This window comes from Passer domesticus, chromosome 11 (genome assembly GCF_036417665.1).
Source record: "Passer domesticus isolate bPasDom1 chromosome 11, bPasDom1.hap1, whole genome shotgun sequence".
Classification (NCBI taxonomy): Eukaryota; Metazoa; Chordata; class Aves; order Passeriformes; family Passeridae; genus Passer; species Passer domesticus.
The window spans coordinates 26,033,892-26,105,159 of record NC_087484.1 but is presented as its reverse complement, the minus strand read 5'-3'; positions in this window follow the sequence as shown (position 1 = coordinate 26,105,159).

The window sequence follows — 71,268 nt, the reverse complement described above, 5'->3', positions numbered from 1 at the left end:
CTCAAACCAACCGCAGGTGCCTGTGGGGGCACCTTGCATCTGGGCGGCATCCCGATCCGTTCTGAATTTCAGCAGACAGCCGGCCACTCCGGTCCAACTGGTCCAGGATATGAACCATGGCCTTTCCCCAGAGAAACAAAAGTCACCAGGCCAGGTTCCTGATGTCAGTTTGCAGGAGGCACTTGGCACTGTCAAACCAGCCACAATTCCCTGTGGGGGCACCTTGCATCTGAGAGGTATCCTGATCCGTGCGGAATTTCAGCACGCAGCCGGCCACTCCGGGCCACCGGGCACTGGACATCATCTATGGCCTTTCCCCAGAGAAACAAAAGTCACCAGGCCAGGTTCCTGATGTCAGTTTGCAGGAGGCACTTGGCACTCTCAAACCAACCGCAGGTGCCTGTGGGGGCACCTTGCATCTGGGCGGCATCCCGATCCGTTCGGAATTTCAGCAGACAGCCGGCCACTCCGGTCCAACTGGTCCAGGATATGAACCATGGCCTTTCCCCAGAGAAACAAAAGTCACCAGGCCAGGTTCCTGATGTCAATTTGCAGGAGGCACTTGGCACTGTCAAACCAGCCACAGTTGCCTGTGGGAGCACCTTGCGTCTGGGAGGTATCCTCAACCGTGAGGAATTTCAGGAGGCAGCCGGCCACTCCGGGCCAGTGGGCCCCGGAGAAGAATGATGACCTTTCCCCAGAGAAACAAAAGTCACCCGGCCAGGTTCCTGATGTCAGTTTGCAGGAGGCACTTGGCACTGTCAAACCAGCCACAGTTGCCTGCGGTGGTACTTTCGGTCTGGCAGGTATCGTGATACTTGCGGAATTTCAGCAGGCAGCCAGCCACTCCGGGCCACCGGGCACTGGACACCATCTATGGCCTTTCCCCAGAGAAACAAAAGTCACCAGGCCAGGTTCCTGATGTCAATTTGCAGGAGGCACTTGGCACTGTCAAACAAATCGCAGGTGCCTGTGGGGGCACTTGCATCTGGGATGTATCCTGATCCGTTCAGAATTTCAGTAGGCAGCCGGCCTCTCTGGTCCAACTGGTCCAGGATATGAACCATGGCCTTTCCCCAAAGAAACAAAAGTCACCAGGCCAGGTTCCTGATGTCAGTTTGCAGGAGGCACATGGCACTGTCAAACCAGCCACAGGTGCCTGTGGTGATATTTTCGGCCTGGTAGGTATCCTGATCCGTTCTGAATTCCAGTAGGCAGCCGGCCTCCCCGGTCTAACTGGTCCAGGATATGAACCATGGCCTTTCCCCAGAGAAACAAAAGTCACCAGGCCAGGTTCCTGATGTCAGTTTGGAGGAGGCACTAGGCACTGTCAAACCAGCCACAGGTGCCTGTGGGGGCACTTTTTCAGATGGGAGGTATCCTGATCCATGTGAATTTCAGCAGGCTGCCGGCCACTCCGGGACACCGGGCCCCGGAAAAGTATGATGGCCTTTCCCCAGAGAAACAAAAGTCACCAGGCCACGTTCCTGATGTCAGTTTGCAGGAGGCACTTGGCACTGTCAAACCAGCCACAGTTGCCTATGGTGGTACTTTCGGTCTGGGAGGTATCCTGACCCATGCGGAATTTCAGCAGGCAGCCGGCCATTGCGGGCCACTAGGCCCTGGACATGAACCATGGCCTTTCCCCAGAGAAACAAAAGTCACCAGGCCAGGTTCCTGATGTCAGTTTGCAGGAGGCACTTGGCACTCTCAAACCAGCCACAGTTGCCTGCGGTGGTACTTTCGGTCTGGGAGGTATCGTGATCCTTGTGGAATTTCTGCAGGCAGCCAGCCACTCCGGGCCACCGGGCACTGGACACCATCTATGGCCTTTCCCCAGAGAAACAAAAGTCACCAGGCCAGGTTCCTGATGTCAGTTTGGAGGAGGCACTAGGCACTGTCAAACCAGCCAAAGTTCCCTTTTGGGGCTCCTTTCACCTGGGAGGTATCCTCCACCGTGAGGAATTTCAGCAGTCAGCCGGCCACTCCGGGCCAGCGGGCCCCGGACAAGAATGATGACCTTTCCCCAGAGAAACAAAAGTCACCAGGCCAGGTTCCTGATGTCAGTTTGCAGGAGGCACTTGGCACTCTCAAACCAGCCACAGTTGCCTGCGGTGGTACTTTCGGTCTGGCAGGTATCGTGATCCTTGTGGAATTTCAGCAGGCAGCCAGCCACTCCGGGCCACCGGGCACTGGACACCATCTATGGCCTTTCCCCAGAGAAACAAAAGTCACCAGGCCAGGTTCCTGATGTCAATTTGCAGGAGCCACTTGGCACTGTCAAACAAATCGCAGGTGCCTGTGGGGGCACTTGCATCTGGGATGTATCCTGATCCGTTCGGAATTTCACCAGGAAGCCAGCACCTCCGGGTCACCGGGCCCCGGACAAGAATGATGGCCTTTCCCCAAAGAAACAAAAGTCACCAGGCCAGGTTCCTGATGTCAGTTTGCAGGAGGCACTTGGCACTGTCAAACCAGCCACAGGTGCCTGTGGTAGTATTTTCGGTCTGGGAGGTATCCTGATCGGTTCGGAATTTCTGCAGACTGCCGGCCACGCCGGGCCACCGGGCCCTGGACAAGAATGATGGCCTTTCCCCAGAAAAACAGTAGTCACTAGGCAAGGTTCCTGATGTCAGTTTGCAGGAGGCACTTGGCACTGTCAAACTAGCCACAGTTCCCTTTTGGGGCTCCTTTCATCTGGGAGGTATCCTCCACCGTGAGGAATTTCAGCAGTCAGCCGGCCACTCCGGGCCAGCGGGCCCCGGACATGAACCATGTCCTTTCCCCAGAAAAACAAAAGTCACCAGGCCAGGTTCCTGATGTCAGTTTGCAGGAGGCACTTGGCACTCTCAAACCAGCCACAGTTGCCTAGTGGGGGCACCTTGCATCTGGGAGGTATCCTGATCCGTGCGGAATTTCAGCAGGCCGCAGGCCACTACGGGCCACGTGGCGCTGGACATGAACCATGGCCATTCCCCAGAGAAACAAAAGTCACCAGGGCAGGTTCCTCATGTCAGTTTGCAGGAGGCACGTGGCACTGTCAAACCAGCCGCAGTTGCCTGTGGGGGCACCTTGCATATGGGCGGTCCTGATCCGTGTGGAATTTCAGCAGGCAGAAGGCCACTACGGGCTACCCGGCCCTGGATACGAACGATGGGCTTTCCCCAGAGAAACAAAAGTCACCAGGCCAGGTTCCTCATGTCAGTTTGCAGGAGGCACTAGGCACTGTCAAACCAGCCACAGTTGCTTGTGGTGGTACTTTCGGTCTGGGAGGTATCCTGATCCGTGCGGAATTTCCGCAGGCAGCCGACCACTACGGGCCACCGGGCACTGGACACGATCTATGGCCTTTCCCCAGAGAAACAAAAGTCACCAGGCCAGGTTCCTGATATCAGTTTGCCAGAGGCACTAGGCACTGTCAAACCAACCACAGTTGCTTGTGTGGGCACATTGCATCCGGGACGTATTCTGATCGGTTCGGAATTTCAGCAGGCAGCCGGCCACTCCGGGCCACCGGGCACTGGACATCATCTATGGCCTTTCCCCAGAGAAACAAAAGTCACTTGGCCCGGTTCCTGATGTCAATTTGCAGGAGGCACTTGACACTGTCAAACAAATCGCAGGTGCCTGTGGGGGCACTTTGCATCTGGGAGGTATCCTGATTCGTTCGGAATTTCAGCAGGCAGCCGGCCTCTCTGGTCCAACTGGTCCAGGATAGGAACCATGGCCTTTCCCCAGAGAAACAAAAGTCACCAGGCCAGGTTCCTGATGTCAGTTTGCAGGAGGCACTTGGCACTCTCAAACCAACCGCAGGTGCCTGTGGGGGCACCTTGCATCTGGGCGGCATCCCGATCCGTTCGGAATTTCAGCAGACATCCGGCCACTCCGGTCCAACTGGTCCAGGATATGAACCATGGCCTTTCCCCAGAGAAACAAAAGTCACCAGGCCAGGTTCCTGATGTCAATTCGCAGGAGGCACTTGGCACTGTCAAACCAGCCACAATTCCCTGTGGGGGCACCTTGCATCTGGGAGGTATCCTGATCCGTGCGGAATTTCAGCATGCAGCCGGCCACTCCGGGCCACCGGGCACTGGACATCATCTATGGCCTTTCCCCAGAGAAACAAAAGTCACCAGGCCAGGTTCCTGATGTCAGTTTGCAGGAGGCACTTGGCACTGTCAAACCAACCGCAGGTGCCTGTGGGGGCACCTTGCATCTGGGAGGTATCCTGACCCATGCGGAATTTCAGCAGGCAGTCGGCCATTGCGGACCACTAGGCCCTGGACATGAACCATGGCCTTTCCCCAGAGAAACAAAAGTCACCAGGCCAGGTTCCTGATGTCAGTTTGCAGGAGGCACTTGGCACTCTCAAACCAGCCACAGTTGCCTGCGGTGGTACTTTCGGTCTGGGAGGTATCGTGATCCTTGTGGAATTTCAGCAGGCAGCCAGCCACTCCGGGCCACCGGGCACTGGACACCATCTATGGCCTTTCCCCAGAGAAAAAAAAGTCACCAGGCCAGGTTCCTGATGTCAATTTGCAGGAGCCACTTGGCACTGTCAAACAAATCGCAGGTGCCTGTGGGGGCACTTGCATCTGGGATGTATCCTGATCCGTTCGGAATTTCACCAGGAAGCCAGCACCTCCGGGTCACCGGGCCCCGGACAAGAATGATGGCCTTTCCCCAAAGAAACAAAAGTCACCAGGCCAGGTTCCTGATGTCAATTTGCAGGAGGCACTTGGCACTGTCAAACCAGCCACAGTTGCCTCTGGGAGCACCTTGCGTCTGGGAGGTATCCTCAACCGTGAGGAATTTCAGCAGGCAGCCGGCCACTCCGGGCCAGTGGGCCCCGGACAAGAATGATGACCTTTCCCCAGAGAAACAAAAGTCACCAGGCCAGGTTCCTGATGTCAGTTTGCAGGAGGCACTTGGCACTGTCAAACCAGCCACAGTTGCCTGCGGTGGTACTTTCGGTCTGGGAGGTATCGTGATCCTTGTGGAATTTCAGCAGGCAGCCAGCCACTCCGGGCCACCGGGCACTGGACACCATCTATGGCCTTTCCCCAGAGAAACAAAAGTCACTAGGCCAGGTTCCTGATGTCAATTTGCAGGAGGCACTTGGCACTGTCAAACAAATCGCAGGTGCCTGTGGGGGCACTTGCATCTGGGATGTATCCTGATCCGTTCAGAATTTCAGCAGGCAGCCGGCCTCTCTGGTCCAACTGGTCCAGGATATGAACCATGGCCTTTCCCCAAAGAAACAAAAGTCACCAGGCCAGGTTCCTGATGTCAGTTTGCAGGAGGCACATGGCACTGTCAAACCAGCCACAGGTGCCTGTGGTGATATTTTCGGCCTGGTAGGTATCCTGATCCGTTCTGAATTCCAGTAGGCAGCCGGCCTCCCCGGTCTAACTGGTCCAGGATATGAACCATGGCCTTTCCCCAGAGAAACAAAAGTCACCAGGCCAGGTTCCTGATGTCAGTTTGGAGGAGGCACTAGGCACTGTCAAACCAGCCACAGGTGCCTGTGGGGGCACTTTTCCAGATGGGAGGTATCCTGATCCATGTGAATTTCAGCAGGCTGCCGGCCACTCCGGGACACCGGGCCCCGGAAAAGTATGATGGCCTTTCCCCAGAGAAACAAAAGTCACCAGGCCACGTTCCTGATGTCAGTTTGCAGGAGGCACTTGGCACTGTCAAACCAGCCACAGTTGCCTATGGTGGTACTTTCGGTCTGGGAGGTATCCTGACCCATGCGGAATTTCAGCAGGCAGCCGGCCATTGCGGGCCAGCGGGCCCTGGACATGAACCATGGCCTTTCCCCAGAGAAACAAAAGTCACCAGGCCAGGTTCCTGATGTCAGTTTGCAGGAGGCACTTGGCACTCTCAAACCAGCCACAGTTGCCTGCGGTGGTACTTTCGGTCTGGGAGGTATCGTGATCCTTGTGGAATTTCTGCAGGCAGCCAGCCACTCCGGGACACCGGGCACTGGACACCATCTATGGCCTTTCCCCAGAGAAACAAAAGTCACCAGGCCAGGTTCCTGATGTCAGTTTGGAGGAGGCACTAGGCACTGTCAAACCAGCCAAAGTTCCCTTTTGGGGCTCCTTTCATCTGGGAGGTATCCTCCACCGTGAAGAATTTCAGCAGTCAGCCGGCCACTCCGGGCCAGCGGGCCCCGGACAAGAATGATGACCTTTCCCCTGAGAAACAAAAGTCACCAGGCCAGGTTCCTGATGTCAGTTTGCAGGAGGCACTTGGCACTCTCAAACCAGCCACAGTTGCCTATGGTGGTACTTTCGGTCTGGGAGGTATCCTGACCCATGCGGAATTTCAGCAGGCAGCCGGCCATTGCGGGCCACTAGGCCCTGGACATGAACCATGGCCTTTCCCCAGAGAAACAAAAGTCACCAGGCCAGGTTCCTGATGTCAGTTTGCAGGAGGCACTTGGCACTCTCAAACCAGCCACAGTTGCCTGCGGTGGTACTTTCGGTCTGGGAGGTATCGTGATCCTTGTGGAATTTCAGCAGGCAGCCAGCCACTCCGGGCCACCGGGCACTGGACACCATCTATGGCCTTTCCCCAGAGAAAAAAAAGTCACCAGGCCAGGTTCCTGATGTCAATTTGCAGGAGCCACTTGGCACTGTCAAACAAATCGCAGGTGCCTGTGGGGGCACTTGCATCTGGGATGTATCCTGATCCGTTCGGAATTTCACCAGGAAGCCAGCACCTCCGGGTCACCGGGCCCCGGACAAGAATGATGGCCTTTCCCCAAAGAAACAAAAGTCACCAGGCCAGGTTCCTGATGTCAGTTTGCAGGAGGCACTTGGCACTGTCAAACCAACCACAGGTGCCTGTGGTAGTATTTTCGGTCTGGGAGGTATCCTGATCGGTTCGGAATTTCTGCAGACTGCCAGCCACGCCGGGCCAGCGGGCCCCGGACAAGAATGATGGCCTTTCCCCAGAAAAACAGTAGTCACTAGGCAAGGTTCCTGATGTCAGTTTGCAGGAGGCACTTGGCACTGTCAAACTAGCCACAGTTCCCTTTTGGGGCTCCTTTCATCTGGGAGGTATCCTCCACCGTGAGGAATTTCAGCAGGCAGCCGGCCACTCCGGTCCACTGGGCACTGGACAAGAATGATGGCCCTTTCCCAGAGAAGCAAAAGTCACCAGGACAGGTTCCTGATGTCAGTTTGCAAGAGGCACTTGGCACTGTCAAACCAGCCACAGTTGCCTGTGGTGGTACTTTCGGTATGGGAGGTATCCTGATCCGTGCGGAATTTCAGCAGGCCGCAGGCCACTGCGGGCCACGTGGCGCTGGACATGAACCATGGCCATTCCCCAGAGAAACAAAAGTCACCAGGGCAGGTTCCTCATGTCAGTTTGCAGGAGGCACGTGGCACTGTCAAACCAGCCGCAGTTGCCTGTGGGGGCACCTTGCATATGGGCGGTCCTGATCCGTGTGGAATTTCAGCAGGCAGAAGGCCACTACGGGCTACCCGGCCCTGGATACGAACGATGGGCTTTCCCCAGAGAAACAAAAGTCACCAGGCCAGGTTCCTCATGTCAGTTTGCAGGAGGCACTTGGCACTGTCAAACCAGCCACAGTTGCCTGCGGTGGTACTTTCGGTCTGGGAGGTATCCTGATCCGTGCGGAATTTCCGCAGGCAGCCGACCACTCCGGGCCACCGGGCACTGGACAGGATCTATGGCCTTTCCCCAGAGAAACAAAAGTCACCAGGCCAGGTTCCTGATATCAGTTTGCCGGAGGCACTAGGCACTGTCAAACCAACCACAGTTGCTTGTGTGGGCACATTGCATCCGGGACGTATTCTGATCGGTTCGGAATTTCAGCAGGCAGCCGGCCACTCCGGGCCACCGGGCACTGGACATCATCTATGGCCTTTCCCCAGAGAAACAAAAGTCACTAGGCCCGGTTCCTGATGTCAATTTGCAGGAGGCACTTGACACTGTCAAACAAATCGCAGGTGCCTGTGGGGGCACTTTGCATCTGGGAGGTATCCTGATTCGTTCGGAATTTCAGCAGGCAGCCGGCCTCTCTGGTCCAACTGGTCCAGGATAGGAACCATGGCCTTTCCCCAGAGAAACAAAAGTCACCAGGCCAGGTTCCTGATGTCAGTTTGCAGGAGGCACTTGGCACTGTCAAACCAGCCACAATTTCCTGTGGGGGCACCTTGCATCTGGGAGGTATCCTGATCCGTGCGGAATTTCAGCATGCAGCCGGCCACTCCGGGCCACCGGGCACTGGACATCATCTATGGCCTTTCCCCAGAGAAACAAAAGTCACCAGGCCAGGTTCCTGATGTCAGTTTGCAGGAGGCACTTGGCACTCTCAAACCAACCGCAGGTGCCTGTGGGGGCACCTTGCATCTGGGCGGCATCCCGATCCGTTCGGAATTTCAGCAGACAGCCGGCCACTCCGGTCCAGCTGGTCCAGGATATGAACCATGGCCTTTCCCCAGAGAAACAAAAGTCACCAGGCCAGGTTCCTGATGTCAATTCGCAGGAGGCACTTGGCACTGTCAAACCAGCCACAATTCCCTGTGGGGGCACCTTGCATCTGGGAGGTATCCTGATCCGTGCGGAATTTCAGCACGCAGCCGGCCACTCCGGGCCACCGGGCACTGGACATCATCTATGGCCTTTCCCCAGAGAAACAAAAGTCACCAGGCCAGGTTCCTGATGTCAGTTTGCAGGAGGCACTTGGCACTCTCAAACCAACCGCAGGTGCCTGTGGGGGCACCTTGCATCTGGGCGGCATCCCGATCCGTTCGGAATTTCAGCAGACAGCCGGCCACTCCGGTCCAACTGGTCCACGATATGAACCATGGCCTTTCCCCAGAGAAACAAAAGTCACCAGGCCAGGTTCCTGATGTCAATTTGCAGGAGGCACTTGGCACTGTCAAACCAGCCACAGTTGCCTGTGGGAGCACCTTGCATCTGGGAGGTATCCTCAACCGTGAGGAATTTCAGCAGGCAGCCGGCCACTCCGGGCCAGTGGGCCCCGGACAAGAATGATGACCTTTCCCCAGAGAAACAAAAGTCACCAGGCCAGGTTCCAGATGTCAGTTTGCAGGAGGCACTTGGCACTGTCAAACCAGCCACAGTTGCCTGCGGTGGTACTTTCGGTCTGGCAGGTATCGTGATCCTTGCGGAATTTCAGCAGGCAGCCAGCCACTCCGGGCCACCGGGCACTGGACACCATCTATGGCCTTTCCCCAGAGAAACAAAAGTCACCAGGCCAGGTTCCTGATGTCAATTTGCAGGAGGCACTTGGCACTGTCAAACAAATCGCAGGTGCCTGTGGGGGCACTTGCATCTGGGATGTATCCTGATCCGTTCAGAATTTCAGCAGGCAGCCGGCCTCTCTGGTCCAACTGGTCCAGGATATGAACCATGGCCTTTCCCCAAAGAAACAAAAGTCACCAGGCCAGGTTCCTGATGTCAGTTTGCAGGAGGCACATGGCACTGTCAAACCAGCCACAGGTGCCTGTGGTGATATTTTCGGCCTGGTAGGTATCCTGATCCGTTCTGAATTCCAGTAGGCAGCCGGCCTCCCCGGTCTAACTGGTCCAGGATATGAACCATGGCCTTTCCCCAGAGAAACAAAAGTCACCAGGCCAGGTTCCTGATGTCAGTTTGGAGGAGGCACTAGGCACTGTCAAACCAGCCACAGGTGCCTGTGGGGGCACTTTTCCAGATGGGAGGTATCCTGATCCATGTGAATTTCAGCAGGCTGCCGGCCACTCCGGGACACCGGGCCCCGGAAAAGTATGATGGCCTTTCCCCAGAGAAACAAAAGTCACCAGGCCACGTTCCTGATGTCAGTTTGCAGGAGGCACTTGGCACTGTCAAACCAGCCACAGTTGCCTATGGTGGTACTTTCGGTCTGGGAGGTATCCTGACCCATGCGGAATTTCAGCAGGCAGCCGGCCATTGCGGGCCACTAGGCCCTGGACATGAACCATGGCCTTTCCCCAGAGAAACAAAAGTCACCAGGCCAGGTTCCTGATGTCAGTTTGCAGGAGGCACTTGGCACTCTCAAACCAGCCACAGTTGCCTGCGGTGGTACTTTCGGTCTGGGAGGTATCGTGATCCTTGTGGAATTTCAGCAGGCAGCCAGCCACTCCGGGCCACCGGGCACTGGACACCATCTATGGCCTTTCCCCAGAGAAACAAAAGTCACCAGGCCCGGTTCCTGATGTCAGTTTGGAGGAGGCACTAGGCACTGTCAAACCAGCCAAAGTTCCCTTTTGGGGCTCCTTTCATCTGGGAGGTATCCTCCACCGTGAGGAATTTCAGCAGTCAGCCGGCCACTCCGGGCCAGCGGGCCCCGGACAAGAATGATGACCTTTCCCCTGAGAAACAAAAGTCACCAGGCCAGGTTCCTGATGTCAGTTTGCAGGAGGCACTTGGCACTCTCAAACCAGCCACAGTTGCCTATGGTGGTACTTTCGGTCTGGGAGGTATCCTGACCCATGCGGAATTTCAGCAGGCAGCCGGCCATTGCCGGCCACTAGGCCCTGGACATGAACCATGGCCTTTCCCCAGAGAAACAAAAGTCACCAGGCCAGGTTCCTGATGTCAGTTTGCAGGAGGCACTTGGCACTGTAAAACCAGCCACAGTTGCCTGCGGTGGTACTTTCGGTCTGGCAGGTATCGTGATCCTTGTGGAATTTCAGCAGGCAGCCAGCCACTCCGGGCCACCGGGCACTGGACACCATCTATGGCCTTTCCCCAGAGAAACAAAAGTCACCAGGCCAGGTTCCTGATGTCAATTTGCAGGAGGCACTTGGCACTGTCAAACAAATCGCAGGTGCCTGTGGGGGCACTTGCATCTGGGATGTATCCTGATCCGTTCGGAATTTCACCAGGAAGCCAGCACCTCCGGGTCACCGGGCCCCGGACAAGAATGATGGCCTTTCCCCAAAGAAACAAAAGTCACCAGGCCAGGTTCCTGATGTCAGTTTGCAGGAGGCACTTGGCACTGTCAAACCAGCCACAGGTGCCTGTGGTAGTATTTTCGGTCTGGGAGGTATCCTGATCGGTTCGGAATTTCTGCAGACTGCCGGCCACGCCGGGCCACCGGGCCCCGGACAAGAATGATGGCCTTTCCCCAGAAAAACAGTAGTCACTAGGCAAGGTTCCTGATGTCAGTTTGCAGGAGGCACTTGGCACTCTCAAACTAGCCACAGTTCCCTTTTGGGGCTCCTTTCATCTGGGAGGTATCCTCCACCGTGAGGAATTTCAGCAGTCAGCTGGCCACTCCGGGCCAGCGTGCCCCGGACATGAACCATGTCGTTTCCCCAGAAAAACAAAAGTCACCAGGCCAGGTTCCTGATGTCAGTTTGCAGGAGGCACTTGGCACTCTCAAACCAGCCACAGTTGCCTAGTGGGGGCACCTTGCATCTGGGAGGTATCCTGATCCGTGCGGAATTTCAGCAGGCAGCCGGCCACTCCGGTCCACTGGGCACTGGACAAGAATGATGGCCCTTTCCCAGAGAAGCAAAAGTCACCAGGCCAGGTTCCTGATGTCAGTTTGCAAGAGGCACTTGGCACTGTCAAACCAGCCACAGTTGCCTGTGGTGGTACTTTCGGTATGGGAGGTATCCTGATCCGTGCGGAATTTCAGCAGGCCGCAGGCCACTGCGGGCCACGTGGCGCTGGACATGAACCATGGCCATTCCCCAGAGAAACAAAAGTCACCAGGGCAGGTTCCTCATGTCAGTTTGCAGGAGGCACGTGGCACTGTCAAACCAGCCGCAGTTGCCTGTGGGGGCACCTTGCATATGGGCGGTCCTGATCCGTGTGGAATTTCAGCAGGCAGAAGGCCACTACGGGCTACCCGGCCCTGGATACGAACGATGGGCTTTCCCCAGAGAAACAAAAGTCACCAGGCCAGGTTCCTCATGTCAGTTTGCAGGAGGCACTAGGCACTGTCAAACCAGCCACAGTTGCTTGTGGTGGTACTTTCGGTCTGGGAGGTATCCTGATCCGTGCGGAATTTCCGCAGGCAGCCGACCACTCCGGGCCACCGGGCACTGGACACGATCTATGGCCTTTCCCCAGAGAAACAAAAGTCACCAGGCCAGGTTCCTGATATCAGTTTGCCGGAGGCACTAGGCACTGTCAAACCAACCACAGTTGCTTGTGTGGGCACATTGCATCCGGGACGTATTCTGATCGGTTCGGAATTTCAGCAGGCAGCCGGCCACTCCGGGCCACCGGGCACTGGACATCATCTATGGCCTTTCCCCAGAGAATCAAAAGTCACTTGGCCCGGTTCCTGATGTCAATTTGCAGGAGGCACTTGACACTGTCAAACAAATCGCAGGTGCCTGTGGGGGCACTTTGCATCTGGGAGGTATCCTGATTCGTTCGGAATTTCAGCAGGCAGCCGGCCTCTCTGGTCCAACTGGTCCAGGATAGGAACCATGGCCTTTCCCCAGAGAAACAAAAGTCACCAGGCCAGGTTCCTGATGTCAGTTTGCAGGAGGCACTTGGCACTGTCAAACCAGCCACAATTTCCTGTGGGGGCACCTTGCATCTGGGAGGTATCCTGATCCGTGCGGAATTTCAGCATGCAGCCGGCCACTCCGGGCCACCGGGCACTGGACATCATCTATGGCCTTTCCCCAGAGAAACAAAAGTCACCAGGCCAGGTTCCTGATGTCAGTTTGCAGGAGGCACTTGGCACTCTCAAACCAACCGCAGGTGCCTGTGGGGGCACCTTGCATCTGGGCGGCATCCCGATCCGTTCGGAATTTCAGCAGACAGCCGGCCACTCCGGTCCAACTGGTCCAGGATATGAACCATGGCCTTTCCCCAGAGAAACAAAAGTCACCAGGCCAGGTTCCTGATGTCAATTCGCAGGAGGCACTTGGCACTGTCAAACCAGCCACAATTCCCTGTGGGGGCACCTTGCATCTGGGAGGTATCCTGATCCGTGCGGAATTTCAGCATGCAGCCGGCCACTCCGGGCCACCGGGCACTGGACATCATCTATGGCCTTTCCCCAGAGAAACAAAAGTCACCAGGCCAGGTTCCTGATGTCAGTTTGCAGGAGGCACTTGGCACTCTCAAACCAACCGCAGGTGCCTGTGGGGGCACCTTGCATCTGGGCGGCATCCAGATCCGTTCGGAATTTCAGCAGACAGCCGGCCACTCCGGTCCAACTGGTCCAGGATATGAACCATGGCCTTTCCCCAGAGAAACAAAAGTCACCAGGCCAGGTTCCTGATGTCAGTTTGCAGGAGGCACTTGGCACTCTCAAACCAGCCACAGTTGCCTGTGGGAGCACCTTGCGTCTGGGAGGTATCCTCAACCGTGAGGAATTTCAGCAGGCAGCCGGCCACTCCGGGCCAGTGGGCCCCGGACAAGAATGATGACCTTTCCCCAGAGAAACAAAAGTCACCAGGCCAGGTTCCTGATGTCAGTTTGCAGGAGGCACTTGGCACTGTCAAACCAGCCACAGTTGCCTGCGGTGGTACTTTCGGTCTGGCAGGTATCGTGATCCTTGTGGAATTTCAGCAGGCAGCCAGCCACTCCGGGCCACCGGGCACTGGACACCATCTATGGCCTTTCCCCAGAGAAACAAAAGTCACCAGGCCAGGTTCCTGATGTCAATTTGCAGGAGGCACTTGGCACTGTCAAACAAATCGCAGGTGCCTGTGGGGGCACTTGCATCTGGGATGTATCCTGATCCGTTCAGAATTTCAGCAGGCAGCCGGCCTCTCTGGTCCAACTGGTCCAGGATATGAACCATGGCCTTTCCCCAAAGAAACAAAAGTCACCAGGCCAGGTTCCTGATGTCAGTTTGCAGGAGGCACATGGCACTGTCAAACCAGCCACAGGTGCCTGTGGTGATATTTTCGGCCTGGTAGGTATCCTGATCCGTTCTGAATTCCAGTAGGCAGCCGGCCTCCCCGGTCTAACTGGTCCAGGATATGAACGATGGCCTTTCCCCAGAGAAACAAAAGTCACCAGGCCAGGTTCCTGATGTCAGTTTGGAGGAGGCACTAGGCACTGTCAAACCAGCCACAGGTGCCTGTGGGGGCACTTTTCCAGATGGGAGGTATCCTGATCCATGTGAATTTCAGCAGGCTGCCGGCCACTCCGGGACACCGGGCCCCGGAAAAGTATGATGGCCTTTCCCCAGAGAAACAAAAGTCACCAGGCCACGTTCCTGATGTCAGTTTGCAGGAGGCACTTGGCACTGTCAAACCAGCCACAGTTGCCTATGGTGGTACTTTCGGTCTGGGAGGTATCCTGACCCATGCGGAATTTCAGCAGGCAGCCGGCCATTGCGGGCCACTAGGCCCTGGACATGAACCATGGCCTTTCCCCAGAGAAACAAAAGTCACCAGGCCAGGTTCCTGATGTCAGTTTGCAGGAGGCACTTGGCACTCTCAAACCAGCCACAGTTGCCTGCGGTGGTACTTTCGGTCTGGGAGGTATCGTGATCCTTGTGGAATTTCAGCAGGCAGCCAGCCACTCCGGGCCACCGGGCACTGGACACCATCTATGGCCTTTCCCCAGAGAAACAAAAGTCACCAGGCCAGGTTCCTGATGTCAGTTTGGAGGAGGCACTAGGCACTGTCAAACCAGCCAAAGTTCCCTTTTGGGGCTCCTTTCATCTGGGAGGTATCCTCCACCGTGAGGAATTTCGGCAGTCAGCCGGTCACTCCGGGCCAGCGGGCCCCGGACAAGAATGATGACCTTTCCCCTGAGAAACAAAAGTCACCAGGCCAGGTTCCTGATGTCAGTTTGCAGGAGGCACTTGGCACTCTCAAACCAGCCACAGTTGCCTATGGTGGTACTTTCGGTCTGGGAGGTATCCTGACCCATGCGGAATTTCAGCAGGCAGCCGGCCATTGCGGGCCACTAGGCCCTGGACATGAACCATGGCCTTTCCCCAGAGAAACAAAAGTCACCAGGCCAGGTTCCTGATGTCAGTTTGCAGGAGGCACTTGGCACTCTCAAACCAGCCACAGTTGCCTGCGGTGGTACTTTCGGTCTGGGAGGTATCGTGATCCTTGCGGAATTTCAGCAGGCAGCCAGCCACTCCGGGCCACCGGGCACTGGACACCATCTATGGCCTTTCCCCAGAGAAAAAAAAGTCACCAGGCCAGGTTCCTGATGTCAATTTGCAGGAGGCACTTGGCACTGTCAAACAAATCGCAGGTGCCTGTGGGGGCACTTGCATCTGGGATGTATCCTGATCCGTTCGGAATTTCACCAGGAAGCCAGCACCTCCGGGTCACCGGGCCCCGGACAAGAATGATGGCCTTTCCCCAAAGAAACAAAAGTCACCAGGCCAGGTTCCTGATGTCAGTTTGCAGGAGGCACTTGGCACTGTCAAACCAGCCACAGGTGCCTGTGGTAGTATTTTCGGTCTGGGAGGTATCCTGATCGGTTCGGAATTTCTGCAGACTGCCGGCCACGCCGGGCCACCGGGCCCCGGACAAGAATGATGGCCTTTCCCCAGAAAAACAGTAGTCACTAGGCAAGGTTCCTGATGTCAGTTTGCAGGAGGCACTTGGCACTCTCAAACTAGCCACAGTTCCCTTTTGGGGCTCCTTTCATCTGGGAGGTATCCTCCACCGTGTGGAATTTCAGCAGTCAGCCGGCCACTCCGGGCCAGCGTGCCCCGGACATGAACCATGTCCTTTCCCCTGAAAAACAAAAGTCACCAGGCCAGGTTCCTGATGTCAGTTTGCAGGAGGCACTAGGCACTCTCAAACCAGCCACAGTTGCCTAGTGGGGGCACCTTGCATCTGGGAGGTATCCTGATCCGTGCGGAATTTCAGCAGGCAGCCGGCCACTCCGGTCCACTGGGCACTGGACAAGAATGATGGCCCTTTCCCAGAGAAGCAAAAGTCACCAGGCCAGGTTCCTGATGTCAGTTTGCAAGAGGCACTTGGCACTGTCAAACCAGACACAGTTGCCTGTGGTGGTACTTTCGGTATGGGAGGTATCCTGATCCGTGCGGAATTTCAGCAGGCCGCAGGCCACTGCGGGCCACGTGGCGCTGGACATGAACCATGGCCATTCCCCAGAGAAACAAAAGTCACCAGGGCAGGTTCCTGATGTCAGTTTGCAGGAGGCACGTGGCACTGTCAAACCAGCCGCAGTTGCCTGTGGGGGCACCTTGCATATGGGCGGTCCTGATCCGTGTGGAATTTCAGCAGGCAGAAGGCCACTACGGGCTACCCGGCCCTGGATACGAATGATGGGCTTTCCCCAGAGAAACAAAAGTCACCAGGCCACGTTCCTCATGTCAGTTTGCAGGAGGCACTAGGCACTGTCAAACCAGCCACAGTTGCTTGTGGTGGTACTTTCGGTCTGGGAGGTATCCTGATCCGTGCGGAATTTCCGCAGGCAGCCGACCACTCCGGGCCACCGGGCACTGGACACGATCTATGGCCTTTCCCCAGAGAAACAAAAGTCACCAGGCCAGGTTCCTGATATCAGTTTGCCGGAGGCACTAGGCACTGTCAAACCAACCACAGTTGCTTGTGTGGGCACATTGCATCCGGGACGTATTCTGATCGGTTCGGAATTTCAGCAGGCAGCCGGCCACTCCGGGCCACCGGGCACTGGACATCATCTATGGCCTTTCCCCAGAGAAACAAAAGTCACTTGGCCCGGTTCCTGATGTCAATTTGCAGGAGGCACTTGACACTGTCAAACAAATCGCAGGTGCCTGTGGGGGCACTTTGCATCTGGGAGGTATCCTGATTCGTTCGGAATTTCAGCAGGCAGCCGGCCTCTCTGGTCCAACTGGTCCAGGATAGGAACCATGGCCTTTCCCCAGAGAAACAAAAGTCACCAGGCCAGGTTCCTGATGTCAGTTTGCAGGAGGCACTTGGCACTGTCAAACCAGCCACAATTTCCTGTGGGGGCACCTTGCATCTGGGAGGTATCCTGATCCGTGTGGAATTTCAGCATGCAGCCGGCCACTCCGGGCCACCGGGCACTGGACATCATCTATGGCCTTTCCCCAGAGAAACAAAAGTCACCAGGCCAGGTTCCTGATGTCAGTTTGCAGGAGGCACTTGGCACTCTCAAACCAACCGCAGGTGCCTTTGGGGGCACCTTGCATCTGGGCGGCATCCCGATCCGTTCGGAATTTCAGCAGACAGCCGGCCACTCCGGTCCAACTGGTCCAGGATATGAACCATGGCCTTTCCCCAGAGAAACAAAAGTCACCAGGCCAGGTTCCTGATGTCAATTCGCAGGAGGCACTTGGCACTGTCAAACCAGCCACAATTCCCTGTGGGGGCACCTTGCATCTGGGAGGTATCCTGATCCGTGCGGAATTTCAGCATGCAGCCGGCCACTCCGGGCCACCGGGCACTGGACATCATCTATGGCCTTTCCCCAGAGAAACAAAAGTCACCAGGCCAGGTTCCTGATGTCAGTTTGCAGGAGGCACTTGGCACTCTCAAACCAACCGCAGGTGCCTGTGGGGGCACCTTGCATCTGGGCGGCATCCAGATCCGTTCGGAATTTCAGCAGACAGCCGGCCACTCCGGTCCAACTGGTCCAGGATATGAACCATGGCCTTTCCCCAGAGAAACAAAAGTCACCAGGCCAGGTTCCTGATGTCAATTTGCAGGAGGCACTTGGCACTCTCAAACCAGCCACAGTTGCCTGTGGGAGCACCTTGCGTCTGGGAGGTATCCTCAACCGTGAGGAATTTCAGCAGGCAGCCGGCCACTCCGGGCCAGTGGGCCCCGGACAAGAATGATGACCTTTCCCCAGAGAAACAAAAGTCACCAGGCCAGGTTCCTGATGTCAGTTTGCAGGAGGCACTTGGCACTGTCAAACCAGCCACAGTTGCCTGCGGTGGTACTTTCGGTCTGGCAGGTATCGTGATCCTTGTGGAATTTCAGCAGGCAGCCAGCCACTCCGGGCCACCGGGCACTGGACACCATCTATGGCCTTTCCCCAGAGAAACAAAAGTCACCAGGCCAGGTTCCTGATGTCAATTTGCAGGAGGCACTTGGCACTGTCAAACAAATCGCAGGTGCCTGTGGGGGCACTTGCATCTGGGATGTATCCTGATCCGTTCAGAATTTCAGCAGGCAGCCGGCCTCTCTGGTCCAACTGGTCCAGGATATGAACCATGGCCTTTCCCCAAAGAAACAAAAGTCACCAGGCCAGGTTCCTGATGTCAGTTTGCAGGAGGCACATGGCACTGTCAAACCAGCCACAGGTGCCTGTGGTGATATTTTCGGCCTGGTAGGTATCCTGATCCGTTCTGAATTCCAGTAGGCAGCCGGCCTCCCCGGTCTAACTGGTCCAGGATATGAACCATGGCCTTTCCCCAGAGAAACAAAAGTCACCAGGCCAGGTTCCTGATGTCAGTTTGGAGGAGGCACTAGGCACTGTCAAACCAGCCACAGGTGCCTGTGGGGGCACTTTTCCAGATGGGAGGTATCCTGATCCATGTGAATTTCAGCAGGCTGCCGGCCACTCCGGGACACCGGGCCCCGGAAAAGTATGATGGCCTTTCCCCAGAGAAACAAAAGTCACCAGGCCACGTTCCTGATGTCAGTTTGCAGGAGGCACTTGGCACTGTCAAACCAGCCACAGTTGCCTATGGTGGTACTTTCGGTCTGGGAGGTATCCTGACCCATGCGGAATTTCAGCAGGCAGCCGGCCATTGCGGGCCACTAGGCCCTGGACATGAACCATGGCCTTTCCCCAGAGAAACAAAAGTCACCAGGCCAGGTTCCTGATGTCAGTTTGCAGGAGGCACTTGGCACTCTCAAACCAGCCACAGTTGCCTGCGGTGGTACTTTCGGTCTGGGAGGTATCGTGATCCTTGTGGAATTTCAGCAGGCAGCCAGCCACTCCGGGCCACCGGGCACTGGACACCATCTATGGCCTTTCCCCAGAGAAACAAAAGTCACCAGGCCAGGTTCCTGATGTCAGTTTGGAGGAGGCACTAGGCACTGTCAAACCAGCCAAAGTTCCCTTTTGGGGCTCCTTTCATCTGGGAGGTATCCTCCACCGTGAGGAATTTCAGCAGTCAGCCGGCCACTCCGGGCCAGCGGGCCCCGGACAAGAATGATGACCTTTCCCCTGAGAAACAAAAGTCACCAGGCCAGGTTCCTGATGTCAGTTTGCAGGAGGCACTTGGCACTCTCAAACCAGCCACAGTTGCCTAGTGGGGGCACCTTGCATCTGGGAGGTATCCTGATCCGTGCGGAATTTCAGCAGGCAGCCGGCCACTCCGGTCCACTGGGCACTGGACAAGAATGATGGCCCTTTCCCAGAGAAGCAAAAGTCACCAGGCCAGGTTCCTGATGTCAGTTTGCAAGAGGCACTTGGCACTGTCAAACCAGCCACAGTTGCCTGTGGTGGTACTTTCGGTATGGGAGGTATCGTGATCCTTGCGGAATTTCAGCAGGCCGCAGGCCACTGCGGGCCACGTGGCGCTGGACATGAACCATGGCCATTCCCCAGAGAAACAAAAGTCTCCAGGGCAGGTTCCTCATGTCAGTTTGCAGGAGGCACGTGGCACTGTCAAACCAGCCGCAGTTGCCTGTGGGGGCACCTTGCATATGGGCGGTCCTGATCCGTGTGGAATTTCAGCAGGCAGAAGGCCACTACGGGCTACCCGGCCCTGGATACGAACGATGGGCTTTCCCCAGAGAAACAAAAGTCACCAGGCCAGGTTCCTCATGTCAGTTTGCAGGAGGCACTAGGCACTGTCAAACCAGCCACAGTTGCTTGTGGTGGTACTTTCGGTCTGGGAGGTATCCTGATCCGTGCGGAATTTCCGCAGGCAGCCGACCACTCCGGGCCACCGGGCACTGGACACGATCTATGGCCTTTCCCCAGAGAAACAAAAGTCACCAGGCCAGGTTCCTGATATCAGTTTGCCGGAGGCACTAGGCACTGTCAAACCAACCACAGTTGCTTGTGTGGGCACATTGCATCCGGGACGTATTCTGATCGGTTCGGAATTTCAGCAGGCAGCCGGCCACTCCGGGCCACCGGGCACTGGACATCATCTATGGCCTTTCCCCAGAGAAACAAAAGTCACTTGGCCCGGTTCCTGATGTCAATTTGCAGGAGGCACTTGACACTGTCAAACAAATCGCAGGTGCCTGTGGGGGCACTTTGCATCTGGGAGGTATCCTGATTCGTTCGGAATTTCAGCAGGCAGCCGGCCTCTCTGGTCCAACTGGTCCAGGATAGGAACCATGGCCTTTCCCCAGAGAAACAAAAGTCACCAGGCCAGGTTCCTGATGTCAGTTTGCAGGAGGCACTTGGCACTCTCAAACCAACCGCAGGTGCCTTTGGGGGCACCTTGCATCTGGGCGGCATCCCGATCCGTTCGGAATTTCAGCAGACAGCCGGCCACTCCGGTCCAACTGGTCCAGGATATGAACCATGGCCTTTCCCCAGAGAAACAAAAGTCACCAGGCCAGGTTCCTGATGTCAATTCGCAGGAGGCACTTGGCACTGTCAAACCAGCCACAATTCCCTGTGGGGGCACCTTGCATCTGGGAGGTATCCTGATCCGTGCGGAATTTCAGCATGCAGCCGGCCACTCCGGGCCACCGGGCACTGGACATCATCTATGGCCTTTCCCCAGAGAAACAAAAGTCACCAGGCCAGGTTCCTGATGTCAGTTTGCAGGAGGCACTTGGCACTCTCAAACCAACCGCAGGTGCCTGTGGGGGCACCTTGCATCTGGGCGGCATCCAGATCCGTTCGGAATTTCAGCAGACAGCCGGCCACTCCGGTCCAACTGGTCCAGGATATGAACCATGGCCTTTCCCCAGAGAAACAAAAGTCACCAGGCCAGGTTCCTGATGTCAATTTGCAGGAGGCACTTGGCACTGTCAAACCAGCCACAGTTGCCTGTGGGAGCACCTTGCGTCTGGGAGGTATCCTCAACCGTGAGGAATTTCAGCAGGCAGCCGGCCACTCCGGGCCAGTGGGCCCCGGACAAGAATGATGACCTTTCCCCAGAGAAACAAAAGTCACCAGGCCAGGTTCCTGATGTCAGTTTGCAGGAGGCACTTGGCACTCTCAAACCAGCCACAGTTGCCTGCGGTGGTACTTTCGGTCTGGCAGGTATCGTGATCCTTGTGGAATTTCAGCAGGCAGCCAGCCACTCCGGGCCACCGGGCACTGGACACCATCTATGGCCTTTCCCCAGAGAAACAAAAGTCACCAGGCCAGGTTCCTGATGTCAATTTGCAGGAGGCACTTGGCACTGTCAAACAAATCGCAGGTGCCTGTGGGGGCACTTGCATCTGGGATGTATCCTGATCCGTTCAGAATTTCAGCAGGCAGCCGGCCTCTCTGGTCCAACTGGTCCAGGATATGAACCATGGCCTTTCCCCAAAGAAACAAAAGTCACCAGGCCAGGTTCCTGATGTCAGTTTGCAGGAGGCACATGGCACTGTCAAACCAGCCACAGGTGCCTGTGGTGATATTTTCGGCCTGGTAGGTATCCTGATCCGTTCTGAATTCCAGTAGGCAGCCGGCCTCCCCGGTCTAACTGGTCCAGGATATGAACCATGGCCTTTCCCCAGAGAAACAAAAGTCACCAGGCCAGGTTCCTGATGTCAGTTTGGAGGAGGCACTAGGCACTGTCAAACCAGCCACAGGTGCCTGTGGGGGCACTTTTCCAGATGGGAGGTATCCTGATCCATGTGAATTTCAGCAGGCTGCCGGCCACTCCGGGACACCGGGCCCCGGAAAAGTATGATGGCCTTTCCCCAGAGAAACAAAAGTCACCAGGCCACGTTCCTGATGTCAGTTTGCAGGAGGCACTTGGCACTGTCAAACCAGCCACAGTTGCCTATGGTGGTACTTTCGGTCTGGGAGGTATCCTGACCCATGCGGAATTTCAGCAGGCAGCCGGCCATTGCGGGCCAGCGGGCCCTGGACATGAACCATGGCCTTTCCCCAGAGAAACAAAAGTCACCAGGCCAGGTTCCTGATGTCAGTTTGCAGGAGGCACTTGGCACTCTCAAACCAGCCACAGTTGCCTGCGGTGGTACTTTCGGTCTGGGAGGTATCGTGATCCTTGTGGAATTTCAGCAGGCAGCCAGCCACTCCGGGCCACCGGGCACTGGACACCATCTATGGCCTTTCCCCAGAGAAACAAAAGTCACCAGGCCAGGTTCCTGATGTCAGTTTGGAGGAGGCACTAGGCACTGTCAAACCAGCCAAAGTTCCCTTTTGGGGCTCCTTTCATCTGGGAGTTATCCTCCACCGTGAGGAATTTCAGCAGTCAGCCGGCCACTCCGGGCCAGCGGGCCCCGGACAAGAATGATGACCTTTCCCCTGAGAAACAAAAGTCACCAGGCCAGGTTCCTGATGTCAGTTTGCAGGAGGCACTTGGCACTCTCAAACCAGCCACAGTTGCCTAGTGGGGGCACCTTGCATCTGGGAGGTATCCTGATCCGTGCGGAATTTCAGCAGGCAGCCGGCCACTCCGGTCCACTGGGCACTGGACAAGAATGATGGCCCTTTCCCAGAGAAGCAAAAGTCACCAGGCCAGGTTCCTGATGTCAGTTTGCAAGAGGCACTTGGCACTGTCAAACCAGCCACAGTTGCCTGTGGTGGTACTTTCGGTATGGGAGGTATCGTGATCCTTGCGGAATTTCAGCAGGCCGCAGGCCACTGCGGGCCACGTGGCGCTGGACATGAACCATGGCCATTCCCCAGAGAAACAAAAGTCTCCAGGGCAGGTTCCTCATGTCAGTTTGCAGGAGGCACGTGGCACTGTCAAACCAGCCGCAGTTGCCTGTGGGGGCACCTTGCATATGGGCGGTCCTGATCCGTGTGGAATTTCAGCAGGCAGAAGGCCACTACGGGCTACCCGGCCCTGGATACGAACGATGGGCTTTCCCCAGAGAAACAAAAGTCACCAGGCCAGGTTCCTCATGTCAGTTTGCAGGAGGCACTAGGCACTGTCAAACCAGCCACAGTTGCTTGTGGTGGTACTTTCGGTCTGGGAGGTATCCTGATCCGTGCGGAATTTCCGCAGGCAGCCGACCACTCCGGGCCACCGGGCACTGGACACGATCTATGGCCTTTCCCCAGAGAAACAAAAGTCACCAGGCCAGGTTCCTGATATCAGTTTGCCGGAGGCACTAGGCACTGTCAAACCAACCACAGTTGCTTGTGTGGGCACATTGCATCCGGGACGTATTCTGATCGGTTCGGAATTTCAGCAGGCAGCCGGCCACTCCGGGCCAGCGGGCACTGGACACCATCTATGGCCTTTCCCCAGAGAAACAAAAGTCACTAGGCCCGGTTCCTGATGTCAATTTGCAGGAGCCACTTGGCACTGTCAAACAAATCGCAGGTGCCTGTGGGGGCACTTTGCATCTGGGAGGTATCCTGATTCGTTTGGAATTTCAGCAGGCAGCCGGCCTCTCTGGTCCAACTGGTCCAGGATAGGAACCATGGCCTTTCCCCAGAGAAACAAAAGTCACCAGGCCAGGTTCCTGATGTCAGTTTGCAGGAGGCACTTGGCACTGTCAAACCAGCCACAATTCACTGTGGGGGCACCTTGCATCTGGGAGGTATCCTGATCCGTGCGGAATTTCAGCATGCAGCCGGCCACTCCGGGCCACCGGGCACTGGACACCATCTATGGCCTTTCCCCAGAGAAACAAAAGTCACCAGGCCAGGTTCCTGATGTCAGTTTGCAGGAGGCACTTGGCACTCTCAAACCAACCGCAGGTGCCTGTGGGGGCACCTTGCATCTGGGCGGCATCCCGATCCGTTCGGAATTTCAGCAGACAGCCGGCCACTCCGGTCCAACTGGTCCAGGATATGAACCATGGCCTTTCCCCAGAGAAACAAAAGTCACCAGGCCAGGTTCCTGATGTCAGTTTGCAGGAGGCACTTGGCACTCTCAAACCAGCCACAGTTGCCTAGTGGGGGCACCTTGCATCTGGGAGGTATCCTGATCCGTGCGGAATTTCAGCAGGCTGCCGGCCACTCCGGTCCACTGGGCACTGGACAAGAATGATGGCCCTTTCCCAGAGAAGCAAAAGTCACCAGGCCAGGTTCCTGATGTCAGTTTGCAAGAGGCACTTGGCACTGTCAAACCAGCCACAGTTGCCTGTGGTGGTACTTTCGGTATGGGAGGTATCCTGATCCGTGCGGAATTTCAGCAGGCCGCAGGCCACTGCGGGCCACGTGGCGCTGGACATGAACCATGGCCATTCCCCAGAGAAACAAAAGTCACCAGGGCAGGTTCCTCATGTCAGTTTGCAGGAGGCACGTGGCACTGTCAAAGCAGCCGCAGTTGCCTGTGGGGGCACCTTGCATATGGGCGGTCCTGATCCGTGTGGAATTTCAGCAGGCAGAAGGCCACTACGGGCTACCCGGCCCTGGATACGAATGATGGGCTTTCCCCAGAGAAACAAAAGTCACCAGGCCAGGTTCCTCATGTCAGTTTGCAGGAGGCACTAGGCACTGTCAAACCAGCCACAGTTGCTTGTGGTGGTACTTTCGGTCTGGGAGGTATCCTGATCCGTGCGCAATTTCCGCAGGCAGCCGACCACTCCGGGCCACCGGGCACTGGACACGATCTATGGCCTTTCCCCAGAGAAACAAAAGTCACCAGGCCAGGTTCCTGATATCAGTTTGCCGGAGGCAATAGGCACTGTCAAACCAACCACAGTTGCTTGTGTGGACACATTGCATCCGGGACGTATTCTGATCGGTTCGGAATTTCAGCAGGCAGCCGGCCACTCCGGGCCACCGGGCACTGGACATCATCTATGGCCTTTCCCCAGAGAAACAAAAGTCACTTGGCCCCCTTCCTGATGTCAATTTGCAGGAGGCACTTGACACTGTCAAACAAATCGCAGGTGCCTGTGGGGGCACTTTGCATCTGGGAGGTATCCTGATTCGTTCGGAATTTCAGCAGGCAGCCGGCCTCTCTGGTCCAACTGGTCCAGGATAGGAACCATGGCCTTTCCCCAGAGAAACAAAAGTCACCAGGCCAGGTTCCTGATGTCAGTTTGCAGGAGGCACTTGGCACTGTCAAACCAGCCACAATTTCCTGTGGGGGCACCTTGCATCTGGGAGGTATCCTGATCCGTGTGGAATTTCAGCATGCAGCCGGCCACTCCGGGCCACCGGGCACTGGACATCATCTATGGCCTTTCCCCAGAGAAACAAAAGTCACCAGGCCAGGTTCCTGATGTCAGTTTGCAGGAGGCACTTGGCACTCTCAAACCAACCGCAGGTGCCTTTGGGGGCACATTGCATCTGGGCGGCATCCCGATCCGTTCGGAATTTCAGCAGACAGCCGGCCACTCCGGTCCAACTGGTCCAGGATATGAACCATGGCCTTTCCCCAGAGAAACAAAAGTCACCAGGCCAGGTTCCTGATGTCAATTCGCAGGAGGCACTTGGCACTGTCAAACCAGCCACAATTCCCTGTGGGGGCACCTTGCATCTGGGAGGTATCCTGATCCGTGCGGAATTTCAGCATGCAGCCGGCCACTCCGGGCCACCGGGCACTGGACATCATCTATGGCCTTTCCCCAGAGAAACAAAAGTCACCAGGCCAGGTTCCTGATGTCAGTTTGCAGGAGGCACTTGGCACTCTCAAACCAACCGCAGGTGCCTGTGGGGGCACCTTGCATCTGGGCGGCATCCAGATCCGTTCGGAATTTCAGCAGACAGCCGGCCACTCCGGTCCAACTGGTCCAGGATATGAACCATGGCCTTTCCCCAGAGAAACAAAAGTCACCAGGCCAGGTTCCTGATGTCAATTTGCAGGAGGCACTTGGCACTCTCAAACCAGCCACAGTTGCCTGTGGGAGCACCTTGCGTCTGGGAGGTATCCTCAACCGTGAGGAATTTCAGCAGGCAGCCGGCCACTCCGGGCCAGTGGGCCCCGGACAAGAATGATGACCTTTCCCCAGAGAAACAAAAGTCACCAGGCCAGGTTCCTGATGTCAGTTTGCAGGAGGCACTTGGCACTGTCAAACCAGCCACAGTTGCCTGCGGTGGTACTTTCGGTCTGGCAGGTATCGTGATCCTTGTGGAATTTCAGCAGGCAGCCAGCCACTCCGGGCCACCGGGCACTGGACACCATCTATGGCCTTTCCCCAGAGAAACAAAAGTCACCAGGCCAGGTTCCTGATGTCAATTTGCAGGAGGCACTTGGCACTGTCAAACAAATCGCAGGTGCCTGTGGGGGCACTTGCATCTGGGATGTATCCTGATCCGTTCAGAATTTCAGCAGGCAGCCGGCCTCTCTGGTCCAACTGGTCCAGGATATGAACCATGGCCTTTCCCCAAAGAAACAAAAGTCACCAGGCCAGGTTCCTGATGTCAGTTTGCAGGAGGCACATGGCACTGTCAAACCAGCCACAGGTGCCTGTGGTGATATTTTCGGCCTGGTAGGTATCCTGATCCGTTCTGAATTCCAGTAGGCAGCCGGCCTCCCCGGTCTAACTGGTCCAGGATATGAACCATGGCCTTTCCCCAGAGAAACAAAAGTCACCAGGCCAGGTTCCTGATGTCAGTTTGGAGGAGGCACTAGGCACTGTCAAACCAGCCACAGGTGCCTGTGGGGGCACTTTTCCAGATGGGAGGTATCCTGATCCATGTGAATTTCAGCAGGCTGCCGGCCACTCCGGGACACCGGGCCCCGGAAAAGTATGATGGCCTTTCCCCAGAGAAACAAAAGTCACCAGGCCACGTTCCTGATGTCAGTTTGCAGGAGGCACTTGGCACTGTCAAACCAGCCACAGTTGCCTATGGTGGTACTTTCGGTCTGGGAGGTATCCTGACCCATGCGGAATTTCAGCAGGCAGCCGGCCATTGCGGGCCAGCGGGCCCTGGACATGAACCATGGCCTTTCCCCAGAGAAACAAAAGTCACCAGGCCAGGTTCCTGATGTCAGTTTGCAGGAGGCACTTGGCACTCTCAAACCAGCCACAGTTGCCTGCGGTGGTACTTTCGGTCTGGGAGGTATCGTGATCCTTGTGGAATTTCAGCAGGCAGCCAGCCACTCCGGGCCACCGGGCACTGGACACCATCTATGGCCTTTCCCCAGAGAAACAAAAGTCACCAGGCCAGGTTCCTGATGTCAGTTTGGAGGAGGCACTAGGCACTGTCAAACCAGCCAAAGTTCCCTTTTGGGGCTCCTTTCATCTGGGAGGTATCCTCCACCGTGAGGAATTTCAGCAGTCAGCCGGCCACTCCGGGCCAGCGGGCCCCGGACAAGAATGATGACCTTTCCCCTGAGAAACAAAAGTCACCAGGCCAGGTTCCTGATGTCAGTTTGCAGGAGGCACTTGGCACTCTCAAACCAGCCACAGTTGCCTAGTGGGGGCACCTTGCATCTGGGAGGTATCCTGATCCGTGCGGAATTTCAGCAGGCAGCCGGCCACTCCGGTCCACTGGGCACTGGACAAGAATGATGGCCCTTTCCCAGAGAAGCAAAAGTCACCAGGCCAGGTTCCTGATGTCAGTTTGCAAGAGGCACTTGGCACTGTCAAACCAGCCACAGTTGCCTGTGGTGGTACTTTCGGTATGGGAGGTATCGTGATCCTTGCGGAATTTCAGCAGGCCGCAGGCCACTGCGGGCCACGTGGCGCTGGACATGAACCATGGCCATTCCCCAGAGAAACAAAAGTCTCCAGGGCAGGTTCCTCATGTCAGTTTGCAGGAGGCACGTGGCACTGTCAAAGCAGCCGCAGTTGCCTGTGGGGGCACCTTGCATATGGGCGGTCCTGATCCGTGTGGAATTTCAGCAGGCAGAAGGCCACTACGGGCTACCCGGCCCTGGATACGAATGATGGGCTTTCCCCAGAGAAACAAAAGTCACCAGGCCAGGTTCCTCATGTCAGTTTGCAGGAGGCACTAGGCACTGTCAAACCAGCCACAGTTGCTTGTGGTGGTACTTTCGGTCTGGGAGGTATCCTGATCCGTGCGGAATTTCCGCAGGCAGCCGACCACTCCGGGCCACCGGGCACTGGACACGATCTATGGCCTTTCCCCAGAGAAACAAAAGTCACCAGGCCAGGTTCCTGATATCAGTTTGCCGGAGGCACTAGGCACTGTCAAACCAACCACAGTTGCTTGTGTGGGCACATTGCATCCGGGACGTATTCTGATCGGTTCGGAATTTCAGCAGGCAGCCGGCCACTCCGGGCCAGCGGGCACTGGACACCATCTATGGCCTTTCCCCAGAGAAACAAAAGTCACTAGGCCCGGTTCCTGATGTCAATTTGCAGGAGGCACTTGGCACTGTCAAACAAATCGCAGGTGCCTGTGGGGGCACTTTGCATCTGGGAGGTATCCTGATTCGTTTGGAATTTCAGCAGGCAGCCGGCCTCTCTGGTCCAACTGGTCCAGGATAGGAACCATGGCCTTTCCCCAGAGAAACAAAAGTCACCAGGCCAGGTTCCTGATGTCAGTTTGCAGGAGGCACTTGGCACTGTCAAACCAGCCACAATTCACTGTGGGGGCACCTTGCATCTGGGAGGTATCCTGATCCGTGCGGAATTTCAGCATGCAGCCGGCCACTCCGGGCCACCGGGCACTGGACACCATCTATGGCCTTTCCCCAGAGAAACAAAAGTCACCAGGCCAGGTTCCTGATGTCAGTTTGCAGGAGGCACTTGGCACTCTCAAACCAACCGCAGGTGCCTGTGGGGGCACCTTGCATCTGGGCGGCATCCCGATCCGTTCGGAATTTCAGCAGACAGCCGGCCACTCCGGTCCAACTGGTCCAGGATATGAACCATGGCCTTTCCCCAGAGAAACAAAAGTCACCAGGCCAGGTTCCTGATGTCAATTTGCAGGAGGCACTTGGCACTGTCAAACCAGCCACAGTTGCCTGTGGGAGCACCTTGCGTCTGGGAGGTATCCTCAACCGTGAGGAATTTCAGCAGGCAGCCGGCCACTCCGGGCCAGTGGGCCCCGGACAAGAATGATGACCTTTCCCCAGAGAAACAAAAGTCACCAGGCCAGGTTCCTGATGTCAGTTTGCAGGAGGCACTTGGCACTGTCAAACCAGCCACAGTTGCCTGTGGTGGTACTTTCGGTCTGGGAGGTATCCTGATCCGTGCGGAATTTCAGCAGGCCGCAGGCCACTGCGGGCCACGTGGCGCTGGACATGAACCATGGCCATTCCCCAGAGAAACAAAAGTCACCAGGGCAGGTTCCTCATGTCAGTTTGCAGGAGGCACGTGGCACTGTCAAAGCAGCCGCAGTTGCCTGTGGGGGCACTTGCATCTGGGATGTATCCTGATCCGTTCAGAATTTCAGCAGGCAGCCGGCCTCTCTGGTCCAACTGGTCCAGGATATGAACCATGGCCTTTCCCCAAAGAAACAAAAGTCACCAGGCCAGGTTCCTGATGTCAGTTTGCAGGAGGCACATGGCACTGTCAAACCAGCCACAGGTGCCTGTGGTGATATTTTCGGCCTGGTAGGTATCCTGATCCGTTCTGAATTCCAGTAGGCAGCCGGCCTCCCCGGTCTAACTGGTCCAGGATATGAACCATGGCCTTTCCCCAGAGAAACAAAAGTCACCAGGCCAGGTTCCTGATGTCAGTTTGGAGGAGGCACTAGGCACTGTCAAACCAGCCACAGGTGCCTGTGGGGGCACTTTTCCAGATGGGAGGTATCCTGATCCATGTGAATTTCAGCAGGCTGCCGGCCACTCCGGGACACCGGGCCCCGGAAAAGTATGATGGCCTTTCCCCAGAGAAACAAAAGTCACCAGGCCACGTTCCTGATGTCAGTTTGCAGGAGGCACTTGGCACTGTCAAACCAGCCACAGTTGCCTATGGTGGTACTTTCGGTCTGGGAGGTATCCTGACCCATGCGGAATTTCAGCAGGCAGCCGGCCATTGCGGGCCAGCGGGCCCTGGACATGAACCATGGCCTTTCCCCAGAGAAACAAAAGTCACCAGGCCAGGTTCCTGATGTCAGTTTGCAGGAGGCACTTGGCACTCTCAAACCAGCCACAGTTGCCTGCGGTGGTACTTTCGGTCTGGGAGGTATCGTGATCCTTGTGGAATTTCAGCAGGCAGCCAGCCACTCCGGGCCACCGGGCACTGGACACCATCTATGGCCTTTCCCCAGAGAAACAAAAGTCACCAGGCCAGGTTCCTGATGTCAGTTTGGAGGAGGCACTAGGCACTGTCAAACCAGCCAAAGTTCCCTTTTGGGGCTCCTTTCATCTGGGAGTTATCCTCCACCGTGAGGAATTTCAGCAGTCAGCCGGCCACTCCGGGCCAGCGGGCCCCGGACAAGAATGATGACCTTTCCCCTGAGAAACAAAAGTCACCAGGCCAGGTTCCTGATGTCAGTTTGCAGGAGGCACTTGGCACTCTCAAACCAGCCACAGTTGCCTAGTGGGGGCACCTTGCATCTGGGAGGTATCCTGATCCGTGCGGAATTTCAGCAGGCAGCCGGCCACTCCGGTCCACTGGGCACTGGACAAGAATGATGGCCCTTTCCCAGAGAAGCAAAAGTCACCAGGCCAGGTTCCTGATGTCAGTTTGCAAGAGGCACTTGGCACTGTCAAACCAGCCACAGTTGCCTGTGGTGGTACTTTCGGTATGGGAGGTATCGTGATCCTTGCGGAATTTCAGCAGGCCGCAGGCCACTGCGGGCCACGTGGCGCTGGACATGAACCATGGCCATTCCCCAGAGAAACAAAAGTCTCCAGGGCAGGTTCCTCATGTCAGTTTGCAGGAGGCACGTGGCACTGTCAAACCAGCCGCAGTTGCCTGTGGGGGCACCTTGCATATGGGCGGTCCTGATCCGTGTGGAATTTCAGCAGGCAGAAGGCCACTACGGGCTACCCGGCCCTGGATACGAACGATGGGCTTTCCCCAGAGAAACAAAAGTCACCAGGCCAGGTTCCTCATGTCAGTTTGCAGGAGGCACTAGGCACTGTCAAACCAGCCACAGTTGCTTGTGGTGGTACTTTCGGTCTGGGAGGTATCCTGATCCGTGCGGAATTTCCGCAGGCAGCCGACCACTCCGGGCCACCGGGCACTGGACACGATCTATGGCCTTTCCCCAGAGAAACAAAAGTCACCAGGCCAGGTTCCTGATATCAGTTTGCCGGAGGCACTAGGCACTGTCAAACCAACCACAGTTGCTTGTGTGGGCACATTGCATCCGGGACGTATTCTGATCGGTTCGGAATTTCAGCAGGCAGCCGGCCACTCCGGGCCAGCGGGCACTGGACACCATCTATGGCCTTTCCCCAGAGAAACAAAAGTCACTAGGCCCGGTTCCTGATGTCAATTTGCAGGAGGCACTTGGCACTGTCAAACAAATCGCAGGTGCCTGTGGGGGCACTTTGCATCTGGGAGGTATCCTGATTCGTTTGGAATTTCAGCAGGCAGCCGGCCTCTCTGGTCCAACTGGTCCAGGATAGGAACCATGGCCTTTCCCCAGAGAAACAAAAGTCACCAGGCCAGGTTCCTGATGTCAGTTTGCAGGAGGCACTTGGCACTGTCAAACCAGCCACAATTCACTGTGGGGGCACCTTGCATCTGGGAGGTATCCTGATCCGTGCGGAATTTCAGCATGCAGCCGGCCACTCCGGGCCACCGGGCACTGGACACCATCTATGGCCTTTCCCCAGAGAAACAAAAGTCACCAGGCCAGGTTCCTGATGTCAGTTTGCAGGAGGCACTTGGCACTCTCAAACCAACCGCAGGTGCCTGTGGGGGCACCTTGCATCTGGGCGGCATCCCGATCCGTTCGGAATTTCAGCAGACAGCCGGCCACTCCGGTCCAACTGGTCCAGGATATGAACCATGGCCTTTCCCCAGAGAAACAAAAGTCACCAGGCCAGGTTCCTGATGTCAGTTTGCAGGAGGCACTTGGCACTCTCAAACCAGCCACAGTTGCCTAGTGGGGGCACCTTGCATCTGGGAGGTATCCTGATCCGTGCGGAATTTCAGCAGGCTGCCGGCCACTCCGGTCCACTGGGCACTGGACAAGAATGATGGCCCTTTCCCAGAGAAGCAAAAGTCACCAGGCCAGGTTCCTGATGTCAGTTTGCAAGAGGCACTTGGCACTGTCAAACCAGCCACAGTTGCCTGTGGTGGTACTTTCGGTATGGGAGGTATCCTGATCCGTGCGGAATTTCAGCAGGCCGCAGGCCACTGCGGGCCACGTGGCGCTGGACATGAACCATGGCCATTCCCCAGAGAAACAAAAGTCTCCAGGGCAGGTTCCTCATGTCAGTTTGCAGGAGGCACGTGGCACTGTCAAAGCAGCCGCAGTTGCCTGTGGGGGCACCTTGCATATGGGCGGTCCTGATCCGTGTGGAATTTCAGCAGGCAGAAGGCCACTACGGGCTACCCGGCCCTGGATACGAATGATGGGCTTTCCCCAGAGAAACAAAAGTCACCAGGCCAGGTTCCTCATGTCAGTTTGCAGGAGGCACTAGGCACTGTCAAACCAGCCACAGTTGCTTGTGGTGGTACTTTCGGTCTGGGAGGTATCCTGATCCGTGCGCAATTTCCGCAGGCAGCCGACCACTCCGGGCCACCGGGCACTGGACACGATCTATGGCCTTTCCCCAGAGAAACAAAAGTCACCAGGCCAGGTTCCTGATATCAGTTTGCCGGAGGCACTAGGCACTGTCAAACCAACCACAGTTGCTTGTGTGGACACATTGCATCCGGGACGTATTCTGATCGGTTCGGAATTTCAGCAGGCAGCCGGCCACTCCGGGCCACCGGGCACTGGACATCATCTATGGCCTTTCCCCAGAGAAACAAAAGTCACTTGGCCCCCTTCCTGATGTCAATTTGCAGGAGGCACTTGACACTGTCAAACAAATCGCAGGTGCCTGTGGGGGCACTTTGCATCTGGGAGGTATCCTGATTCGTTCGGAATTTCAGCAGGCAGCCGGCATCTCCGGGCCAGTGGGCCCCGGACAAGAATGATGACCTTTCCCCAGAGAAACAAAAGTCACCAGGCCAGGTTGCTGATGTCAGTTTGCAGGAGGCACTTGGCACTGTCAAACCAGACACAGTTGCCTGCGGTGGTACTTTCGCTCTGGCAGGTATCGTGATCCTTGTGGAATTTCAGCAGGCAGCCAGCCACTCCGGGCCACCGGGCACTGGACACCATCTATGGCCTTTCCCCAGAGAAACAAAAGTCACCAGGCCAGGTTCCTGATGTCAATTTGCAGGAGGCACTTGGCACTGTCAAACAAATCGCAGGTGCCTGTGGGGGCACTTGCATCTGGGATGTATCCTGATCCGTTCAGAATTTCAGCAGGCAGCCGGCCTCTCTGGTCCAACTGGTCCAGGATATGAACCATGGCCTTTCCCCAAAGAAACAAAAGTCACCAGGCCAGGTTCCTGATGTCAGTTTGCAGGAGGCACATGGCACTGTCAAACCAGCCACAGGTGCCTGTGGTGATATTTTCGGCCTGGTAGGTATCCTGATCCGTTCTGAATTCCAGTAGGCAGCCGGCCTCCCCGGTCTAACTGGTCCAGGATATGAACCATGGCCTTTCCCCTGAGAAACAAAAGTCACCAGGCCAGGTTCCTGATGTCCGTTTGGAGGAGGCACTAGGCACTGTCAAACCAGCCACAGGTGCCTGTGGGGGCACTTTTCCAGATGGGAGGTATCCTGATCCATGTGAATTTCAGCAGGCTGCCGGCCACTCCGGGACACCGGGCCCCGGAAAAGTATGATGGCCTTTCCCCAGAGAAACAAAAGTCACCAGGCCACGTTCCTGATGTCAGTTTGCAGGAGGCACTTGGCACTGTCAAACCAGCCACAGTTGCCTATGGTGGTACTTTCGGTCTGGGAGGTATCCTGACCCATGCGGAATTTCAGCAGGCAGCCGGCCATTGCGGGCCACTAGGCCCTGGACATGAACCATGGCCTTTCCCCAGAGAAACAAAAGTCACCAGGCCAGGTTCCTGATGTCAGTTTGCAGGAGGCACTTGGCACTCTCAAACCAGCCACAGTTGCCTGCGGTGGTACTTTCGGTCTGGGAGGTATCGTGATCCTTGTGGAATTTCAGCAGGCAGCCAGCCACTCCGGGCCACCGGGCACTGGACACCATCTATGGCCTTTCCCCAGAGAAACAAAAGTCACCAGGCCAGGTTCCTGATGTCAGTTTGGAGGAGGCACTAGGCACTGTCAAACCAGCCAAAGTTCCCTTTTGGGGCTCCTTTCATCTGGGAGGTATCCTCCACCGTGAGGAATTTCGGCAGTCAGCCGGCCACTCCGGGCCAGCGGGCCCCGGACAAGAATGATGACCTTTCCCCTGAGAAACAAAAGTCACCAGGCCAGGTTCCTGATGTCAGTTTGCAGGAGGCACTTGGCACTCTCAAACCAGCCACAGTTGCCTAGTGGGGGCACCTTGCATCTGGGAGGTATCCTGATCCGTGCGGAATTTCAGCAGGCAGCCGGCCACTCCGGTCCACTGGGCACTGGACAAGAATGATGGCCCTTTCCCAGAGAAGCAAAAGTCACCAGGCCAGGTTCCTGATGTCAGTTTGCAAGAGGCACTTGGCACTGTCAAACCAGCCACAGTTGCCTGTGGTGGTACTTTCGGTATGGGAGGTATCGTGATCCTTGCGGAATTTCAGCAGGCCGCAGGCCACTGCGGGCCACGTGGCGCTGGACATGAACCATGGCCATTCCCCAGAGAAACAAAAGTCTCCAGGGCAGGTTCCTCATGTCAGTTTGCAGGAGGCACGTGGCACTGTCAAACCAGCCGCAGTTGCCTTTGGGGGCACCTTGCATATGGGCGGTCCTGATCCGTGTGGAATTTCAGCAGGCAGAAGGCCACTACGGGCTACCCGGCCCTGGATACGAACGATGGGCTTTCCCCAGAGAAACAAAAGTCACCAGGCCAGGTTCCTCATGTCAGTTTGCAGGAGGCACTAGGCACTGTCAAACCAGCCACAGTTGCTTGTGGTGGTACTTTCGGTCTGGGAGGTATCCTGATCCGTGCGGAATTTCCGCAGGCAGCCGACCACTCCGGGCCACCGGGCACTGGACACGATCTATGGCCTTTCCCCAGAGAAACAAAAGTCACCAGGCCAGGTTCCTGATATCAGTTTGCCGGAGGCACTAGGCACTGTCAAACCAACTACAGTTGCTTGTGTGGGCACATTGCATCCGGGACGTATTCTGATCGGTTCGGAATTTCAGCAGGCAGCCGGCCACTCCGGGCCAGCGGGCACTGGACACCATCTATGGCCTTTCCCCAGAGAAACAAAAGTCACTAGGCCCGGTTCCTGATGTCAATTTGCAGGAGGCACTTGGCACTGTCAAACAAATCGCAGGTGCCTGTGGGGGCACTTTGCATCTGGGAGGTATCCTGATTCGTTTGGAATTTCAGCAGGCAGCCGGCCTCTCTGGTCCAACTGGTCCAGGATAGGAACCATGGCCTTTCCCCAGAGAAACAAAAGTCACCAGGCCAGGTTCCTGATGTCAGTTTGCAGGAGGCACTTGGCACTGTCAAACCAGCCACAATTCACTGTGGGGGCACCTTGCATCTGGGAGGTATCCTGATCCGTGCGGAATTTCAGCATGCAGCCGGCCACTCTGGGCCAGTGGGCCCCGGACAAGAATGATGGCCTTTCCCCATAGATACAAAAGTCACCAGGCCAGGTTCCTGATGTCAGTTTGCAGGAGGCACTTGGCACTCTCAAACCAGCCACTGTTGCCTGCGGTGGTACTTTCGGTCTGGCAGGTATCGTGATCCTTGTGGAATTTCAGCAGGCAGCCAGCCACTCCGGGCCACCGGGCACTGGACACCATCTATGGCCTTTCCCCAGAGAAACAAAAGTCACCAGGCCAGGTTCCTGATGTCAATTTGCAGGAGGCACTTGGCACTGTCAAACAAATCGCTGGTGCCTGTGGGGGCACTTGCATCTGGGATGTATCCTGATCCGTTCAGAATTTCAGCAGGCAGCCGGCCTCTCTGGTCCAACTGGTCCAGGATATGAACCATGGCCATTCCCCAAAGAAACAAAAGTCACCAGGCCAGGTTCCTGATGTCAGTTTGCAGGAGGCACATGGCACTGTCAAACCAGCCACAGGTGCCTGTGGTGATATTTTCGGCCTGGTAGGTATCCTGATCCGTTCTGAATTCCAGTAGGCAGCCGGCCTCCCCGGTCTAACTGGTCCAGGATATGAACCATGGCCTTTCCCCAGAGAAACAAAAGTCACCAGGCCAGGTTCCTGATGTCAGTTTGCAGGAGGCACTTGGCACTGTCAAACCACCCACAGGTGCCTGTGGGGGCACCTTGCATCTGGGAGGTATCCACAACTGTGAGGAATTTCAGAAGGCAGCCAGCCACTCCGGGCCACCGGGCCCCGGACATGAACCATGTCCTTTCCCCAGAAAAACAAAAGTCACCAGGCCAGGTTCCTGATGTCAGTTTGCAGGAGGCACTAGGCACTGTCAAACAAGCCAAAGTTCCCTTTTGGGGCTCCTTTCATCTGGGAGGTATCCTCAACCGTTCGGAATTTCAGCAGGCAGCCAGCCACTCCGGGACACCGGGCCCCGGAAAAGTATGATGGCCATTCCCCAGAGAAACAAAAGTCACCAGGCCACGTTCCTGATGTCAGTTTGCAGGAGGCACTTGGCACTGTCAAACCAGCCACAGTTGCCTAGTGGGGGCACCTTGCATCTGGGAGGTATCCTTATCCGTGCGGAATTTCAGCAGGCAGCCGGCCACTCCGGTCCACTGGGCACTGGCCAAAAATGATGGCCCTTCCCCAGAGAAACAAAACTCACCAGGCCAGGTTCCAGATGTCAGTTTGCAGGAGGCACTAGCCACTGTCAAACCAGCCACAGTTGCCTATGGTGGTACTTTCGGTCTGGGAGGTATCTTGACCCATGCGGAATTTCAGCAGGCAGCCGGCCATTACCGGCCACCAGGCCCTGCACATGAACCATGGCCTTTCCCCAGAGAAACAAAAGTCACCAGGCCAGGTTCCTGATGTCAGTTTGCAGGAGGCACTTGGCACTCTCAAACCAGCCACAGTTGCCTGTGGTGGTACTTTCGGTCTGGGAGGTATCGTGACCCGTGTGGAATTTCAGCAGGCAGCCGGCCACTCTGGGCCACCGGGCACTGGGCATGATCTATGGCCTTTCCCCAGAGAAACAAAAGTCACCAGGCCAGGTTCCTGATGTCAGCTTGCAGGAGGCACTTGGCACTGTCAAACCAGCCACAGTTGACTAGTGGGGGCACCTTGCATATGGGCGGTCCTGATCCGTGCGGAATTTCAGCAGGCAGAAGGCCACTACGGGCTACCGGGTCATGGACACGAACGATGGGCTTTCCCCAGAGAAACAAAAGTCACCAGGCCAGGTTCCTCATGTCAGTTTGCAGGAGGCACTAGGCACTGTCAAACCAGCCACAGTTGCTTGTGGTGGTACTTTCGGTCTGGGAGGTATCCTGATCCGTGCGGAATTTCAGCAGGCAGCCGGCCACTCCGGGCCACCGGGCACTGTACAAGATCTATGGCCTTTCCCCAGAGAAACAAAAGACACCAGGCCAGGTTCCCAATGTCAGTTTGCCGGAGGCACTTGGCACTGTCAAACCAGCCACAGTTGCCTGTGTGGGCACATTGCATCCGGGACCTATCCCGATCGGTTCAGCATTTCAGCATGCAGCCGGCCACTCCGGGCCACCGGGCACTGGACAAGAATGATGGCCTTTCCCCAGAGAAACAAAAGTCACCAGGCCAGGTTCCTGATGTCAGTTTGCAGGAGGCACTTGGCACTGTCAAACCAGCCACAGTTGCCTGTGGGGGCCCCTTGCATCTGGGCGGTCCTGATCCGTGCGAAATTTCAGCAGGCAGCCGGCCACTCTGGGCCACCGAGTCCTGGAGAGGAACGATTGCCTTTCTCCAGAGAAACAAAAGTCACTAGGCTCGGTTCCTGATGTCAATTTGCAGGAGGCACTGGGCACTGTCAAAGCAATTGTAGGGGATTCTGGGGGAACCTTGCATTTGGGCGGCATCCTGATCCGTGCGGAATTTCAGCAGGCAGCCGGCCATTCCGGTCCAACTGGTCCAGGATATGAACCATGGCCTTTCCGCAGAGAAACAAAAGTCACCAGGCCAGGTTCCTGATGTCAGTTTGCAGGAGGCACTTGGCACTCTCAAACCAGCCGCAGTTGCCTGTGGGAGCACCCAGCATCTGGGAGGTATCCTCAACCGTGAGGAATTTCAGCAGGCTGCCGGCCACTCCGGGCCAGCGGGCCCCGGACAAGAATGATGGCCCTTTCCCAGAGAAACAAAACTCACCAGGCCAGGTTCCTGATGTCAGTTTGCAGGAGGCACTTGGCACTCTCAAACCAGCCACAGTTGCCTGTGGTGGTACTTCCGTCTGGGAGGTATCGTGACCCGTGTGGAATTTCAGCAGGCAGCCGGCCACTCCGGGCCACCGGGCACTGGGCATGATCTATGGGCTTTCCCCAGAGAAACAAAAGTCACCAGGCCAGGTTCCTGATGTCAGTTTGCAGGAGGCACTAGGCACTGTCAAACAAGCCAAAGTTCCCTTTTGGGGCTCCTTTCATCTGGGAGGTATCCTCAACCGTTCGGAATTTCAGCAGGCAGCCAGCCACTCCGGGACACCGGGCCCCGGAAAAATATGATGGCCATTCCCCAGAGAAACAAAAGTCACCAGGCCACGTTCCTGATGTCAGTTTGCAGGAGGCACTTGGCACTGTCAAACCAGCCACAGTTGCCTAGTGGGGGCACCTTGCATCTGGGAGGTATCCTTATCCGTGCGGAATTTCAGCAGGCAGCCGGCCACTCCGGTCCACTGGGCACTGGCCAAAAATGATGGCCCTTCCCCAGAGAAACAAAACTCACCAGGCCAGGTTCCAGATGTCAGTTTGCAGGAGGCACTAGCCACTGTCAAACCAGCCACAGTTGCCTATGGTGGTACTTTCGGTCTGGGAGGTATCTTGACCCATGCGGAATTTCAGCAGGCAGCCGGCCATTGCGGGCCACCAGGCCCTGGACATGAACCATGGCCTTTCCCCAGAGAAACAAAACTCACCAGGCCAGGTTCCTGATGTCAGTTTGCAGGAGGCACTTGGCACTCTCAAACCAGCCACAGTTGCCTGTGGTGGTACTTTCGGTCTGGGAGGTAACGTGACCCGTGTGGAATTTCAGCAGGCAGCCGGCCACTCCGGGCCACCGGGCACTGGGCATGATCTATGGCCTTTCCCCAGAGAAACAAAAGTCACCAGGCCAGGTTCCTGATGTCAGTTTGCAGGAGGCACTTGGCACTGTCAAACCAGCCACAGTTGACTAGTGGGGGCACCTTGCATATGGGCGGTCCTGATCCGTGCGGAATTTCAGCAGGCAGAAGGCCACTACGGGCTACCGGGTCCTGGACACAAACGATGGGCTTTCCCCAGAGAAACAAAAGTCACCAGGCCAGGTTCCTCATGTCAGTTTGCAGGAGGCACTAGGCACTGTCAAACCAGCCACAGTTGCTTGTGGTGGTACTTTCGGTCTGGGAGGTATCCTGATCCATGCGGGATTTCAGCAGGCAGCCGGCCACTCCGGGCCACCGGGCACTGTACAAGATCTATGGCCTTTCCCCAGAGAAACAAGAGACACCAGGCCAGGTTCCCAATGCCAGTTTGCCGGAGGCACTTGGCACTGTCAAACCAGCCACAGTTGCCTGTGTGGGCACATTGCATCCGGGACCTATCCCGATCGGTTCAGCATTTCAGCATGCAGCCGGCCACTTCGGGCCACCGGGCACTGGACATCATCTATGGCCTTACCCCAGAGAAACAAAAGTCACTAGGCCCGGTTCCTGATGTCAATTTGCAGGAGGCACTTGGCACTGTCAAACAAATCGCAGGTGCCTGTGGCGGCATTTGCATCTGGGAGGTATCCTGATTCGTTCGGAATTTCAGCAGGCAGCCGGCCTCTCTGGTCCAACTGGTCCAGGATATGAACCATGGCCTTTCCCCTGAGAAACAAAAGTCACCAGGCCAGGTTCCTGATGTCAGTTTGCAGGAGGCACTAGGCACTGTCCAACCAACCGCAGGTGCCTGTGGGGGCACCTAGCATCTGGGCGGCATCCTGATCCGTTAGGAATTTCAGCAGGCAGCCGGCCACTCCGGTCCAACTGGTCCAGGACATGAACTCTGTCCTTTCCGCAGAGAAACAAAAGTCACCCGGCCAGGTTCCTGATGTCAGTTTGCAGGAGGCACTTGGCACTGTCAAACCAGCCACAGTTGCCTGTGGGGTCCCTTGCATCTGGGTGGTCCTGATCCGTGCGAAATTTCAGCAGGCAGCCGGCCACTCTGGGCCACCGAGTCCTGGAGAGGAACGATTGCCTTTCTCCAGAGAAACAAAAGTCACTAGGCTCGGTTCCTGATGTCAGTTTGCAGGCGGCACTGGGCACTGTCAAACCAATCGCAGGGGCCTGTGGGGGCACCTTGCATTTCGGCGGCATCCTGATCCGTTCGGAATTTCAGCAGGCAGCCGGCCACTCCGGTCCAGCTGGTCCAGGATATGAACCATGGCCTTTCCCCAGAGAAACAAAAGTCACCAGGCCAGGTTCCTGATGTCAGTTTGCAGGAGGCACTTGGCACTCTCAAACCAGCCACAGTTTCCTCTGGGGGCACCTTGCGTCTGGGAGGTATCCTCAACCGTGAGGAATTTCAGAAGGCAGCCAGCCACTCCGGGCCACCGGGCACTGGACAAGAATGATGGCCTATCCCCAGAGAAACAAAAGTCACCAGGCCAGGTTCCTGATGTCAGTTTGCAGGAGGCACTTGGCACTGTCAAACCAGCCACAGTTGCCTGTGGGGGCCCCTTGCATCTGGGCGGTCCTGATCCGTGCGAAATTTCAGCAGGCAGCCGCCCACTCTGGGCCACCGAGTCCTGGAGAGGAACGATTGCCTTTCTCCAGAGAAACAAAAGTCACTAGGCTCGGTTCCTGATGTCAATTTGCAGGAGGCACTGGGCACTGTCAAAGCAATTGCAGGGGATTCTGGGGGAACCTTGCATTTGGGCGGCATCCTGATCCGTGCGGAATTTCAGCAGGCAGCCGGCCACTCCGGTCCAACTGGTCCAGGATATGAACCATGGCCTTTCCCCAGAGAAACAAAAGTCACCAGGCCAGGTTCCTGATGTCAGTTTGGAGGAGGCACTTGGCACTCTCAAACCAGCCGCAGTTGCCTGTGGGAGCACCCAGCATCTGGGAGGTATCCTCAACCGTGAGGAATTTCAGCAGGCTGCCGGCCACTCCGGGCCAGCGGGCCCCGGACAAGAATGATGGCCCTTTCCCAGAGAAACAAAAGTCACCAGGCCAGGTTCCTGATGTCAGTTTGCAGGAGGCACTTGGCACTCTCAAACCAGCCACAGTTGCCTGTGGTGGTACTTTCGGTCTGGGAGGTATCGTGACCCGTGTGGAAATTCAGCAGGCAGCCGGCCACTACGGGCCACCGGGCACTGGGCATGGTCTATGGCCTTTCCCCAGAGAAACAAAAGTCACCAGGCCAGGTTCCTGATGTCAGTTTGCAGGAGGCACTTGGCACTCTCAAACCAGCCACAGTTTCCTCTGGGGGCACCTTGCGTCTGGGAGGTATCCTCAACCGTGAGGAATTTCAGAAGGCAGCCGGCCTCTCTGGTCCAACTGGTCCAGGATATGAACCATGGCCTTTCCCCTGAGAAACAAAAGTCACCAGGCCAGGTTCCTGATGTCAGTTTGCAGGAGGCACTAGGCACTGTCCAACCAACCGCAGGTGCCTGTGGGGGCACCTAGCATCTGGGCGGCATCCTGATCCGTTAGGAATTTCAGCAGGCAGCCGGCCACTCCGGTCCAACTGGTCCAGGACATGAACTCTGTCCTTTCCGCAGAGAAACAAAAGTCACCCGGCCAGGTTCCTGATGTCAGTTTGCAGGAGGCACTTGGCACTGTCAAACCAGCCACAGTTGCCTGTGGGGGCCCCTTGCATCTGGGTGGTCCTGATCCGTGCGAAATTTCAGCAGGCAGCCGGCCACTCTGGGCCACCGAGTCCTGGAGAGGAACGATTGCCTTTCTCCAGAGAAACAAAAGTCACTAGGCTCGGTTCCTGATGTCAGTTTGCAGGCGGCACTGGGCACTGTCAAACCAATCGCAGGGGCCTGTGGGGGCACCTTGCATTTCGGCGGCATCCTGATCCGTTCGGAATTTCAGCAGGCAGCCGGCCACTCCGGTCCAGCTGGTCCAGGATATGAACCATGGCCTTTCCCCAGAGAAACAAAAGTCACCAGGCCAGGTTCCTGATGTCAGTTTGCAGGAGGCACTTGGCACTCTCAAACCAGCCACAGTTTCCTCTGGGGGCACCTTGCGTCTGGGAGGTATCCTCAACCGTGAGGAATTTCAGAAGGCAGCCAGCCACTCCGGGCCACCGGGCACTGGACAAGAATGATGGCCTATCCCCAGAGAAACAAAAGTCACCAGGCCAGGTTCCTGATGTCAGTTTGCAGGAGGCACTTGGCACTGTCAAACCAGCCACAGTTGCCTGTGGGGGCCCCTTGCATCTGGGCGGTCCTGATCCGTGCGAAATTTCAGCAGGCAGCCGCCCACTCTGGGCCACCGAGTCCTGGAGAGGAACGATTGCCTTTCTCCAGAGAAACAAAAGTCACTAGGCTCGGTTCCTGATGTCAATTTGCAGGAGGCACTGGGCACTGTCAAAGCAATTGCAGGGGATTCTGGGGGAACCTTGCATTTGGGCGGCATCCTGATCCGTGCGGAATTTCAGCAGGCAGCCGGCCACTCCGGTCCAACTGGTCCAGGATATGAACCATGGCCTTTCCCCAGAGAAACAAAAGTCACCAGGCCAGGTTCCTGATGTCAGTTTGGAGGAGGCACTTGGCACTCTCAAACCAGCCGCAGTTGCCTGTGGGAGCACCCAGCATCTGGGAGGTATCCTCAACCGTGAGGAATTTCAGCAGGCTGCCGGCCACTCCGGGCCAGCGGGCCCCGGACAAGAATGATGGCCCTTTCCCAGAGAAACAAAAGTCACCAGGCCAGGTTCCTGATGTCAGTTTGCAGGAGGCACTTGGCACTCTCAAACCAGCCACAGTTGCCTGTGGTGGTACTTTCGGTCTGGGAGGTATCGTGACCCGTGTGGAAATTCAGCAGGCAGCCGGCCACTACGGGCCACCGGGCACTGGGCATGGTCTATGGCCTTTCCCCAGAGAAACAAAAGTCACCAGGCCAGGTTCCTGATGTCAGTTTGCAGGAGGCACTTGGCACTCTCAAACCAGCCACAGTTTCCTCTGGGGGCACCTTGCGTCTGGGAGGTATCCTCAACCGTGAGGAATTTCAGAAGGCAGCCAGCCACTCCGGGCCACCGGGCACTGGACAAGAATGATGGCCTATCCCCAGAGAAACAAAAGTCACCAGGCCAGGTTCCTGATGTCAGTTTGCAGGAGGCACTTGGCACTGTCAAACCAGCCACAGTTGCCTGTGGGGGCCCCTTGCATCTGGGCCGTCCTGATCCGTGCGAAATTTCAGCAGGCAGCCGGCCACTCTGGGCCACCGAGTCCTGGAGAGGAACGATTGCCTTTCTCCAGAGAAACAAAAGTCACTAGGCTCGGTTCCTGATGTCAGTTTGCAGGCGGCACTGGGCACTGTCAAACCAATCGCAGGGGCCTGTGGGGGCACCTTGCATTTCGGCGGCATCCTGATCCGTTCGGAATTTCAGCAGGCAGCCGGCCACTCCGGTCCAGCTGGTCCAGGATATGAACCATGGCCTTTCCCCAGAGAAACAAAAGTCACCAGGCCAGGTTCCTGATGTCAGTTTGCAGGAGGCACTTGGCACTCTCAAACCAGCCACAGTTTCCTCTGGGGGCACCTTGCGTCTGGGAGGTATCCTCAACCGTGAGGAATTTCAGAAGGCAGCCGGCCACTCCGGGCCACCGGGCACTGGACAAGAATGATGGCCTTTCCCCAGAGAAACAAAAGTCACCAGGCCAGGTTCCTGATGTCAGTTTGCAGGAGGCACTTGGCACTGTCAAACCAGCCACAGTTGCCTCTGGGGGCCCCTTGCATCTGGGCGGTCCTGATCCGTGCGAAATTTCAGCAGGCAGCCGGCCACTCTGGGCCACCGAGTCCTGGAGAGGAACGATTGCCTTTCTCCAGAGAAACAAAAGTCACTAGGCTCGGTTCCTGATGTCAATTTGCAGGAGGCACTGGGCACTGTCAAAGCAATTGTAGGGGATTCTGGGGGAACCTTGCATTTGGGCGGCATCCTGATCCGTGCGGAATTTCAGCAGGCAGCCGGCCATTCCGGTCCAACTGGTCCAGGATATGAACCATGGCCTTTCCCCAGAGAAACAAAAGTCACCAGGCCAGGTTCCTGATGTCAGTTTGCAGGAGGCACTTGGCACTCTCAAACCAGCCGCAGTTGCCTGTGGGAGCACCCAGCATCTGGGAGGTATCCTCAACCGTGAGGAATTTCAGCAGGCTGCCGGCCACTCCGGGCCAGCGGGCCCCGGACAAGAATGATGGCCCTTTCCCAGAGAAACAAAACTCACCAGGCCAGGTTCCTGATGTCAGTTTGCAGGAGGCACTTGGCACTCTCAAACCAGCCACAGTTGCCTGTGGTGGTACTTCCGTCTGGGAGGTATCGTGACCCGTGTAGAATTTCAGCAGGCAGCCGGCCACTCCGGGCCACCGGGCACTGGGCATGATCTATGGCCTTTCCCCAGAGAAACAAAAGTCACCAGGCCAGGTTCCTGATGTCAGTTTGCAGGAGGCACTAGGCACTGTCAAACAAGCCAAAGTTCCCTTTTGGGGCTCCTTTCATCTGGGAGGTATCCTCAACCGTTCGGAATTTCAGCAGGCAGCCAGCCACTCCGGGACACCGGGTCCCGGAAAAATATGATGGCCATTCCCCAGAGAAACAAAAGTCACCAGGCCACGTTCCTGATGTCAGTTTGCAGGAGGCACTTGGCACTGTCAAACCAGCCACAGTTGCCTAGTGGGGGCACCTTGCATCTGGGAGGTATCCTTATCCGTGCGGAATTTCAGCAGGCAGCCGGCCACTCCGGTCCACTGGGCACTGGCCAAAAATGATGGCCCTTCCCCAGAGAAACAAAACTCACCAGGCCAGGTTCCAGATGTCAGTTTGCAGGAGGCACTAGCCACTGTCAAACCAGCCACAGTTGCCTATGGTGGTACTTTCGGTCTGGGAGGTATCTTGACCCATGCGGAATTTCAGCAGGCAGCCGGCCATTGCGGGCCACCAGGCCCTGCACATGAACCATGGCCTTTCCCCAGAGAAACAAAACTCACCAGGCCAGGTTCCTGATGTCAGTTTGCAGGAGGCACTTGGCACTCTCAAACCAGCCACAGTTTCCTCTGGGGGCACCTTGCGTCTGGGAGGTATCCTCAACCGTGAGGAATTTCAGAAGGCAGCCAGCCACTCCGGGCCACCGGGCACTGGACAAGAATGATGGCCTATCCCCAGAGAAACAAAAGTCACCAGGCCAGGTTCCTGATGTCAGTTTGCAGGAGGCACTTGGCACTGTCAAACCAGCCACAGTTGCCTGTGGGGGCCCCTTGCATCTGGGCGGTCCTGATCCGTGCGAAATTTCAGCAGGCAGCCGCCCACTCTGGGCCACCGAGTCCTGGAGAGGAACGATTGCCTTTCTCCAGAGAAACAAAAGTCACTAGGCTCGGTTCCTGATGTCAATTTGCAGGAGGCACTGGGCACTGTCAAAGCAATTGCAGGGGATTCTGGGGGAACCTTGCATTTGGGCGGCATCCTGATCCGTGCGGAATTTCAGCAGGCAGCCGGCCACTCCGGTCCAACTGGTCCAGGATATGAACCATGGCCTTTCCCCAGAGAAACAAAAGTCACCAGGCCAGGTTCCTGATGTCAGTTTGGAGGAGGCACTTGGCACTCTCAAACCAGCCGCAGTTGCCTGTGGGAGCACCCAGCATCTGGGAGGTATCCTCAACCGTGAGGAATTTCAGCAGGCTGCCGGCCACTCCGGGCCAGCGGGCCCCGGACAAGAATGATGGCCCTTTCCCAGAGAAACAAAAGTCACCAGGCCAGGTTCCTGATGTCAGTTTGCAGGAGGCACTTGGCACTCTCAAACCAGCCACAGTTGCCTGTGGTGGTACTTTCGGTCTGGGAGGTATCGTGACCCGTGTGGAATTTCAGCAGGCAGCCGGCCACTCCGGGCCACCGGGCACTGGGCATGGTCTATGGCCTTTCCCCAGAGAAACAAAAGTCACCAGGCCAGGTTCCTGATGTCAGTTTGCAGGAGGCACTTGGCACTCTCAAACCAGCCACAGTTTCCTCTGGGGGCACCTTGCATCTGGGCGGTCCTGATCCGTGCGAAATTTCAGCAGGCAGCCGGCCACTCTGGGCCACCGAGTCCTGGAGAGGAACGATTGCCTTTCTCCAGAGAAACAAAAGTCACTAGGCTCGGTTCCTGATGTCAATTTGCAGGAGGCACTAGGCACTGTCCAACCAACCGCAGGTGCCTGTGGGGGCACCTAGCATCTGGGCGGCATCCTGATCCGTTAGGAATTTCACCAGGCAGCCGGCCACTCCGGTCCAACTGGTCCAGGACATGAACCCTGTCCTTTCCGCAGAGAAACAAAAGTCACCCGGCCAGGTTCCTGATGTCAGTTTGCAGGAGGCACTTGGCACTGTCAAACCAGCCACAGTTGCCTGTGGGGGCCCCTTGCATCTGGGTGGTCCTGATCCGTGCGAAATTTCAGCGGGCAGCCGGCCACTCTGGGCCACCGAGTCCTGGAGAGGAACGATTGCCTTTCTCCAGAGAAACAAAAGTCACTAGGCCCGGTTCCTGATGTCAGTTTGCAGGCGGCACTGGGCACTGTCAAACCAATCGCAGGGGCCTGTGGGGGCCCCTTGCATTTCGGCGGCATCCTGATCCGTTCGGAATTTCAGCAGGCAGCCGGCCACTCCGGTCCAACTGGTCCAGGATATGAACCATGGCCTTTCCCCAGAGAAACAAAAGTCACCAGGCCAGGTTCCTGATGTCAGTTTGCAGGAGGCACTTGGCACTCTCAAACCAGCCACAGTTTCCTCTGGGGGCACCTTGCGTCTGGGAGGTATCCTCAACCGTGAGGAATTTCAGAAGGCAGCCAGCCACTCCGGGCCACCGGGCACTGGACAAGAATGATGGCCTATCCCCAGGGAAACAAAAGTCACCAGGCCAGGTTCCTGATGTCAGTTTGCAGGAGGCACTTGGCACTGTCAAACCAGCCACAGTTGCCTGTGGTGGTACTTTCGGTCTGGGAGGTATCCTGATCCGTTCAGAATTTCTGCAGGCAGGCGGCCACTCCGGGCCACCTGGCGCTGGACATGAACCATGGCCTTTCCCCAGAGAAACAAAAATCACCAGGCCAGGTTCCTGATGTCATTTTGCAGGAGGCACTTGGCACTGTCAAACCAGCCACAGTTGCCTGTGGGGGCCCCTTGCATCTGGGCCGTCCTGATCCGTGCGAAATTTCAGCAGGCAGCCGGCCACTCTGGGCCACCGAGTCCTGGAGAGGAACGATTGCCTTTCTCCAGAGAAACAAAAGTCACTAGGCTCGGTTCCTGATGTCAATTTGCAGGAGGCACTGGGCACTGTCAAATCAATTGCAGGGGATTCTGGGGGAACCTTGCATTTGGGCGGCATCCTGATCCGTGCGGAATTTCAGCAGGCAGCCGGCCACTCCGGTCCAACTGGTCCAGGATATGAACCATGGCCTTTCCCCAGAGAAACAAAAGTCACCAGGCCAGGTTCCTGATGTCACTTTGAGGGAGGCACTTGGCACTCTCAAACCAGCCAGAGTTTCCTCTGGGGGCACCTTGCGTCTGGGAGATATCCTGATCCGTGCGGAATTTCAGCAGGCAGCCGGCCACTCCGGGCCACCCGGCCCAGGACATGAACCATGGCCTTTCCCCAGAGAAACAATAGTCACCAGGCCAGGTTCCTGATGTCAGTTTGCAGGAGGCACTTGGCACTCTCAAACCAGCCACAGTTGCCTGTGGTGGTACTTTCGGTCTGGGAGGTATCGTGAACCGTGTGGAATTTCAGCAGGCAGCCGGCCACTCCGGGCCACCGGGCACTGGGCATGGTCTATGGCCTTTCCCCAGAGAAACAAAAGTCACCAGGCCAGGTTCCTGATGTCAGTTTGCAGGAGGCACTTGGCACTCTCAAACCAGCCACAGTTTCCTCTGGGGGCACCTTGCGTCTGGGAGGTATCCTCAACCGTGAGGAATTTCAGAAGGCAGCCAGCCACTCCGGGCCACCGGGCACTGGACAAGAATGATGGCCTATCCCCAGAGAAACAAAAGTCACCAGGCCAGGTTCCTGATGTCAGTTTGCAGGAGGCACTTGGCACTGTCAAACCAGCCACAGTTGCCTGTGGGGGCCCCTTGCATCTGGGCGGTCCTGATCCGTGCGAAATTTCAGCAGGCAGCCGGCCACTCTGGGCCACCGAGTCCTGGAGAGGAACGATTGCCTTTCTCCAGAGAAACAAAAGTCACTAGGCTCGGTTCCTGATGTCAATTTGCAGGAGGCACTAGGCACTGTCCAACCAACCGCAGGTGCCTGTGGGGGCACCTAGCATCTGGGCGGCATCCTGATCCGTTAGGAATTTCACCAGGCAGCCGGCCACTCCGGTCCAACTGGTCCAGGACATGAACCCTGTCCTTTCCGCAGAGAAACAAAAGTCACCCGGCCAGGTTCCTGATGTCAGTTTGCAGGAGGCACTTGGCACTGTCAAACCAGCCACAGTTGCCTGTGGGGGCTCCTTGCATCTGGGTGGTCCTGATCCGTGCGAAATTTCAGCAGGCAGCCGGCCACTCTGGGCCACCGAGTCCTGGAGAGGAACGATTGCCTTTCTCCAGAGAAACAAAAGTCACTAGGCCCGGTTCCTGATGTCAGTTTGCAGGCGGCACTGGGCACTGTCAAACCAATCGCAGGGGCCTGTGGGGGCCCCTTGCATTTCGGCGGCATCCTGATCCGTTCGGAATTTCAGCAGGCAGCCGGCCACTCCGGTCCAACTGGTCCAGGATATGAACCATGGCCTTTCCCCAGAGAAACAAAAGTCACCAGGCCAGGTTCCTGATGTCAGTTTGCAGGAGGCACTTGGCACTCTCAAACCAGCCACAGTTTCCTCTGGGGGCACCTTGCGTCTGGGAGGTATCCTCAACCGTGAGGAATTTCAGAAGGCAGCCAGCCACTCCGGGCCACCGGGCACTGGACAAGAATGATGGCCTATCCCCAGGGAAACAAAAGTCACCAGGCCAGGTTCCTGATGTCAGTTTGCAGGAGGCACTTGGCACTGTCAAACCAGCCACAGTTGCCTGTGGTGGTACTTTCGGTCTGGGAGGTATCCTGATCCGTTCAGAATTTCTGCAGGCAGGCGGCCACTCCGGGCCACCTGGCGCTGGACATGAACCATGGCCTTTCCCCAGAGAAACAAAAATCACCAGGCCAGGTTCCTGATGTCATTTTGCAGGAGGCACTTGGCACTGTCAAACCAGCCACAGTTGCCTGTGGGGGCCCCTTGCATCTGGGCCGTCCTGATCCGTGCGAAATTTCAGCAGGCAGCCGGCCACTCTGGGCCACCGAGTCCTGGAGAGGAACGATTGCCTTTCTCCAGAGAAACAAAAGTCACTAGGCTCGGTTCCTGATGTCAATTTGCAGGAGGCACTGGGCACTGTCAAAGCAATTGCAGGGGATTCTGGGGGAACCTTACATTTGGGCGGCATCCTGATCCGTGCGGAATTTCAGCAGGCAGCCGGCCACTCCGGTCCAACTGGTCCAGGATATGAACCATGGCCTTTCCCCAGAGAAACAAAAGTCACCAGGCCAGGTTCCTGATGTCACTTTGAGGGAGGCACTTGGCACTCTCAAACCAGCCAGAGTTTCCTCTGGGGGCACCTTGCGTCTGGGAGATATCCTCAACTGTGAGGAATTTCAGAAGGCAGCCAGCCACTCCGGGCCACCGGGCACTGGACAAGAATGATGGCCTTTCCCCAGAGAAACAAAAGTCACCAGGCCAGGTTCCTGATGTCAGTTTGCAGGAGGCACTTGGCACTGTCAAACCAGCCACAGTTGCCTGTGGTGGTGTTTTCGGTCTGGGAGGCATCCTGATCCATGCGGAATTTCAGCAGGCAGCCGGCCACTCCGGGCCACCTGTCGCTGGACATGGGCCATGGCCTTTCCCCATTGAAACAAAAGTCACCAGGCCAGGTTCCTGATGTCAGTTTGCAGGAGGCACTTGGCACTCTCAAACCAGCCACAGTTGCCTAGTGGGGGCACCTTGCATCTGGGAGGTATCCTGATCCATGCGGAATTTCAGCAGGCAGCCGGCCACGCCGGTCCAACTGGTCCAGGATATGAACCATGGCCTTTCCCCAGAGAAACAAAAGTCACCAGGCCAGGTTCCTGATGTCAGTTTGCAGGAGGCACTTGGCACTGTCAAACCAGCCACAGTTGACTGTGGTGGTATTTTCGGTCAGGAAGGTATCCTCATCCATTCAGAATTTCTGCAGGCTGCCGGCCACGACGGACCACCGGGCCTTGGACAAGAATGATGGCCCTTTCCCAGAGAAACAAAAGTCTCCAGGCCAGGTTCCTGATGTCAGTTTGCAGGAGGCACTAGGCACTGTCAAACCAGCCACAGTTGCATGTGGTGGTATTTTCGGTATGGGAGGTATCCTGATCCATGCGGAATTTCAGCAGGCAGCCGGCCATTGCGGGCCACTAGGCCCTGGACATGAACCATGGCCTTTCCCCAGAGAAACAAAAGTCACCAGGCCAGGTTCCTGATGTCAGTTTGCAGGAGGCACTTGGCACTCTCAAACCAGCCACAGTTGCCTAGTGGGGGCACCTTCCATCTGGGAGGTATCCTGATCCATGCGGAATTTCAGGAGGCAGCCGGCCACGCCGGTCCAACTGGTCCAGGATATGAACCATGGCCTTTCCCCAGAGAAACAAAAGTCACCAGGCCAGGTTCCTGATGTCAGTTTGCAGGAGGCACTTGGCACTCTCAAACCAGCCACAGTTTCCTCTGGGGGCGCCTTGCGTCTGGGAGGTATCCTCAAGTGTGAGGAATTTCAGAAAGCAGCCAGCCACTCCGGGCCACCGGGTACTGGACAAGAATGATGGCCTTTCCCCAGAGAAACAAAAGTCACCAGGCCAGGTTCCTGATGTCAGTTTGCAGGAGGCACTTGGCACTCTCAAACCAGCCACAGTTGCCTGTGGTGGTGTTTTCGGTCTGGGAGGCATCCTGATCCATGCGGAATTTCAGCAGGCAGCCGGCCACTCCGGGCCACCTGTCGCTGGACATGGGCCATGGCCTTTCCCCAGAGAAACAAAAGTCACCAGGCCAGGTTCCTGATGTCAGTTTGCAGGAGGCACTTGGCACTGTCAAACCAACCGCAGGTGCCTGCTGGGCACTTTGCATCTGGGCGGCATCCTGATTCGTTCGGAATTTCAGCAGACAGCCGGCCACTCCGGTCCAACTGGTCCAGGATATGAACCATGGGCTTTCCCCAGAGAAACAAAAGTAACCAGGCCAGGTTCCTGATGTCAGTTTGCAGGAGGTACGTGGCACTGTCAAACCAGCCACAGTTGCCTGTGGTGGTATTTTCGGTCTGGGAGGTATCCTCATCCATTCAGAATTTCTGCAGGCTGCCGGCCACGACGGACCACCGGGCCCTGGACAAGAATGATGGCACTTTCCCAGAGAATCAAAAGTCTCCAGGCCAGGTTCCTGATGTCAGTTTGCAGGAGGCACTAGGCACTGTCAAACCAGCCACAGTTGCATGTGGTGGTACTTTCGGTATGGGAGGTATCCTGATCCATGCGGAATTTCAGCAGGCAGCCGGCCATTGCGGGCCACTAGGCCCTGGACATGAACCATGGCCTTTCCCCAGAGAAACAAAAGTCACCAGGCCAGGTTCCTGATGTCAGTTTGCAGGAGGCACTTGGCACTCTCAAACCAGCCACAGTTGCCTAGTGGGGGCACCTTGCATCTGGGAGGTATCCTGATCCATGCGGAATTTCAGCAGGCAGCCGGCCACGCCGGTCCACTGGGCACTGGACAAGAATGATGGCCCTTTCCCAGAGAAACAAAAGTCACCAGGCCAGGTTCCTGATGTCAGTTTTCAAGAGGCACTTGGCACTGTCAAACCAGCCACAGTTGCCTGTGGTGGTACTTTCGGTATGGGAGGTATCCTGATCCATGCGGAATTTCAGCAGGCAGCCTGCCACTGCAGGCCACCTGGCGCTGGACATGAACCATGGCCATTCCCCAGAGAAACAAAAGTCACCAGGCCAGGTTCCTGATGTCAGTTTGCAGGAGGCACTTGGCACTGTCAAACCAGCCACAGTTGCATTTGGGGACACCTTGCATCTGGACGGCATCCTGATCCGTTCAGAATTTCAGCAGGCAGCCGGCCTCTCAGGTCCAACAGGTCCAGGATATGAACCATGGCCTTTCCCCAGAGAAACAAAAGTCACCAGGCCAGGTTCCTGATGTCAGTTTGCAGGAGGCACTAGGCACTGTCAAACCAGCCACAGTTGCCTGTGGTGGTACTTTCGGTCTGGGAGGTATCCTCAACCGTGAGGAATTTCAGGAGGCAGCCGGCCACTCCGGGCCACCGGGCACTGTACATGATCTATGGCCTTTCCCCAGAGAAACAAAAGTCACCAGGCCAGGTTCCTGATGTCAGTTTGCAGGAGGCACTTGGCACAGTCAAACCAGCCACAGTTGCCTGTGGGAGCACATTGCATCTGGGCGGTATCCTCAACCGTTCGGAATTTCAGCAGGCAGCCGGCCTATCCAGGCCACCGGGCACTGGGCACGAACTATGGCCTTTATCCCGAAAAACAAAAGTCACCGGGCCAGGTTCCTGATGTCAATTTGCAGGAGGCACTTGGCACTGTCAGGGAAGCCGTAGTTGCCTGTGGGGGCACGTTCCATCTGGGCGTCATCCTGATCCATGCGGAATTTCAGGAGGCAGCCGGGCACTCCGCGCCACTCGGCCCTGGACATGAACCATGGCCTTTCCCCAGAGAAACAAAAGTCACCCGGCCAGGTTGCTGATGTCAGTTTGCAGGAGGCACTTGGCACTGTCAAACCAGCCACAGGTGCCTGTGGGGGCACCTTGCATCCGGGCGGTATCCTGATCCATTCGGAATTTCAGCAGGCTGCCAGCCACTCCGGGCCACCAGGCCCTTGACATGAACCATGGCCTTTCTCCAGAGAAACAAAAGTCACCAGGCCAGGTTCCTGATGTCAGTTTGCAGGAGGCACTTGGCACTGTCAAACCAGCCACAGTTGCCTGTGGGGGCACCTTCCATCTGGGAGGTATCCTCAACCGAGGGGAATTTCAGCAGGCGGATGGCCACTTCAGGCCACCAGGCCCTGGACATATATAAAGCCCTTTCCCCAGAGAAACAAAAGTCACCCGGCCAGGTTCCTGATGTCAGTTTGCAGGACGCACTTGGCACTGTCAAACCAGCCACAGGTGCCTGTGGGGGCACCTTGCGTCTAGGCGGTATCCTGATCCGTTCGGAATTTCAGCAGGCAGCCGGCCTATCCGGGCCACCCGGCCCTGGATAGGAACGATGGCCTTTCCCCAGGGAAACAAAAGTCACCAGGCCAGGTTCCTGATGTCAGTTTGCAGGACGCACTTGGCACTGTCAAACCAGCCACAGGTGCCTGTGGGGGCACCTTGCGTCTAGGCGGTATCCTGATCCGTGCGGAATTTCAGCTGGCAGCCGGCCACACCAGGCCACCGGGCACTGAACAATAACCATGGCCATTCCCCAGAGAAAGAAAAGTCACCAGGCCAGGTTCCTGATGTCAGTTTGCAGGAGGCACTTGGCACTGTCAAACCAGACACAGTTTCCTGTGGGAGCACATTGCATCTGGGAGGCATCCTGATCCGTGCGGAATTTCAGTAGGCAGCTGGCCACTCTGGACCTCCTGGCCCGGGACACGAATCATGGCCTTTCCTCAGAGAAACAAAAGTCACCAGGCCAGGTTCCTGATGTCAGTTTGCAGGAGGCACTTGGCACTGTCAAACCAGCCACTGGTGCCTGTGGGGGTACCTTGCAGCTGGGCGGCATCCAGATCCGTTCGGAATTTCAGTAGGCAGCCGGCCACTCCGGGCATAAGGGTCCAGGATATGAAACATGGCCTTTCCCCAGAGAAACAAAAGTCACCCGGCCAGGTTCCTGATGTCAGTTTGCAGGAGGCACTTGGCACTGTCAAACCAGACACAGTTGCCTGTGGGGGCTCCTTTCATCTGGGTGCTATCCTGATCCGTGCGGAATTTCCGAATTTCAGCGGGCATCCGGACACGCCGGGCCACCCGGCCATGGACACGAACCATGGCCTTTCCCCAGAGAAACAAAAGTCACCAGGCCAGGTTCCTGATGTCAGTTTGCAGGAAGCACTTGGCACTGTCAAACCAGACACAGGTGCTTGTGGGGGCGTTTCCATCTGGGAGGTATCCTCAACCGTGTGGAATTTCAGCAGGTTGTCCGGCACTCCGGGCCGCAAGGTCCTGGACTCGACCTATGGCCTTTCCCCAGAGAAACAAAAGTCACCAGGCCAGGTTCCTGATGTCAGTTTGCAGGAGGCACTTGGCACTGTCAAACCAGCCACAGTTGCCTGTGGGGGCTCCTTGCATCTAGGCAGTGTCCTGATCCGTTCGGAATTTCAGCAGGCAGCCGGCCACTCCGGGCCACCGGGCCCTGGATAAGAACGATGGCCTTTCCCCAGAGAAACAAAAGTCTCCAGGCCAGGTTTCTGATGTCAGTTTGCAGGAGGCACTTGGCACTGTCAAACCAGCCACAGGTGCCTGTGGGGGCTCCTTTCATCTGGGAGGTATCCTGATTCATGCGGAATTTCAGCAGGCAGCTGGCCACTCCAGGCCACCGTGCCCTGGACATGAACTATGGCCTTTCCCCTGAGAAACAAAAGTCACCAGGCCAGGTTCCTGATGTCAGTTTGCAGGAGGCACTTGGCACTGTCAAACCAGCCACAGGTGCCTGTGGGGGCGCTTTCCATCTGGGAGGTATCCTGATCTGTGCGGAATTTCAGCAGGCAGCCGGCCACTCTGGGCCTCCGGGCCCTGGACATGAATCATCTCCTTTCCCCAGAGAAACAAAAGTCACCAGGCCAGGTTCCTGATGTCAGTTTGCAGGAGGCACTTGGCACTGTCAAACCAGCCACAGGTGCCTGTGGGGGCACCTTGCGTCTAGGCGGTATCCTGATCCCTTCGGAATTTCAGCACGCAGCCGGCCACTCCATGCCACCGGGCACTGAACACAAACCATGGCCTTTCCCCAGAGAAACAAAAGTCACCAGGCCAGGTTCCTGATGTCAATTTGCAGGAGGCACTTGGCACTGTCAAACCAGCCACAGTTGCCTGTGGGAGCACATTGCATCTGGGAGGTATCTTCAACCGTTCGGAATTTCAGCAGGCAGCCGGCCTCTCCAGGCCACCGGGCACTGGGCATGAACTATGGCCTTTACCCAGAGAAACAAAAGTCACCAGGCCAGGTTCCTGATGTCAGTTTGCAGGAGGCACTTGGCACTGTCAAACCAGCCACAGGTGCCTGTGGGGGCTCCTTTCATCTGGGAGCTATCCTGATCAGTGTGGAATTCCGGCAGGCAGCTGGCCATTCCAGGCCTCCTGGCAAGGGAGAGGAACGATGGTCATTCCCCAGAGAAACAAAGGTCACCCGGCCAGGTTCCTGATGTCAATTTGCAGGAGGCACTTGGCACTGTCAGGGAAGCCGTAGTTGCCTGTGGGGGCACTTTCCATCTGGGCGTCATCCTGATCCATGCGGAATTTCAGGAGGCAGCCGCCAACTCCGTGCCACCAGGCCCTGGACATGAACCATGGCCTTTCCCCAGAGAAACAAAAGTCACCAGGCCAGGTTGCTGATGTCAGTTTGCAGGAGGCACTTGGCACTGTCAAACCAGCTACAGGTGCCTGTGGGGGCACCTTGCATCCGGGCGGTATCCTGATCCGTTCGGAATTTCAGCAGGCAGCCGGCCACTCCGCGCCTAAGGGTCCAGGATATGAAGCATGCCTTTTCCCCAGAGAAACAAAAGTCACCAGGCCAGGTTCCTGATGTCAGTTTGCAGGAGGCACTTGGCACTGTCAAACCAGCCACAGATGCCTGTGGTGGTGCCTTCGGTCTGGAAGGCATCCTGCTGCATGCGGAATTTCAGCAGGCAGCCGGCCAATCCGTGCCCCCCGGCCATGGATAGGAACAATGGCCTTTCCCCAGAGAAAGAAAAGTCACCAGGCCAGGTTCCTGATGTCAGTTTGCAGGAGGCACTTGGCACTGTCAAACCAGCCACAGTTGCCTGTGGGGGCTCCTTTTATCTGGGAGGTATCCTGATCCATTCGGAATTTCAGCAGGCAGCCGGCCACTCCGGGCCACCAGGCCCTTGACATGAACCATGGCCTTTCCCCAGAGAAACAAAAGTCACCAGGCCAGGTTCCTGATGTCAGTTTGCAGGAGGCACTTGGCACTGTCAAACCAGCCACAGTTGCCTGTGGGGGCACCTTCCATCTGGGAGGTATCCTCAACCGAGGGGAATTTCAGCAGGCGGACGGCCACTTCAGGCCACCAGGCCCTGGACATATATAAAGCCCTTTCCCCAGAGAAACAAAAGTCACCCGGCCAGGTTCCTGATGTCAGTTTGCAGGACGCACTTGGCACTGTCAAACCAGCCACAGGTGCCTGTGGGGGCACCTTGCGTCTAGGCGGTATCCTGATCCTTGCGGAATTTCAGCAGGCAGCCGGCCACTCCAGGCCACCGGGCACTGAACAATAACCATGGCCATTCCCCAGAGAAAGAAAAGTCACCAGGCCAGGTTCCTGATGTCAGTTTGCAGGAGGCACTTGGCACTGTCAAACCAGACACAGTTTCCTGTGGGAGCACATTGCATCTGGGAGGCATCCTGATCCGTGCGGAATTTCAGTAGGCAGCCGGCCACTCTGGACCTCCTGGCCCAGGACACGAATCATGGCCTTTCCCCAGAGAAACAAAAGTCACCAGGCCAGGTTCCTGATGTCAGTTTGCAGGAGGCACTTGGCACTGTCAAACCAGCCACAGATGCCTGTGGTGGTGCCTTCGGTCTGGAAGGCATCCTGGTGCATGCGGAATTTCAGCAGGCAGCCGGCCAATCCGGGCCCCCCGGCCGTGGATAGGAACGATGGCCTTTCCCCAGAGAAAGAAAAGTCACCAGGCCAGGTTCCTGATGTCAGTTTGCAGGAGGCACTTGGCACTGTCAAACCAGCCACAGTTGCCTGTGGGGGCTCCTTTTATCTGGGAGGTAGCCTGATCCATTCGGATTTTCAGCAGGCAGCCGGCCACTCCGGGCCACCAGGCCCTTGACATGAACCATGGCCTTTCCCTAGAGAAAGAAAAGTCACCAGGCCAGGTTCCTGATGTCCGTTTGCAGGAGGCACTTGGCACTGTCAAACCAGCCACAGTTGCCTGTGGGGGCACCTTCCATCTGGGAGGTATCCTCAACCGAGGGGAATTTCAGCAGGCGGACGGCCACTTCAGGCCACCAGGCCCTGGACATATATAAAGCCCTTTCCGCAGAGAAACAAAAGTAAACCGGCCAGGTTCCTGATGTCAGTTTGCAGGACGCACTTGGCACTGTCAAACCAGCCACAGGTGCCTGTGGGGGCACCTTGCGTCTAGGCGGTATCCTGATCCTTGCGGAATTTCAGCAGGCAGCCGGCCACTCCAGGCCACCGGGCACTGAACAATAACCATGGCCATTCCCCAGAGAAAGAAAAGTCACCAGGCCAGGTTCCTGATGTCAGTTTGCAGGAGGCACTTGGCACTGTCAAACCAGACACAGTTTCCTGTGGGAGCACATTGCATCTGGGAGGCATCCTGATCCGTGCGGAATTTCAGTAGGCAGCCGGCCACTCTGGACCTCCTGGCCCGGGACACGAATCATGGCCTTTCCCCAGAGAAACAAAAGTCACCAGGCCAGGTTCCTGATGTCAGTTTGCAGGAGGCACTTGGCACTGTCAAACCAGCCACAGATGCCTGTGGTGATGCCTTCGGTCTGGAAGGCATCCTGGTGCATGTGGAATTTCAGCAGGCAGCCGGCCAATCCGGGCCCCCCGGCTGTGGATAGGAACGATGGCCTTTCCCCAGAGAAAGAAAAGTCACCAGGCCAGGTTCCTGATGTCAGTTTGCAGGAGGCACTTGGCACTGTCAAACCAGCCACAGTTGCCTGTGGGGGCACCTTCCATCTGGGAGGTATCCTCAACCGAGGGGATTTTCAGCAGGCGGACGGCCACTTCAGGCCACCAGGCCCTGGACATATATAAAGCCCTTTCCCCAGAGAAACAAAAGTCACCCGGCCAGGTTCCTGATGTCAGTTTGCAGGAGGCACTTGGCACTGTCAAACCAGCCACAGGTGCCTGTGGGGGCACCTTGCGTCTAGGCGGTATCCTGACCCTTCGGAATTTCAGCAGGCAGCCGGCCTATCCGGGCCACCCGGCCCTGGATAGGAACGATGGCCCTTCCCCAGGGAAACAAAAGTCACCAGGCCAGGTTGCTGATGTCAGTTTGCAGGACGCACTTGGCACTGTCAAACCAGCCACAGGTGCCTGTGGGGGCACCTTGCGTCTAGGCGGTATCCTGATCCGTGCGGAATTTCAGCAGGCAGCCGGCCACTCCAGGCCACCGGGCACTGAACAATAACCATGGCCATTCCCCAGAGAAAGAAAAGTCACCAGGCCAGGTTCCTGATGTCAGTTTGCAGGAGGCACTTGGCACTGTCAAACCAGACACAGTTTCCTGTGGGAGCACATTGCATCTGGGAGGCATCCTGATCCGTGCGGAATTTCAGTAGGCAGCCGGCCACTCTGGACCTCCTGGCCTGGGACACGAATCATGGCCTTTCCCCAGAGAAACAAAAGTCACCAGGCCAGGTTCCTGATGTCAGTTTGCAGGAGGCACTTGGCACTGTCAAACCAGCCACTGGTGCCTGTGGGGGTACCTTGCATCTGGGCGGCATCCTGATCCGTTCGGAATTTCAGCAGGCAGCCGGTAACTCCGGGCATAAGGGTCCAGGATATGAAACATGGCCTTTCCAGAGAAACAAAAGTCACCCGGCCAGGTTCCTGATGTCAGTTTGCAGGAGGCACTTGGCACTGTCAAACCAGCCACAGTTGCCTGTGGGGGCTCCTTTCATCTGGGTGCTATCCTGATCCGTGCGGAATTTCAGCGGGCATCCGGACACGCCGGGCCACCCGGCCATGGACACGAACCATGGCCTTTCCCCAGAGAAACAAAAGTCACCAGGCCAGGTTCCTGATGTCAGTTTGCAGGAAGCACTTGGCACTGTCAAACCAGACACAGGTGCTTGTGGGGGCGTTTCCATCTGGGAGGTATCCTCAACCGTGTGGAATTTCAGCATGCAGCCGGCCACTCCGGGCCATCGGGCCCTGGAGAGGAACCATGGCCTTTCCCCAGAGAAACAAAAGTCACCAGGCCAGGTTCCTGATGTCAGTTTGCAGGAGGCACTTGGCACTGTCAAACCAGCCGCAATTGCCTGTGGTGGCCCCTTTCCATCTGGGAGGTATCCTGATCCGTTCGGAATTTCAGCACGCAGCCGGCCACTCCGGGACACCGTGCCCTGTGCACGATCTATGGCCTTTCCCCTGAGAAACAAAAGTCACCTGGCCAGGTTCCTGATGTCAGTTTGCAGGAGGCACTTGGCACTGTCAAACCAGCCACAGTTGCCTGTGGTGGTACCTACCGTCTGAGAGGTATCCTGATCCTTTCGGAATTTCAGCAGACAGCCGGACACTCCGGTCCTACATTTCCTGGATATGAACCATGGCCTTTTCCCAGAGAAACAAAAGTCACCAGGCCAGGTTCCTGATGTCAGTTTGCAGGAGGCACTTGGCACTGTCAAACCAGCCACTGGTGCCTGTGGGGGTACCTTGCAGCTGGGCGGCATCCTGGTCCGTTCGGAATTTCAGCAGGCAGCCGGCAACTCCGGGCATAAGGGTCCAGGATATGAAACATGGCCTTTCCCCAGAGAAACAAAAGTCACCAGGCCAGGTTCCTGATGTCAGTTTGCAGGAGGCACTTGGCACTGTCAAACCAGCCACAGTTGCCTGTGGGGGCTCCTTTCATCTGGGTGCTATCCTGATCCGTGCGGAATTTCAGCGGGCATCCGGACACGCCGGGCCATCCGGCCATGGACACGAACCATGGCCTCTCCCCAGAGAAACAAAAGTCACCAGGCCAGGTTCCTGATGTCAGTTTGCAGGAAGCACTTGGCACTGTCAAACCAGACACAGGTGCTTGTGGGGGCGTTTCCATCTGGGAGGTGTCCTCAACCGTGTGGAATTTCAGCATGCAGCCGGCCACTCCGGGCCATCGGGCCCTGGAGAGGAACCATGGCCTTTCCCCAGAGAAACAAAAGTCACCAGGCCAGGTTCCTGATGTCAGTTTGCAGGAGGCACTTGGCACTGTCAAACCAGCCACAGTTGCCTGTGGTGGTACCTACCGTCTGAGAGGTATCCTGATCCTTTCGGAATTTCAGCAGACAGCCGGACACTCCGGTCCTACATGTCCTGGATATGAACCATGGCCTTTCCCCAGAGAAACAAAAGTCACCAGGCCAGGTTCCTGATGTCAGTTTGCAGGAGGCACTTGGCACTGTCGAACCAGCCGCTGTTGCCTGTGGGGGCTCCTTTCATCTGGGAGCTATCCTGATCCGTGCGGAATTTCAGCAGGCAGCCAGCCACTCCGGGCCACCGGGCACGGGAGAGGAACGATGGCCTTTCCCCAGAGAAACAAAAGTCACCAGGCCAGGTTCCTGCTGTCAGTTTGCAGGAGGCACTTGGCACTGTCAAACCAGCCACAGGTGCCTCTGGTGGTACTATCGGTCTGGGAGGTATCCGCATGCGTTTGGAATTTCAGCAGGCGGAGAGACACTCCAGGCCACCAGGCCCTGGACAAGAACAATGGCCTTTCCCCTGAGAAACAAAAGTCACCAGGCCAGGTTCCTGATGTCAGTTTGCAGGAGGCACTTGGCACTGTCAAACCAGCCACAGTTGCCTGTGGGGGCACTTTCCATCTGGGAGGCATCCTGATCCGTGTGGAATTTCAGCAGGTTGTCCGGCACTCCGGGCCGCAAGGCCCTGGACTCGACCTATGGCCTTTCCCCAGAGAAACAAAAGTCACCAGGCCAGGTTCCTGATGTCAGTTTGCAGGAGGCACTTGGCACTGTCAAACCTGCCACAGTTGCCTGTGGGGGCGCTTTCCATCTGGGAGGCATCCAGATCCGTTCGGAATTTCAGCAAGCCGCCGGCCACTCCAGGCCTACGGGTCCAAGATATGAACCATGGCCTTTCCCCAGAGAAACAAAAGTCACCAGGCCAGGTTCCTGATGTCAGTTTGCAGGAGGCACTTGGCACTGTCAAACCAGACACAGATGCCTGTGGGGGCATCTTTCATCTGGGAGCTATCCTGATCTGTGCGGAATTTTAGCAGGCATCCGGCCACTCCGGGCCACCGGGCCCTGGACACGAACAATGGCCTTTCCCCAGAGAAACAAAAGTCACCAGGCCAGGTTCCTGATGTCAGTTTGCAGGAGGCACTTGGCACTGTCAAACCAGACACAGTTTCCTGTGGTGGCACTGTCGGTCTGGGAGGTATCCCCATCCGTTCGGAATTTCAGCACGCAGTCGACCTCTCCAGGCCTACGGGTCCAGGATAGGAACGATGGCGTTTCCCCAGAGAAAGAAAAGTCACCAGGCCAGGTTCCTGATGTCAGTTTGCAGGAGGCACTTGGCACTGTCAAACCAGACACAGTTGCCTGTGGTGGTACCTACGGTCTGAGAGGTATCCTGATCCGTTCGGAATTTCAGCAGGCAGCCGGACACTCTGGTCCTACATGTCCTGGATATGAACCATGGCCTTTCCCCAGAGAAAGAAACGTCACCAGGCCAGGTTCCTGATGTCAGTTTGCAGGAGGCACTTAGCACTGTCAAACCAGCACCGTTGCCTGTGGGGGCACTTTCCATCCGGGAGGCATCCTGATGCGTGTGGAATTTCAGCAGGTTGCCCGGCACTCCAGGCCGCAAGGCCCTGGACTCCACCTATGGCCTTTCCCCAGAGAAACAAAAGTCACCAGGCCAGCTTGCTGATGTCAGTTTGCCGGAGGCACTTGGCACTGTCAAACCAGACACAGGTGCCTGTGGGGGCTCCTTTCATCTGGGAGCTATCCTGATCCGTGCAGAATTTCAGCAGGCAGCCGGCCACTCCGGGCCACCGGGCCCTGGAGAGGAACCATGGCGTTTCACCTGAGAAACAAAAGTCACCTGGCCAGGTTCCTGATGTCAGTTTGCAGGAGGCACTTGGCACTGTCAAACCAGCCAGAGGTGCCTGTGGGGGCGGTTTCCATCTGGGAGGTATCCTGATCTGTGCGGAATGTCAGCAGGCAGCCGGCCACTCTGGGCCTCCCGGCCCTGGACATGAATCATGGCTTTTCCCCAGAGAAACAAATGTCACCAGGCCAGGCTCCAGATGTCAGTTTGCAGGAGGCACTTGGCACTGTCAAACCAGCCACTGTTGCCTGTGGGGGCATTTTTCATCAGGGAGGCATCCTGATCCATGCGGAATTTCAGCAGGCAGCCGGCCAATCCGGGCCTCCCGGCCCTGGAGAGGACCGATGGCCTTTCCCCAGAGAAACAAAACTCCCCGGCCAGGTTGCTGATGTCAGTTTGCAGGAGGCACTTGGCACTGTCATACCAGCCACAGTTGCCTGTGGGGGCATCCTGCATCTGGGAGGTATCCTGATCCGTTCAGAATTTCAGCAGGCAGCTGGCCACGCCGGGCCACCGGGCCCTGGACACGAACGATGGCACTTCCCATGAGAAACAAATGACACCAGGCCAGGTTCCTGATGTCAGTTTGCAGGAGGCACTTGGCACTGTCAAAACAGCCACAGTTGCCTGTGGGGGCACCTTGCATCTGGGAGGCATCCTGTTTTGTGAGGAATTTCAGCAGGCCGCCGGGCACTCCAGCCCGCAAGGCCCTGGACACGAATCATGGCCTTTCCCCAGAGAAACACAAGTCACCAGGCCAGGTTCCTGCTGTCAGTTTGCAGGAGGCACTTGGCACTGTCAAACCAGCCACAGTTGCCTGTGGGGGCACCTTCCATCTGGGAGGTATCCTCAACCGAGGGGAACTACAGCAGGCGGACGGCCACTTCGGGCCACCAGGCCCTGGACATATATAATGGCCTTTCCCCAGAGAAACAAAAGTCACCCGGCCAGGTTCCTGATGTCAGTTTGCAGGAGGCACTTGGCACTGTCAAACCAGCCACAGGTGCCTGTGGGGGCACCTTGCGTCTAGGCGGTATCCGGATCCCTTCGGAATTTCAGCAGGCAGCCGGCCACTCCTAGTCACCAGGCATGGGAGACGTACAATGGCCTTTCCCCAGAGAAAGAAAAGTCACCAGGCCAGGTTCCTGATGTCAGTTTGCAGGAGGCACTTGGCACAGTCAAACCAGCCACAGTTGCCTGTGGGAGCACATTGCATCTGGGCGGTATCCTCAACCGTTCGGAATTTCAGCAGGCAGCCGGCCTATCCAGGCCACCGGGCACTGGGCACGAACTATGGCCTTTATCCCGAAAAACAAAAGTCACCGGGCCAGGTTCCTGATGTCAATTTGCAGGAGGCACTTGGCACTGTCAGGGAAGCCGTAGTTGCCTGTGGGGGCACTTTCCATCTGGGCGTCATCCTGATCCATGCGGAATTTCAGGAGGCAGCCGGGCACTCCGCGCTACCCGGCCCTGGACATGAACCATGGCCTTTCCCCAGAGAAACAAAAGTCACCAGGCCAGGTTGCTGATGTCAGTTTGCAGGAGGCACTTGGCACTGTCAAACCAGCCACAGGTGCCTCTGGGGGCACCTTGCATCCGGGCGGTATCCTGATCCGTTCGGAAATTCAGCAGGCAGCTGGCCACTCCGTGCCTAAGGGTCCAGGATATGAAGCATGCCTTTTCCCCAGAGAAAGAAAGGTCACCAGGCCAGGTTCCTGATGTCAGTTTGCAGGAGGCACTTGGCACTGTCAAACCAGCCACAGGTGCCTGTGGTGGTGCCTTCGGTCTGGAAGGCATCCTGGTTCATGCGGAATTTCAGCAGGCAGCCGGCCAATCTGGGCCCCCCGGCCGTGGATAGGAACGATGGCCTTTCCCCAGAGAAAGAAAAGTCACCAGGCCAGGTTCCTTCTGTCAGTTTGCAGGAGGCACTTGGCACTGTCAAACCAGCCACAGTTGCCTGTGGGGGCACCTTCCATCTGGGAGGTATCCTCAACCGAGGGGAATTTCAGCAGGCGGACGGCCACTTCAGGCCACCAGGCCCTGGACATATATAAAGCCCTTTCCCCAGAGAAACAAAAGTCACCCGGCCAGGTTCCTGATGTCAGTTTGCAGGAGGCACTTGGCACTGTCAAACCAGCCACAGGTGCCTGTGGGGGCACCTTGCGTCTAGGCGGTATCCTGATCCGTTCGGAATTTCAGCAGGCAGCCGGCCTATCCGGGCCACCCGGCCCTGGATAGGAACGTTGGCCTTTCCCCAGGGAAACAAAAGTCACCAGGCCAGGTTCCTGATGTCAGTTTGCAGGACGCACTTGGCACTGTCAAACCAGCCACAGGTGCCTGTGGGGGCACCTTGCGTCTAGGCGGTATCCTGATCCTTGCGGAATTTCAGCAGGCAGCCGGCCACTCCAGGCCACCGGGCACTGAACAATAACCATGGCCATTCCCCAGAGAAAGAAAAGTCACCAGGCCAGGTTCCTGATGTCAGTTTGCAGGAGGCACTTGGCACTGTCAAACCAGACACAGTTTCCTGTGGGAGCACATTGCATCTGGGAGGCATCCTGATCCGTGCGGAATTTCCGTAGGCAGCCGGCCACTCTGGACCTCCTGGCCCGGGACACGAATCATGGCCTTTCCCCAGGGAAACAAAAGTCACCAGGCCAGGTTCCTGATGTCAGTTTGCAGGAGGCACTTGGCACTGTCAAACCAGCCACAGATGCCTGTGGTGGTGCCTTCGGTCTGGAAGGCATCCTGGTGCATGCGGAATTTCAGCAGGCAGCCGGCCAATCCGGGCCCCCCGGCCGTGGATAGGAACGATGGCCTTTCCCCAGAGAAAGAAAAGTCACCAGGCCAGGTTCCTGATGTCAGTTTGCAGGAGGCACTTGGCACTGTCAAACCAGCCACAGTTGCCTGTGGGGGCTCCTTTTATCTGGGAGGTAGCCTGATCCATTCGGAATTTCAGCAGGCAGCCGGCCACTCCGGGCCACCAGGCCCTTGACATGAACCATGGCCTTTCCCCAGAGAAAGAAAAGTCACCAGGCCAGGTTCCTGATGTCAGTTTGCAGGAGGCACTTGGCACTGTCAAACCAGCCACAGTTGCCTGTGGGGGCACCTTCCATCTGGGAGGTATCCTCAACCGAGGGGAATTTCAGCAGGCGGACGGCCACTTCAGGCCACCAGGCCCTGGACATATATAAAGCCCTTTCCCCAGAGAAACAAATGTCACCAGGCCAGGCTCCAGATGTCAGTTTGCAGGAGGCACTTGGCACTGTCAAACCAGCCACAGGTGCCTGTGGGGGCACCTTGCGTCTAGGCGGTATCCTGATCCGTTCGGAATTTCAGCAGTCAGCCGGCCTATCCGGGCCACCCGGCCCTGGATAGGAACGATGGCCTTTCCCCAGGGAAACAAAAGTCACCAGGCCAGGTTCCTGATGTCAGTTTGCAGGACGCACTTGGCACTGTCAAACCAGCCACAGGTGCCTGTGGGGGCACCTTGCGTCTAGGCGGTATCCTGATCCGTGCGGAATTTCAGCAGGCAGCCGGCCACTCCAGGCCACCGGGCACTGAACAATAACCATGGCCATTCCCCAGAGAAAGAAAAGTCACCAGGCCAGGTTCCTGATGTCAGTTTGCAGGAGGCACTTGGCACTGTCAAACCAGACACAGTTTCCTGTGGGAGCACATTGCATCTGGGAGGCATCCTGATCCGTGCGGAATTTCAGTAGGCAGCTGGCCACTCTGGACCTCCTGGCCCGGGACACGAATCATGGCCTTTCCTCAGAGAAACAAAAGTCACCAGGCCAGGTTCCTGATGTCAGTTTGCAGGAGGCACTTGGCACTGTCAAACCAGCCACTGGTGCCTGTGGGGGTACCTTGCAGCTGGGCGGCATCCAGATCCGTTCGGAATTTCAGCAGGCAGCCGGCCACTCCGGGCATAAGGGTCCAGGATATGAAACATGGCCTTTCCCCAGAGAAACAAAAGTCACCCGGCCAGGTTCCTGATGTCAGTTTGCAGGAGGCACTTGGCACTGTCAAACCAGCCACAGTTGCCTGTGGGTGCTCCTTTCATCTGGGTGCTATCCTGATCCGTGCGGAATTTCCGAATTTCAGCGGGCATCCGGACACGCCGGGCCACCCGGCCATGGACACGAACCATGGCCTTTCCCCAGAGAAACAAAAGTCACCAGGCCAGGTTCCTGATGTCAGTTTGCAGGAAGCACTTGGCACTGTCAAACCAGACACAGGTGCTTGTGGGGGCGTTTGCATCTGGGAGGTATCCTCAACCGTGTGGAATTTCAGCAGGTTGTCCGGCACTCCGGGCTGCAAGGCCCTGGACTCGACCTATGGCCTTTCCCCAGAGAAACAAAAGTCACCAGGCCAGGTTCCTGATGTCAGTTTGCAGGAGGCACTTGGCACTGTCAAACCAGCCACAGTTGCCTGTGGGGGCTCCTTGCATCTAGGCAGTGTCCTGATCCGTACGGAATTTCAGCAGGCAGCCGGCCACTCCGGGCCACCGGGCCCTGGATAAGAACGATGGCCTTTCCCCAGAGAAACAAAAGTCTCCAGGCCAGGTTTCTGATATCAGTTTGCAGGAGGCACTTGGCACTGTCAACCAGCCACAGGTGCCTGTGGGGGCTCCTTTCATCTGAGAGGTATCCTGATTCATGCGGAATTTCAGCAGGCAGCTGGCCACTCCAGGCCACCGTGCCCTGGACATGAACTATGGCCTTTCCCCTGAGAAACAAAAGTCACCAGGCCAGGTTCCTGATGTCAGTTTGCAGGAGGCACTTGGCACTGTCAAACCAGACACAGGTGCCTGTGGGGGCGCTTTCCATCTGGGAGGTATCCTGATCTGTGCGGAATTTCAGCAGGCAGCCGGCCACTCTGGGCCTCCCGGCCCTGGACACGAATCATGACCTTTCCCCTGAGAAACAAAAGTCACCAGGCCAGGTTCCTGATGTCAGTTTGCAGGAGGCACTTGGCACTGTCAAACCAGCCACAGTTGCCTGTGGGGGCTCCTTTCATCTGGGTGCTATCCTGATCCGTGCGGAATTTCAGCGGGCATCCGGACACGCCGGGCCACCCGGCCATGGACACGAACCATGGCCTTTCCCCAGAGAAACAAAAGTCACCAGGCCAGGTTCCTGATGTCAGTTTGCAGGAAGCACTTGGCACTGTCAAACCAGACACAGGTGCTTGTGGGGGCGTTTCCATCTAGGAGGTATCCTCAACCGTGTGGAATTTCAGCATGCAGCCGGCCACTCCGGGCCATCGGGCCCTGGAGAGGAACCATGGCCTTTCCCCAGAGAAACAAAAGTCACCAGGCCAGGTTCCTGATGTCAGTTTGCAGGAGGCACTTGGCACTGTCAAACCAGCCGCAATTGCCTGTGGTGGCCCCTTTCCATCTGGGAGGTATCCTGATCAGTTCGGAATTTCAGCACGCAGCCGGCCACTCCGGGACACCGTGCATGTGCACGATCTATGGCCTTTCCCCAGAGAAACAAAAGTCACCTGGCCAGGTTCCTGATGTCAATTTGCAGGAGGCACTTGGCACTGTCAAACCAGCCACAGTTGCCTGTGGTGGTACCTACCGTCTGAGAGGTATCCTGATCCTTTCGGAATTTCAGCAGACAGCCGGACACTCCGGTCCTACATGTCCTGGATATGAACCATGGCCTTTCCCCAGAGAAAGAAACGTCACCAGGCCAGGTTCCTGATGTCAGTTTGCAGGAGGCACTTGGCACTGTCGAACCAGCCGCTGTTGCCTGTGAGGGCTCCTTTCATCTGGGGGCTATCCTGATCCGTGCGGAATTTCAGCAGGCAGCCAGCCACTCCGGGCCACCGGGCACGGGAGAGGAACGATGGCCTTTCCCCAGAGAAACAAAAGTCACCAGGCCAGGTTCCTGCTGTCAGTTTGCAGGAGGCACTTGGCACTGTCAAACCAGCCACAGCTGCCTCTGGTGGTACTATCGGTCTGGGAGGTATCCGCATGCGTTTGGAATTTCAGCAGGCGGACAGCCACTCCAGGCCACCAGGCCCTGGACAAGAACAATGGCCTTTCCCCTGAGAAACAAAAGTCACCAGGCCAGGTTCCTGATGTCAGTTTGCAGGAGGCACTTGGCACTGTCAAACCAGCCACAGGTGCCTGTGGGGGCACTTTCCATCTGGGAGGCATCCTCAACCGTGTGGAATTTCAGCAGGTTGTCCGGCACTCCGGGCCGCAAGGCCCTGGACTCGACCTATGGCCTTTCCCCAGAGAAACAAAAGTCACCAGGCCAGGTTCCTGATGTCAGTTTGCAGGAGGCACTTGGCACTGTCAAACCAGCCACAGCTGCCTGTGGGGGCTCCTTGCATCTAGGCAGTGTCCTGATCCGTTCGGAATTTCAGCAGGCAGCCGGCCACTCCGGGCCACCGGGCCCTGGATAAGAACGATGGCCTTTCCCCAGAGAAACAAAAGTCTCCAGGCCAGGTTTCTGATGTCAGTTTGCAGGAGGCACTTGGCACTGTCAAACCAGCCACAGGTGCCTGTGGGGGCTCCTTTCATCTGGGAGGTATCCTGATTCATGCAGAATTTCAGCAGGCAGCTGGCCACTCCAGGCCACCGTGTCCTGGACATGAACGATGGCATTTCCCCAGAGAAACAAAAGTCACCAGGCCAGGTTCCTGAAGTCAGTTTGCAGGAGGCACTTGGCACTGTCAAACCAGCTGCAGTTGCCTGTGGGGGCATTTTTCATCTGGGAGGCATCCTCATCCGTTCGGAATTTCAGCAGGCAGCCGGCCACTCCGCGCCTAAGGATACAGGATATGAAGCATGGCCTTTCCCCAGAGAAACAAAAGTCACCAGGCCAGGTTCCTGATGTCAGTTTGCAGGAGGCACTTGGCACTGTCAAACCAGCCACAGATGCCTGTGGGGGCATCTTTCATCTGGGAGCTATCCTGATCTGTGCGGAATTTCAGCAGGCATCCGGCCACTCCGGGCCACCGGGCCCTGGAGAGGAACCATGGCCTTTCTCCAGAGAAACAAAAGTCACCAGGCCAGTTTCCTGATGTCAGTTTGCAGGAGGCACTTGGCACTGTCAAACCAGCCACAGTTTCCTGTGGTGGCACTGTCGGTCTGGGAGGTATCCTCATCCGTTCGGAATTTCAGCACGCAGTCGACCACTCCAGGCCTACGGGTCCAGGATAGGAACGATGGCGTTTCCCCAGAGAAACAAAAGTCACCAGGCCAGGTTCCTGATGTCAGTTTGCAGGAGGCACTTGGCACTGTCAAACCAGACACAGGTGCCTGTGGTGGTACCTACGGTCTGAGAGGTATCCTGATCCGTTCGGAATTTCAGCAGGCAGCCGGACACTCCGGTCCTACATGTCCTGGATATGAACCATGGCCTTTCCCCAGAGAAAGAAACGGCACCAGGCCAGGTTGCTGATGTCAGTTTGCAGGAGGCACTTAGCACTGTCAAACCAGCACCGTTGCCTGTGGGGGCACTTTCCATCCGGGAGGCATCCTGATCCGTGTGGAATTTCAGCAGGTTGCCCGGCACTCCGGGCCGCAAGGCCCTGGTCTACACCTATGGCCTTTCCCCAGAGAAACAAAAGTCACCAGGCCAGGTTCCTGATGTCAGTTTGCCGGAGGCACTTGGCACTGTCAAACCAGCCACAGGTGCCTGTGGGGGCGCTTTCCATCTGGGAGGTATCCTGATCTGTGCGGAATGTCAGCAGGCAGCCGGCCACTCCGGGCCTCCCGGCCCTGGACATGAATCATGGCTTTTCCCCAGAGAAACAAATGTCACCAGGCCAGGCTCCAGATGTCAGTTTGCAGGAGGCACTTGGCACTGTCAAACCAGCCACTGTTGCCTGTGGGGGCATTTTTCATCAGGGAGGCATCCTGATCCATGCGGAATTTCAGCACGCAGCCGGCCTCTCCGGGCCTCCCGGCCCTGGAGAGGACCGATGGCCTTTCCCCAGAGAAACAAAACTCCCCGGCCAGGTTGCTGATGTCAGTTTGCAGGAGGCACTTGGCACTGTCATACCAGCCACAGTTGCCTGTGGGGGCGTCCTGCATCTGGGAGGTATCCTGATCCGTTCAGAATTTCAGCAGGCAGCCGGCCACGCCGGGCCGCCGGGCCCTGGACACGAACGATGGCACTTCCCATGAGAAACAAATGACACCAGGCCAGGTTCCTGATGTCAGTTTGCAGGAGGCACTTGGCACTGTCAAAACAGCCACAGTTGCCTGTGGGGGCACCTTGCATCTGGGAGGCATCCTGATTTGTGAGGAATTTCAGCAGGCCGCCGGGCACTCCGGCCCGCAAGGCCCTGGACACGAATCATGGCCTTTCCCCAGAGAAACACAAGTCACCAGGCCAGGTTCCTGCTGTCAGTTTGCAGGAGGCACTTGGCACTGTCAAACCAGCCACAGTTGCCTGTGGGGGCACCTTCCATCTGGGAGGTATCCTCAACCGAGGGGAACTACAGCAGGCGGACGGCCACTTCGGGCCACCAGGCCCTGGACATATATAATGGCCTTTCCCCAGAGAAACAAAAGTCACCCGGCCAGGTTCCTGATGTCAGTTTGCAGGAGGCACTTGGCACTGTCAAACCAGCCACAGGTGCCTGTGGGGGCACCTTGCGTCTAGGCGGTATCCGGATCCCTTCGGAATTTCAGCACGCAGCCGGCCACTCCTAGTCACCAGGCATGGGAGACGTACAATGGCCTTTCCCCAGAGAAACAAAAGTCACCAGGCCAGGTTCCTGATGTCAGTTTGCAGGAGGCACTTGGCACAGTCAAACCAGCCACAGTTGCCTGTGGGAGCACATTGCATCTGGGCGGTATCCTCAACCGTTCGGAATTTC